This window comes from Quercus lobata, chromosome 4 (assembly GCF_001633185.2).
Source record: "Quercus lobata isolate SW786 chromosome 4, ValleyOak3.0 Primary Assembly, whole genome shotgun sequence".
NCBI classification, from domain to species: Eukaryota; Viridiplantae; Streptophyta; class Magnoliopsida; order Fagales; family Fagaceae; genus Quercus; species Quercus lobata.
The window spans coordinates 42973838-43045624 of record NC_044907.1 but is presented as its reverse complement, the minus strand read 5'-3'; the positions used below and the strand labels follow the sequence as shown (position 1 = coordinate 43045624).

The 71787-nt window shown below is 33.5% G+C and overlaps 5 protein-coding genes and 1 long non-coding RNA gene across 11 annotated transcripts in view; 2 read left to right on the top strand and 4 right to left on the bottom strand.

The window, feature by feature from the left end:
- Positions 1 to 760, bottom strand: part of LOC115986301 (pleiotropic drug resistance protein 2-like) — a 10005-nt gene extending 9245 nt beyond the window's left edge. The window contains exon 1 of one of the 2 annotated variants that reach the window (XM_031109160.1): positions 38 to 760. In XM_031109160.1, the coding sequence (XP_030965020.1) occupies positions 38 to 423 (386 nt within the window). In that variant the 5' untranslated portion in view covers positions 424 to 760. The remainder of the gene's footprint in view (positions 1 to 37) is intronic. The other variant, XM_031109159.1, reaches the window with a different exon arrangement.
- A 14066-nt stretch (positions 761 to 14826) lies between these two features.
- LOC115987952 lies at positions 14827 to 21303 on the bottom strand. The gene is made up of 4 exons (XM_031111566.1): positions 19217 to 21303; positions 17434 to 18822; positions 16414 to 16528; positions 14827 to 15374 (listed from the first exon to the last, which is right to left on the bottom strand). The coding sequence occupies exons 1-4, from the start codon at positions 19928 to 19930 to the stop codon at positions 15142 to 15144; spliced, it is 2451 nt and encodes an 816-aa protein (XP_030967426.1). The 5' UTR covers positions 19931 to 21303; the 3' UTR covers positions 14827 to 15141.
- Positions 21304 to 21466: 163 nt separating this feature from the next.
- LOC115987953 lies at positions 21467 to 29150 on the bottom strand. The gene is made up of 4 exons (XR_004091269.1): positions 28692 to 29150; positions 28558 to 28590; positions 24877 to 25012; positions 21467 to 24727 (listed from the first exon to the last, which is right to left on the bottom strand). It is a non-coding gene; the product is annotated as an uncharacterized LOC115987953 (long non-coding RNA).
- Positions 29151 to 37813: 8663 nt separating this feature from the next.
- On the bottom strand, positions 37814 to 42131 carry LOC115983559 (alpha-ketoglutarate-dependent dioxygenase alkB homolog 6). Of its 3 annotated transcripts, none has more exons than XM_031106266.1 (8): positions 42019 to 42131; positions 40490 to 40614; positions 40323 to 40383; positions 40194 to 40232; positions 39416 to 39528; positions 38507 to 38765; positions 38371 to 38417; positions 37814 to 38213 (listed from the first exon to the last, which is right to left on the bottom strand). In XM_031106266.1, exons 2-8 carry the CDS (start codon positions 40595 to 40597, stop codon positions 38034 to 38036), a joined length of 807 nt encoding a protein of 268 aa, XP_030962126.1. In that variant the 5' UTR covers positions 40598 to 40614; positions 42019 to 42131; the 3' UTR covers positions 37814 to 38033. The 3 variants fall into 3 exon arrangements, with proteins under 3 accessions (XP_030962126.1, XP_030962127.1, XP_030962128.1); XM_031106267.1 differs by having other exon boundaries at positions 40490 to 40601; XM_031106268.1 differs by having other exon boundaries at positions 38507 to 38747; positions 42019 to 42128.
- A 214-nt stretch (positions 42132 to 42345) lies between these two features.
- On the top strand, positions 42346 to 57573 carry LOC115984345 (homeobox-DDT domain protein RLT3). Of its 3 annotated transcripts, none has more exons than XM_031107350.1 (18): positions 42346 to 42503; positions 42930 to 43029; positions 43958 to 44392; positions 45957 to 46015; positions 46163 to 46480; positions 46618 to 46680; positions 46765 to 46966; positions 47081 to 47181; positions 47912 to 47998; positions 48131 to 48265; positions 49232 to 49372; positions 51536 to 51658; positions 51821 to 52279; positions 52787 to 53224; positions 53390 to 54010; positions 55050 to 55154; positions 55293 to 55512; positions 57096 to 57573. In XM_031107350.1, the coding sequence occupies exons 2-18, from the start codon at positions 42978 to 42980 to the stop codon at positions 57131 to 57133; spliced, it is 3597 nt and encodes a 1198-aa protein (XP_030963210.1). In that variant the 5' UTR covers positions 42346 to 42503; positions 42930 to 42977; the 3' UTR covers positions 57134 to 57573. The 3 variants fall into 3 exon arrangements, with proteins under 3 accessions (XP_030963210.1, XP_030963209.1, XP_030963211.1); XM_031107349.1 differs by having other exon boundaries at positions 46750 to 46966; XM_031107351.1 differs by lacking the exon at positions 42930 to 43029 and having other exon boundaries at positions 46750 to 46966.
- Positions 57574 to 64786: 7213 nt separating this feature from the next.
- The window catches only part of LOC115983688 (neutral/alkaline invertase 3, chloroplastic-like), an 8157-nt gene continuing 1156 nt past the window's right edge, over positions 64787 to 71787 (top strand). The window contains exons 1-6 of the mRNA XM_031106426.1: positions 64787 to 64943; positions 65511 to 66296; positions 67012 to 67177; positions 67287 to 67498; positions 71167 to 71660; positions 71755 to 71787. The exon at positions 71755 to 71787 is cut by the window's right edge and continues 16 nt beyond it. Coding sequence (XP_030962286.1) covers positions 65607 to 66296; positions 67012 to 67177; positions 67287 to 67498; positions 71167 to 71660; positions 71755 to 71787 — 1595 coding nt within the window. The 5' untranslated portion in view covers positions 64787 to 64943; positions 65511 to 65606. The remainder of the gene's footprint in view (positions 64944 to 65510; positions 66297 to 67011; positions 67178 to 67286; positions 67499 to 71166; positions 71661 to 71754) is intronic.

Below are 71787 nucleotides of genomic sequence, written 5' to 3'. Positions count from 1 at the left end.
AACCAAAACTATACCCTACTCTTAGAAAAGGGTCTACCTATCAGTCCTGGCCCTTAGTCTACGAAGCAGCTTCTCGTTATCTTCTTCAACAACCTTAAGTATACTCTCGATGAGATGCTTCTTGTCCTGCACTCCAAGATTGGTAACATCAACCTCTTGATAACCAACTCTCCCATTATCCAAAACCTGCTTCAGCATTCCTTTCCTCAACCTATCATACGTTGGAAGCCGCTCTAATGCCGCCCACATCAGCTCCTCTTCATCATCTTCCCTCCCACTCTTCTGAAACACATCAGTTTGTCCTGTCCAAGCCTCACGCAAGCTCAAGGATGCCCAGCTTCTCTTGCTGCTGGATGACCGGAAACTCATCCTCTTGCTGCTCATGGACCTTACAATTTCATCTCCAGCCAAAGCAGCTGCCATAATGTAATACAATACTCTCTTTTTTTAACTTTTCGAGCATCTGACTATTCCCTAGTGTTTGTGTGATACTATACGTAGCACTTCCTTACTTTAATGCACTACAAAACTTATGTTGCCATAGAAATTCATAAGAGTACTTAAAAATAGTGAGTGAAGAAGTTCAAAAAAGTCTGTATGAGCTCATGAACATGTGAATCTTGAATAACAACTCAGATAGTTTTGAGCTAAATTTGGAGATGATGGGTGTGAAAGAATGTGTCGCTTGGTGGTGGTTTGGACATGGTATATGTAGGAGAAGATGGTGAGGAGTAAGAGCATGTCACTGACTGAAATGGATATTTATAAAGAGTGTGGACTTTGGATAAAGATGAAAAAGTATGCATGGAATTAATTATCCAAAGTTTGTCAAAGATTTGAGGGATTCAACTTCTGTTTGGACACTTCTTATTTATTGAAAATTAAAAATTTATTACTAAAATTACTGTATTAAATTAATTTTTAAATATAAATAATATCATGTGAGACCCAATAAAATATATAATCGGCATTAAAAGTGAAGTTGGCGCTGATAAGTGCACAATTACTGTAGGACCTGCCTTTTAAACACCAAACGCAAACGAGTAAAGATATGTTTTCCAAACGGTCGCTCTTCAGTCAAAAAAAAATTCCCCGTTCCAAGACAAAGAGAAGAGAGACAAGAATCACAATATTTTCCATTTGAATCGTCGTTTCCTAGGAATCTAAGCCGGGTTAAATAGTGCATGCATATAGAGACACACATGAATCCTAATTTAGTGTTGGCCGCTGGTGTTGTTCTAGGAGAGGCATTTTTCAAGTTACTATTTGACTATGGTATATATATTTATTATTCTGGCATTTATGTACCTTTTTTAATGCTTATTTTTGGATTAGCTTTTTTGTTTTGAAAACTGATTATATTGGCTATATTTATTTATTTATTTGTTTAAAATTGACAAAAAAATATTACTGTGCATAAACAAAAAATGAGACTTTAAACTGTTGTGCATAAACAAATATAAATGCACTATGAGCCTAAATTGTTGAGTCTATGGTTGTGTTTGCCATTAGTTTAAAAAGCCAAATTTTTTTACTATTCAATTTATTTTTACTACTAATCAGCTTATTTTTTGTACTATTCATGAACCTCATTGCACTTTTTGGTACTATTAATAGACCTCACTGTACTATTTCAAATACCTTTTAACTTTATCTATAGTATTCTCAACAAAAAATTTTCAGTTTTAACTAAATAAACTATTCCTAAACGGACTCTATGTATGTGAATTGTGAAACTTCTAGTTGTACCTTTAAGATGTCCTACACATTGATCTCACAGAACATCTACTAGGTTAAATAAATCAATCCATTCAAACATTTGCTTAAATGAAAAGTTAAAAGAATATTAGTATATATTTCTCTCTTTTTTTTTTAAGTGACACATGACACTAATTAAAAGATTAAATGAAAGAATTTTTAAAGAATGTATAATATGACAAACCTCATACTCTAATACATGTGTTCCTACCGTTAACATGCATAACATGTGTGTTTAGTTTATTTCGTGGTTTATTTAGCTTGAAAAATACTATTATAAACTAGAAAATAAACCCTTTTTTATAGGATCTAGAAAATAAAATTAACCATACATGTTTACTAGTTTGTGCTTTGGTGGTAATTGTTTTTTTTTTTTTTTAAATAAAATCAATTACATCGGATCGGAATTTTCCAATACTTTTAACAAATCATTAGAAAATGTTACATGCTGATCAACTAGAGACATAGAAAATTTATTTGATTATCCTTCTCAAAAATAAATAAATAAATAAAAACCAAAAAATAAACAAAGGCAAATACATACAAACGAAAGAGGCTATACTGCGAAACGTTAGAAGCTAGCTGCCAAAGTAGCTGATTGTCTTGACTCTTGAGTCAAAACTACGACCAGACACTTTCAAAATCTAATGGATATATTTCACTTTAAATAAATCGATAAGACCCCCAAAATCTTTTCCATAAACTATTTTATTACTAAGAAAATGCGTAAATATTGAGACTACATTTTGATCTTCTGGGTGTATGGTATTTACAGTGTTCGTCCAAAAGTAACAACAATTTTACAAATGAATACAAGTCAAAAAAAATTAATGTTCCTCACCCTTCCCTATTTTATTATTGTTCTCTGTGAAAATTTTAAGGAAAAAAAATTAATTCTCTATAAAAAATTTAAAATTTTGCAAATCACTCTCTTTTACTTATAGACTTTTGTAGCAATAGTTTTTAATTTCTTTCTTCCTAGTATACATTTAACCTGATATTAACAAAACTAAAACTAAAGTACACTTTTGGCCCTCAAAATTTAGATCCTTCTTGTTTGATTTTGTTTTCATATTAGATTTGTCATCCATTTCTGTTAATGATCAAACCATTAAAGGCCCTTGATATTTAAAAATTTCATGAAATACTAACTCTAGAGTGTAGTAAAATGCAAGGTGTTTTTTTAATATTATAGGCAGAAAAACATATATGGATGGTCAAATTCCTAACGGAAATAGATTGCAAGGCCAATATGACACAGAATCAAACATGAAAGGTCAAAATAAAATTTTAAAGATGTAGAGGATCAGAATGAAACAATCTCAAACTTACATGTAGTTTAGTCCAAAATCAATAGCATAAGGGGAATACTATCTAGATCTATAAAGAAGGCATGTGATCATACCAACCAAAGTACATACAATTTGAGTTCCTCTAAAATTGATACGTTATCTCTCTCTCTTTATATATATATATATATATATATATATATATATATATATGCAGTTTTCCCTTTTTAGTTGTTTTGGGGTTGATTTGAGATAAAGAAGAAATGTGCTTTTGTACCTACCATAATACCCCATAATTTTGATACCAATTTAATTCTTATACGTAAATTAAAAAGGAGGTTCACAATTAAATGGATTTAATTGGTTTGGGCCTAAGATATTTAAATCTGATAATTACTATAGAATATGAAGGCCAAGTGAGGTGACATAAGTAAATATATAAGTCTTGATAAGTTTTTAAAAACCCTAGCATTTTACTTCTTAAGACACACGTGTGTATATATATAAGGTTTTCTTTTGTTTTAGCTAAAACACAGGATTGAAAAACTTTTTTTTTTCTACTTTGCAGCTGAACCTGAGACCGCAGAAGGTATGGTTTCCTCTAGCTCTAAATTTAGGGTGTTGAATATCCAATAACTAGACTTGTCACACGTTTGCTGGAAAGAACTGTGCTTGAAATTGCTTTAGTAGCTAATAGGACAAAAGACATCACTTTATAAAACCTAACCTATCAATATATTAAAAGAAAAAGGACTTCTAACTTCTAGCCATATGTTTGACCTATCAATCTCCACCTATCCTTCTCCACCTATCCTTATATGAATTTAATGGAGAAGATGACTTATAATTAATTGTTATTATATTAGAGTAAGAATGATGCATACAGATTTTTTGTTTTCCCCTATTTTCATTGTCAAATATAGTCTTGGCCTTTTAGCCACTAATAGGTTGAGATGCCTTCTTAAACAAGAAATTTCCAACAAAGAAAATATCTAGATATTTCTTATATTCTTTCTAGTGACATCAAAATAATGCTTTCATTTTCTTTCTATATTAGTAAAGAAAACGTCCACTAACTAGGAATGAAATTGGACAGTAGAGAGCGAAAAAAATTTTGAGCAAAACTAGGCCCTACATATAGTTTGAATTATAAGGCAGTCTCAGTGTAACAACTAGAGGCGGAGCCAGGGGGGGTCGAGGGGGGGCCACTGCCCCCCTAGCCCACCCAAATTTTTTTTTTTTTTTTGATACTATCATTTTTATTTTCAGTTTTGAAGGTGAGAACAGTTGTTGGTTTTTTTTTTTTTTTTTTTTAATTGACTCGTTTTGGTTGCTGATGAAGTTGTGAAAAATGAAATATATGTATATATATTTTATACTTGTTTTCCTAATCATTAATGGAACAAAATCACCTTAGCTACTTAACATATTTGTTGTTTCTATTTTTTTTCTTTTTAAATACATAAGATATATGTGCATAAAATGCATATATCTTATACAAGTTTTGCCCCCCCTCGACTCAAATTCTAGCTCCGCCACTGGTAACAACCCATAATTTTGATATCAATTTAATTATTATGCGTAAATTATAAGGAGGCCTACAATTAAATGGATTAAATTGAATTGAGCCTAAGATATTAAAAATAAGATAAATACTATAGGATATGAAGCCCAAGTGAGGTGACATAAGTAAATATTTGGGCCTTAATAATCTTAGCCTTTTACCTTTTAAGTTACACGTGTATGTACATAAGAAGTTCCTTTTTGTTTTCAACCGCAACATATGAGTGAGCTGTTTCTTCTCTTCTCTAAGGCTGTGTAGGAGAATCAGGTCAACTCTTCTCTTTATTTGGTTTCTTGTATTTATGTGATACCTAACAAGTGTCTATCTAGTTTAAGGGCTATTGATATATCACACACCTAGGATGGAGAATTTCTACGTATATGAGTCTTTGTGCTGCACGAAACATAGGGGCAGGTGTGGACTTGAAAATTCAACATTGTCATCATGTTAATAATAATAAAAAATAAAAATAAATTAAAAATTAAAAATTAAAAAATAATAATAAAAAAAAGAACCTGATTATGGCTAGAAAATCGTCCCACGTTTTCAGGGAGGAATTGTGCTTGAAATTGCTTTAGTAGCTAATAGGACAATAGGCATGACTTCATAAAATCTAACCTATCAATATATTAACGTAAAAGAACTTCTAGGCTTACGTTCTGATCTCAACAACCCTCACTTATCCTTATATCATGGGAAAGGATGTCCTACAGTTATTATTATATTAGACTAGGAGTGTTGGATATAGCTACATGACAAGAAAGGATGTGAATTGTAAATTGATGAGATTTCCCTTATTCGGCCATTTTGAAGTCTTGAATATCCATGATTATATCAATGGAAAAATCAGATTAGGCAGCAGCATTTTTAAGTCCAAAAATCTGATCAAAGCTGAAAGTGTATTGGATAGTTAAGTGATTAAATAGAGGATTTTGGATATATCAATATTGTCTAGGATAAAACCGTTTAAGTGTGAAAATAGATTTTTTTTTTTAAGTGGGAAATTGTGTATTGATGAACCTATTTTTGGTGTTGCTAGGTTCTAATTCTACTGAATTGTTGTGATTTAAGGGAGGTTGATTTCCTTTATTTTTGCAACTAAGAGGTAAGTGGTGTTTACTAATTTTGGGGGTTTTCCCAAAATAATGTTGATTATTAAACTATTTTATATCAAAGAAACATGTTGATATTTTATAAATGTTTGATGTGCACATTGACTATTCGTTTTATGAAAAAACTTGTGGGACAACCGAAATTTATTTAAACTTGTATGCGTGAATATATCTTTATATTTTTTAGAATTATGAATGGATTATTTTTGTAAGCATATTGAAATGTGTTTTGAAAACTTATGGCAAGTCTTGATTAATAGCTCAGTATTGTATTTAGTACTTAGTAAGGGATGATCATACTGTAGCTAGTCCTTAATAAGGGACGGTGTCAAAAAAGGGGACAGTGCACATTTGATAGCTCCTTAGCAAGAAAGTATACTATTGAGGATCCAAAAAGGAAGCTTCTTAGCAAGGGAGTGTAGATTCGAAAGGAGTCATCCTTAAGAAAAGGGATGAAAAGGAGGTTCCAGTCCCAAAAAGGGAACAACATAACCCTGTCAACGGGGCGTAAACGCTGACCATGAGAAAAGCCTAGGAAATTGTTTATGTGATGGTATTAATATATATATATATATATATGAAATATTTGATGATAAATATTGGTGAGTTACAAGTTATGAAATTATTGTAAGAATTATTTATTTGAAAGGTTTGTTCCCACACCCCAATGTTAGTGAATTTCACCTATTAAGTTATCTCACCCCCCCCCCTTTATTTCCCATTACAGATACATTAGAGGGATTATTGGAGTAGAGATATAACTCACCCCCCTTTATTTCCCATTACAAATACAGTAGAGAGATTATTGGAGTAGAGATTCTTGGGAGACAGCAGTTATGAACTATTTTGTGAAACTAAGGATTTATTATTATTTTTATGGCATTAAACATTGTATTGGAAAATTATTTTAAGGATGTTTTGTCTTTGATGAATTAGAGCTTTGACATTTGTGATGAGATTTAAGGTTACTGGTTTCTTTTATTTAATATTTTTATGGATTATTCAAATTAAATAGACTTTTATTGCTTATGGTTTTGGCACGTTACACTCAGTACCGCAATCAGAGTGGCACAAAGAATCTAACATCTCCGTAGGTTTTGATATTGATAGATTAAACTATTTACATGTGAAAACTAATTTTAAGTGGGAAACTCATGTATTGATGAACCTATTTTTGGTGCTGCTAGGTTCTAATTCTACTTATTTAGTGTGACTCAAGGGTGGTTGATTTCATATTTTTGCAAATAAGAGGTAAGTGGTGTTTACTAATTTTTGGAGTTTTCCCAAAATAGTGTTGATTATCAAACTATTCTCATATCAAGAAATATGTTGATATTCTATATATAAATTGATATTTTATAAATGTTTGATGTGCACATTGACTATTCGTTGCTAATAGGACAATAGGCATGACTTCATAAAATCTAACCTATCAATATATTAACGTAAAAGAACTTATAGGCTTACGTTATGATCTCAACAACCCTCACTTATCCTTATATCATGGGAAAGGATGTCCTACAGTTATTATTATATTAGACTAGGAGTGATGGATATAGCTACATGACAAGAAAGGATGTGAATTGTAAATTGATGACATTTCCCTTATTCGGTCATTTTCAAGTCCTGAATATCCATGATTATATCAATGGAAAAATCAGATTAGGCAACAGTATTTTTAAGTCCAAAAATCTGATCAAAACTGAAAGTGTATTGGATAGTTAAGTGATTAAATAGAGGATTTTGGATATATCAATATTGTCTAGGATAAAACCGTTTAAGTGTGAAAATAGACTTTTTTTTAAGTGGGAAATTGTGTATTGATGAACCTATTTTTGGTGTTGCTAGGTTCTAATTCTACAGAATTGTTGTGATTCAAGGGAGGTTGATTTCCTTTATTTTTGCAACTAAGAGGTAAGTGGTGTTTACTAATTTTGGGGGTTTTCCCAAAATAATGTTGATTATTAAACTATTTTATATCAAAGAAACATGTTGATATTTTATATATGAATTGATATTTTATAAATGTTTGATGTGCACATTGACTATTCGTTTTATGAAAAAACTTGTGGGACAACCGAAATTTATTTAAACTTGTATGCGTAAATATATCTTTATATTTTTTAGAATTATGAATGGATTATTTTTGTAAGCATATTGAAATGTGTTTTGAAAACTTATGGCAAGTCTTGATTAATAGCTCAGTAATGTATTTAGTTCTTAGCAAGGGATGATCATACTGTAACTAGTCCTTAATAAGGGACGGTCTTAAAAAAGGGGACAATGCACATTTGATAGCTCCTTAGCAAAGGAGTATACTATTGAGGATCCAAAAAGGAAGCTTCTTAGCAAGGGAGTGTAGATTCGAAAGGAGCCATCCTTAAGAAAAGAGGTGAAAAGGAGGTTCCAGTCCCAAAAAGGGAACAATACAACCCTGTCAACGGGGCATAAACGTTGACCATAAAAAAAGCCTAGGAAATTGTTTATGTGATGGTATTAATATATATATATATATATATATATATATATTATGATGGCTCACAATATAAAGATATATTTATATATATATATATATATATGAAATATTTGATGATAAATATTGATGAGTTACAAGTTATGAAATTGTTGTAAGAATTATTTATTTGAAAGGTTTGTTCCCACACCCCAATGTTAGTAAATTCCACTTATTGAGTTATCTCACCCCTCTTTATTTCTCATTACAGATACATTAGAGGGATTATTGGAGTAGAGATATAACTCACCCCCCTTTATTTCCCATTACAGATACATTAGAGGGATTATTGGAGTAAAGATTCTTGGGAGACAGCAGTTATGAACTATTTTGTGAAACTAAGGATTTATTATTATTTTTATGGCATTAAATATTGTATTGGAAAATTATTTTAAGGATGTTTTGTCTTTGGTGAATTAGAGCTTTGACATTTGTGATGAGATTTAAGGTTACTGGTTTCTTTTATTTAATATTTTTATGGATTATTCAGATTAAATAGATTTTTATTGCTTATGGTTTTGGCACGTTACACTCAGTACCGCAATCAGAGTGGCACAAAGAATCTAACATCTCCGTAGGTTTTGATATTGATAGATTAAACTATTTACGTGTGAAAACTAATTTTAAGTGGGAAACTCATGTATTGATGAACCTATTTTTGGTGCTGCTAGGTTTTAATTCTACTGATTTAGTGTGACTCAAGGGTGGTTGATTTCATATTTTTGCAAATAAGAGGTAAGTAGTGTTTACGAATTTTTGGGGTTTTCCCAAAATAGTGTTGATTATCAAACTATTCTCATATCAAGAAATATGTTGATATTCTATATATAAATTGATATTTTATAAATGTTTGATGTGCACATTGACTATTCGTTGCTAATAGGACAATAGGCATGACTTCATAAAATCTAACCTATCAATATATTAACGTAAAAGAACTTATAGGCTTACGTTATGATCTCAACAACCCTCACTTATCCTTATATCATGGGAAAGGATGTCCTACAGTTATTATTTTATTAGACTAGGAGTGATGGATATAGCTACATGACAAGAAAGGATGTGAATTGTAAATTGATGAGATTTCCCTTATTCGGCCATTTTGAAGTCTTGAATATCCATGATTATATCAATGGAAAAATCAGATTAGGCAGAAGCATTTTTAAGTCCAAAAATCTTATCAAAGCTGAAAGTGTATTGGATAGTTAAGTGATTAAATAGAGGATTTTGGATATATCAATATTGTCTAGGATAAAACCGTTTAAGTGTGAAAATAGATTTTTTTTTAAGTGGGAAATTGTGTATTGATGAACCTATTTTTTGTGTTGCTAGGTTCTAATTCTACTGAATTGTTGTGATTCAAGGGAGGTTGATTTTCTTTATTTTTGCAACTAAGAGGTAAGTGGTGTTTACTAATTTTGGGGGTTTTTCCAAAATAATGTTGATTATTAAACTATTTTATATCAAAGAAACATGTTGATATTTTATAAATGTTTGATATGCACATTGACTATTCGTTTTATGAAAAAACTTGTGGGACAACCGAAATTTATTTAAACTTGTATGCGTGAATATATCTTTATATTTTTTAGAATTATGAATGGATTATTTTTGTGAGCATATTGAATATGTTTTGAAAACTTATGGCAAGTCGTAATTAAAAGCTTAGTATTATATTTAGTCCTTAGTAAGGGACGATCATACTACAGCTAGTCCTTGGACCTTAGTAAGAGACGGTCCCAAGAAAGGGGACAATGCACATTTGATAGCTCATTAGCAAGAGAATATACTATTGAGGATCCAAAAAGGAAGCTCCTTAGTAAGGGAGTGTAGATTCGAAAGGAGCCATCCTTAAGAAAAGGGATGAAAAGGAGGTTCCAATCCCAAAAAGGGAACAACACAACCCTGTCAACGGGGCGTAAACGTTGATCATGAGAAAAGCCTAGGAAATTGTTTATATGATGGTATTAATATATTAATATATATATATATATATATGAAGTATTTGATGATAATTATTGATGAGTTACAAGTTATGAAATTGTTGTAAGAATTATTTATTTGAAAGGTTTGTTCCCACACCCCAATGTTAGTGAATTTCACTTATTGAGTTATCTCACTCCCCCTTTATTTCCCATTACAGATACATTAGAGAGATTATTAGAGTAGAGATATAACTCACCCCCATTTATTTCCCATTACAGATACATTAGAGGAATTATTGGAGTAGAGATTCTTGGGAGACAGCAGTTATGAACTATTTTGTGGAACTAAGGATTTATTATTATTTTTATGGCATTAAACATTGTATTGAAAAATTATTTTAAGGATGTTTTGTCTTTGGTGAATTAGAGCTTTGACATTTGTGATGAGATTTAAGGTTATTGGTTTCTTTTATTTGATATTTTTATGGATTATTCAAATTAAATAGACTTTTATTGCTTATGGTTTTGGCGCGTTACACTCAGTACCGCAATCAAAGTGGCACAAAGAATCTAACATCTCCGTAGGTTTTGATATTGATAGATTAAACTATTTACGTGTGAAAACTAATTTTAAGTGGGAAACTCATGTATTGATGAACCTATTTTTGGTGCTGTTAGGTTCTAATTCTACTGATTTAGTGTGACTCAAGGGTGGTTGATTTCATATTTTTGCAAATAAGAGGTAAGTGGTGTTTACTAATTTTTGGGGTTTTCCCAAAATAGTGTTGATTATCAAACTATTCTCACATCAAGAAATATGTTGATATTCTATATATAAATTGATATTTTATAAATGTTTGATGCGCACATTGACTAATTGTTTTAAGAAAAACTTGTGGGACAACCTGAATTTATTTAAACTTGTATGTGTGAATGTATCTTTATATTTTTTAGAATTATGAATGGATTATTTTTTTGAGCATATTGAATATATTTTGCAAACTTATGGCAAGTCGTGATTAAAAGCTTAGTATTATATTTAGTCCTTAGTAAGGGACGATCATACTACAGCTAGTCCTTAGTAAGGGACGGTCCCAAAAAAGGGGACAATGCACATTTGATAGCTCCTTAGCAAGAGAATATACTATTGAGGATCCAAAAAGGAAGCTCATTAGTAAGGGAGTGCTCCTTTAAGTTCCAAAGGAGCCATCCTTAAGAAAGTGGATGAAAAGGAGGTTCTAGTTTTAAAAGGGAACAGCACAACCCTGTCAACGGGGTGTAAACGTTGACCACAAGAAAAGCCTAGAAAATTGTTTACATGATGGTATTGATATATGTATTATGATGGCTCACAATATAAAGATATTTTATATATATATATATATATGAAGTATTTGATGATAAAATATTTATAAGTTACAAGTTATGAATTTGTTGTAAGAATTATTTATCTGAAAGGTCCCACATCCCAATGTTAGTAAATTTCACTTATTAAGTTATCTCACCCTCCCCCCCTCCCTTTAATTTCCCCTTGCAGATACATTAGAGGGATTATTGGAGTAAAGATTCTTGGAAGACAACAGTTATGAATTATTTTGTGGAATTGGGAATTTTATTATTATTTTTATGGCTTTAAACATTGTACTGGAGAATTATTTTGAGGATGTTTTACCTTTGGTAGATTAGAGCTCTGACATTTGTAATGAGATTTTAGGTTGCTGGTTGCTTTTATTTAATATTTTTTATGGATTATTTAGATTGAATGGACTTTTATTATTTATGATTTTGGGGTATTACACCTACAACCTAGGTTGAAAAGAAAAGGGAGTTGAGCCCCTACTCATTCTAATGTTTTGAACAATGGAGGTTAGACTGCACTGTTAAAAAGGTTCTCACTCACAGAAAGAAGCATGATACTGATCAGATAATGATGATAAACTAGGATTACAATACAAATGACAGAGAGAGAGAGAGCGCAATACTTATGCTACCACGCACATAAGAACTTTTTGAAATTTGGTGCTTCCTATAATCAGAAGCTTTGGCCTAAGTTAAAACATAATTGTAGTTGGTGAGGTAGACAAAACTTGAGTAATGCTTGGCTTAGTAGATCAGAGATATGTCTAATATGCATCTTTAGGTACCGATTGAAGCTTTTGGCTGATGGATTTTTGAAAGAATGGCAACCTTCAGCAATGTGCGTTTTTGAGTATTTCAACAATTTGGTTTGCTACAAATTTTGAATAATCTGGTTAGGTAAACTAATTTTTCTTTGCTCTTTGAGGGGGAAACGACCCCTTTAAGAACTTACTAAATTTGAGTGATCTCATCAGTTAGCATTAATAGGGTCCAAATATTATATATGACTTTGAGGTAGGGGAACATACAACAAATTACTTAGGTGCTCTTTTTTGTGTTGCACATAAGCTCATGGATTTCACCAAGTGTTTCAAGCTCACTTGGCAAAATTCATGTCTTGGACACATGAATAAGCTGATATAAGCCCACTCTACCCTCAAATTACACTCCAAAATTTTCAAAGAAAGAGGACTTAGGCTATGTTAAATATAAGAGAATAATAGGCCCAACCATAATTGGGCTTGCGTTGTATTGGGCTTTGTAAAAAGGGGGGTGACAATTAACAGGTTGCTAATTGTTGATTCTAATTTGCATTTCAACACTATAAAATTGACAATATGGGAGCTTCTACAATATTTGTTAAGCGTTATGCCGAAGACTCGCAATTGCTCTATTATGCGAATGGGGTTAGGATGAAAACCTATTACCTTTATCAATTCTTAATCAACTATAAAAAACAAAAACATAACAAAAACAATAATAATAAACTGATTATGGTAAAGTAAAAATTTTCCCAATAGAACTCCAAAAAAAAAAATATATATATATATATTTAAAAAAAAAAAAAACAACGTTGCCATCACTACGATTATTTTAGAACTTTTTGATTAATTATACTTAAATGCAAAATACATTATGTTTAACTGCTTAACATTTATGCAAACTACCAAAAAAAAAAAAATCAAATCAAATTGCATATATGTATTAGTTAACATACATATTATATATTATATCCCTATACAAAAATAATTACATTATAGATTATACATATGTACACCTAAGCTACGCGGGCCACAATTAGTATATAAAAAATAAATCCTTTGATTTTTTTTGTTTGACTTTTTCTATGTTGACACGTAAAGTTCTTCACATATTTTCACATTCTTTAGAACACATTATTTTGTTAGAATAAACAAACCCAACACAAAGCAAACTCTAGTTAAATTGCGTTAAATATTTTCTAAAAAAATTCTAATTAATTGCATTGCATATTTTCTACAAATTTTCATTTTTTTTATTGTTTATTTCTTAATAAATATTTAAATATATATTATCTATAAATATTTTTCAATAAACCTTTTGAGCATCATATTATTATAAAATGAAAAAAAAAATACTATTATGAATTTTTCCTAATGTTGTCACATAAGAATTTAAAAGCCTACATTTTTTTTAAATCATTTCTACAAATTTGGTTTTTAGAGTCAAATAATAGTATTAAACTATATTGGTATAAATTAATTATAATTCAAGCCTTTTATGACAAAGTAAGCCAACACCATTGAAATTCGAATTAAATCACATTTTATTTTCTTAAAAAATTGTAATTATATTAGGTAGGTTAATTTCTAAGAATTCTCTAATTAGACTCTTTATTTATTAATTTGTATATATTTTTATAGTTCTTATTATTTAAATATATATCATATATAAATATGTTTTGTTGAACATTTTGTGCATTATACAGGTTGGAGACTAGTAATTCTTCTTTTTTGACTTCTTCTATGTTGACATGTAAATTATCGAGAGGTATATTTTTTTAATTTAGTTTTTAGAGTTACAAAAAGAGCTAATTTGACTTCTTACTTTAATACTAAAATAATTAATTATGTATCATATATATAATAAAAAATATATATTATCAAGCTTTATCATACACTGCACAAAGATGACACTAATATATATGAAACTAATTTATTTTTTATTTAAAAAAAATTATTTACAAAAGGGCTGTTGAAGACCGAGCACTTAAATATTGGACCAGTTGGTGTACACAGAAGCTGGAAAAGGCTATTGCTTTCACAAGTGAGGTCGAGGAGCATGGGTCCACAATCAGCAAATTAAACGAACTATAAAACGAGCAAGGAGCAAGCATGAGCGGTCACATCCTGAGCGTTCATGAATCATGGCCTTCTTGTGATCACCCAATCAGTGCACTGTACCAAATATGTCAATTTTCTTTTTTTTCAAGTCTACGTATCAAAAGGGTTTTGCTGTCAAAATAAGAGGGATTTGATCCATATTTTGCAAGACTGGACAGCCGCTCCAGTTGCAGATAGCAGCCAGGAGTAATACATATAATTTTTAGTTTCAGTCCCAAAAATAGAATGCCATTTTGACAAATTTCACCAAATGAATGTTTCTTATGACCATCCTTTTATTCTATCCAGTTTTCAACTTCAATTAGCTACAAAATCAGAAACCCAAATGCAGTTTTGGTTAAAAGAATTGGTTTAGATACCAAACACAAACAACCGCAACCAATATGAACAGAAAATGCACCATACCTCTAAAGAGAAGCTAAAAAAAAAAAAAACACATTCTTTAAGAGCATCTCTAAGCATCAGCATGACTGAGGGCTTAAATTTTTTCATGTATTTCTTTTTTTTTTACTTTTTCTTCTTTTCCTTAAGGAAATTAACTAAACCTCCTTGTACACGATTGGTGTGAACTTATAATAATACAGAATGTACAGTCAATCAAAATCTATACAAAATTACAATCTTTCAAGGGTAGTCTTTCTGACGACTTCCAAAAACAGCCGCAGGGCTGTACTGCAATCTTTCATGTAATAAAATTAAAAAAAATCGCCATGCCCATCCCTCGGGAAAACCTACACCCATCAGTCAAGAAAACAACTTGCAGCATCTGGTGATTCGGCAACTCGTGCTGCTTCGGCAATTCGAATTGCCATCATGGCTCTGTAAGTTGCTAAATCTGCATTCTCCATTAGTAATTGAGCCCTTTTACGTTTGAGAATAGCAAATTCCACAGATCTGTTTGCTGATGCATTAGCTTCTTGAACTTTAAGCATGGCATTCTTTTCTTCCAAAGCACCTTGTTCAGCTGCCATTGCTGTACATCAATAGAAAACGGAATACAGTTGTTAGGACAAAACATGTAACACAAGTACAGTGCAGATGCTTACGAAAAGACATGCACGGTAAAACTCAGTTTTCACTTTTTAAGTTTTAATATGATTATTTCAACACTACCGATTACAATATCGCATCCAGGAGAGGACTGAAGATTTTGCAAACCAGTTTGCATGAGTTACATCCGTATATGTTGACTTAGTTTTAGATTAATTCAAAAGCTTAAAATTTAGCATAATAAAAGTCCAAAATACAAATTAAGAGAAAAGGCCAAAAAGATCTATCAATCGGAACCAGACAAAACCCAAGAACATGGAAATGAAGCCTTGCTATTGGTTTCCCACCAAAAACAGAACAGATCGCTAAGTCACAAATCACAATAAAGTGTTTCAGGCAATTTGATCAAGGTTCACAACTCCAATTACATTAGCCAAAACAATCAATACACTTTCAGTGAGCTAACTTTGAATAGCAATCAATTAACCACCACAAGATTGAGAAATTTTATTAACCAGAATATTTTAAATCCTATTTTCTCAAATTTTAACATAATTAAAATTAGAATATTTTTTTTTTTTTTTAAAAATTTTAAAGCATCACTAACAATATAACATACAACTGCACTTACAAAAAATTCTAAACAGCAGATATTGTCTAAGGATGTATTTGAATACCACTTATTTACTGAAAACTAAAAACTTATTCTTGAAAATATTGTAGCAAAATAATTTTTAAAAGTGTAAATAGTAGTGTGGGACCCAAATTTACCTAGATATCTGCGTTTTGCTGAGTTTAGAGGTCTGTAAACAGTACCCATGGGACCCCCTAAAAAAGGCAAATCATCCAATCCAAACTCACGCTAATACTTTCCAAATAACACCATAGACAGTTAATTTAAATGACAAGAAAAGTAATCCTAGTTCAACACCCTAATTTTGTCTCATCACCTCAATATTGAATCCCAAATTTAACCAGGTATCAGATACAGGAATGTTAAAACTTAAAATTGTATCAATTACCTTGCAAGATATACGGCTGTTTGCCTCTTCCAACTTGGCTCGGCTGTCGTTTTAATGATCTTCTCTTTCGTAAAATTGGCTTAGGGATCACTGGAGCCCTCTTGGGTTGATGACCCTGTATAGAAAAATCATTTACACTGATCAAATAACAATTCAACAGCAATTTATAAGCCAAAATTGGCATATGTACACCACAAAGAAGGGATGAAGAGGAGAGATGGAAGGTAAGGGGGAGGAGGCAAGCAAAGGGCAGATCATCTCTCATGAATTACAGTATTAAATTATTATAAGAATTTCAAATATCCCTGGTTGATACAAATGGGCTCCTTCAAGTGCAAAGCACTCTAGTGGCAAATGCAACATCCATTTGCTATATTAGTGGACCAAGTTCATGGGACCACAGTAGAGCAGGAATTGAGGAAGTTCAATACTGTTTTTTTTTCCAAGAACACATTTCAAATGAAAGATGGTACAGAAGATTGAAGCATCTCACATGTCCCTTAGTCAACTATCATGCAATATTTGTTTGCAAAAACATCAAATAAGGAAGATATGGTTAAGAATTATCTGAACAAAATGATATTTTACACTCTTTCAAACATATCTCGATTTTATGATCCTCTTAACATTCTACAAAAATGAATAAAATAAAATTTAAAAAAAATAAAAATTTTATTACATTCTGCTATCAGAAGCTCAACTTCAATCCAAGCCAGAACTGGCCCCTTTTTTTATCAGGATTACAACATAAGCTGACTAAATTGAATCACACATCAACCCACAAAGAGAGAGAGAGAGAGAGAGAGAGAATAAGAAATTGAATCATTAAAGAAAAACTTATAACATTATACTACGATAAAATGGTACAAACAGAAATGCTGATTCTACAAATCTAACCAAAAAATAATATAACCCATGCCCAAAGCACAAATAAATAAATAAAACACTCTGCCAATCTTTTGCGTAAGTAACACATTGCCAATATGAAATGAGATATCTTAAACATAATGGTGCTTTTACCTGAAAACACCTAACCAGCGCTGAGCGCTTTAGCTTCCGTTTCTTCATCCAGTAATTATACACAGCTACTACTACTTCACTCCTAGCCAGATCTAGACAAAGATTAGCAGCTGCTTTCTCATCAGGGAAATCTTCTGGACTACAATAATTAGCCTTCTCAAATGCATCAACCATTAACTCAAAATTATTCTCAGAAACATGCTGATGAAGCTCATTCTGTGTAAAAGACTCATTATTGAATTTCTCTAGCCACAACTCATCTTCAGAATCCATGTCATAATTTGCTGTCCTCCTTGCTAAAGCTCTAGACACTTCATCATATTCTGTAGAGATATATGAATTTGGTCTACAAAAGGGAATATCATTTCTATTCCCATAGTCTAAGACTTCCAAAACCCCAGGCACAGGGATGTTCTTAACAGTTGGAGCCATACCATTACGGTCTGAACATTCCTTGTAAAGATCCTTGAAAATAAACCAGTCCTGTCGAATGGGAAACTCTAGCTTCCAACCATTATCCAAATTCCATATTACTGCATTGGTGAAACGATTGCAAGAATAGGGCTTCATAATTCTTTCAGCCTTTTGGGTATATCTTGTCCATCCATCTTTCTTGACTACAAAAACCCACTCCCTTGAAGAAGAGACTTCTAACATAACATTCACCCCTTCTTCCCGGTAACACCTGTCTGACTCAGTCACCAATATATTTGCGGAGCAGGAAGATGAATCTATCTCACGTGTGGATCCCAACATGGTAGAACTCACTTCTTTATCTTGTCGTGCAGAGGCAATCCGAACTGAACTCCTACACTTACTATTAGTCACCACAGAAGAGAAAGGTGAACCATTTCTCCTACTATTGATTACATCGGAAGCTAGGGCTCCACCAGATTTGTGCATACCCACCATTAAAGGATTTCTAGCACTCCTCCTCCTCCTCGTTGAGCTTCTCCTCTTCCGAATACCACGAGAATTTAAACCATTTCTGTATTGTGTGGCTCGACCAGCTAATTTTGAAGCTCGAACAGACGGATGTAAGATCGACCTGTTCTCAGTGTTATGAACTTCATGCACAATGCTTTTGTTTTCCGAAGAATCTCTTGCAGGGGGGACACCTTTGGACACATCTCTGTCAGAAGTGATGATAATATGGTGTTGTTCTTCACTCTCATCTTCTTCACTGTCGGTCATTGTGTCGGAATCTGTGTCCATATTAATCAACTTATTTACAATGACAAAATTCCGACAATCAAACCTCAGAAACATCCCGTAATACATGTACTTGAAACAACGAGGAACTGCAGAAAAATCCACTGAAAACATGGGTATATGCTCCAAGGCCCCAAAAATCTTGCATATTCCAGAGACACTAGTGGTAGGAGGATCCTGAAAGAACATATAAAAATAAATAAATAAAACAGAACAAATAAGCATATAACACATAATTCAAATCAAATTCTCAACTTTATAAAAGTAAATAACAAAAGCATAATAGCATTATTCAAATCAGATTCCCCATCAACTTAACCTACTATTCCCATAATTTTTTTTGAACAGTAGTACTATTACCATGATAATGAATACAAAATTGAATAGTTCACATTTATTATCAACTATTAACAAGAATGCAGTTCAGTTAATTTTCCTCATGAAAAGTTGAAACTTGAAACTACCCATGTTGTGTTACAATTGAAAGAACAAAAATAAACCAACCTTAATTCAAGTTTTCCCTATTGGAATCAGAATCAGAATCAGAATCAGAATCAGTGCAACTACTTACCCTCGAGAATTGGATTCCTCGCGAAGCATAGACGCCTGCAATCGGCTCTGTGCACAAGAATTTCAAAAGCTGAGACAATGTCAGCCTTGCCCTCCTCATGTACCTCAAAACCGAACACAAAAACCTCGCTACAAACCCATCATCATCATCGCTCCCACTACCCACAACAGCAACAGAAAGCTTGGGACGCGGAATCACCCACTCCTCACTACCATCGTCAGCCTTCCTCCGCTGCCTACGGGCGAATCGAATCCCGAACATCTTATCATTATCCGAATTTCTCCTCCGCTTTCTGCTGTACACAACCCCAAACATCTTATCCACACTCTCCTCAACCTTCACCGCCTTTCTGCTCCTCTTCCTCGGCTTCTCAATTTCGCAATCAAGGGCGGCGCCTGCCGCTGCTGCTGCTGCCGCATCGGCGACATTTGGGGCGGCGACTACTCTCTTGACGTCGCCGCCGTGGGACCAGGAGGAGGTCTGCTTGAAGGTGAGGGCGGCGCTGTTGTTTGGGGAGCTCTTCATCATTTTGGACCACTCGTCACCACCGTCACCGCCACCACCGCCGCCGCCTCCGCTGCCTCTCCTGACCTTGGAGGAGTCGCTCGATTCGGGCCAAAGGCGGCGGCCTGACCGGAGAACCCTGCCGCCGTCTTTCACCACATTCACGACATTAAACACCCTCGTAGTCCGCCGCATCCCTACCGACGGCATTGCCGTTCGGTTCCCTATCGAATCGGCACGAGTCGTGGCTCGATTACAAATCCGATTCTCTCGACTCGCTGAGTCTCCCTCCGAGTTGACTCAGTAAAAAACAAACACACACAAACAAACTCGACTCGGACTCGGGCTCGGGCTCGGACTCTTTTGAGACTCGACTCTTTCAGCGCATACTGAACAATTTGCCAAAAACGAAAGAAAACGTGTACGGAATTAGCGGAGAGAGAAAAGGCTAGAGACTCGCCGATTCCATGAACCGAAACCACCACAGAGAGATTTCTCAGACTCGGACTCACCAACTCGGTTTCGGATCGGACTCGGATCCGGACCCAAATAGTTCCAAAAAAAAAAAGGATAACTAACAAACAAACACTAAATAGATAGAAGAAAAAAACACTACGATACAGAGAACCGTTTCACGAATCGGGTTCCGATCAACTCAGAGTTTACAAAAAAAAGATACATCTAATTCTATAACTCTAGAATAACAAGAAGATAAAAGATTACACAAATAACTTATATTTTTAAAAAAAAAAATTTAAGAAATATCTAAAAGCCTAAGATCTGAGAGAGGAGAGAGAGAGAGATCGAAGATCGGAGAGTTATGGCGGTTCACGAAGTTTATGTGAGGGAGAGAGAGAGTGAGAGAGTATCGGCTAGGGTTTATGATAAAAACCACAAAGGAGGGAAGAGAGATTGGGTAACCACTAACAACTACGCCGACTAATATGGTCCGTTGGATTGGGTGAAAGGACGGTCCTGATCTTTTTTGAAATATATTTATAAATAAAGAAGAGTCCGAAATTTTGTTCGATGGCTCCAAAGACCCACTAAGAGAGAGAAAGAGAGAGATTCAGCTTTTTAGAGAGAGAGTGTGTGTGTTTGTGTGTGTATATGTGTGTGTGTGTGAGAATTGTGGATATTTTTATGGATTTATTAACGTGAGTGAAATGACAAAAATGGACCTGATGTGATGGCGTGGCAGGTTGGGACCCACAAAGGAGTGTTGAGTAGAATAAAAATGAGAGGGAATTTGGGGATTTGAGGATGGGGTTTTTGGTCTTTTTGAGAAAGGCTATTAATATTTTTTAAATAAATGTGGGGGGTGAAAACTGAAAAGCGGCGAGTCTAGCTGCAGTAAAATCGGGGTGGTAAAATGGGGTTAGCAGACACTATATCGTATAAACAGTTGTAAAATCTTGAAGGGGTAAAAGTCTTGAAAGGGTAAAAAAAGTTAAAATAATTTAATGCTCGCTACGCCAAATAAACACATGACCAATAGGAGAATAGCCGTATCATATTATACAACCGTTATAGCCTTTACAGCTTAGCTTACCAACACATACCAAAAAAAAAATTTAACTATACAAGAATTTTTTTTCCTTTTTTTTTTTAAATTGATATTTAGTGTATGATTGTCAAAATTATTTTTGCCAACTTATATTACTATTTAGTTTATTTTTGTTACTATTCATGGGTCTCACTACACTTTTTAGTACTATTCATGCATCCTACTATATTATTTCAACTAACTTTTACTTTTATCTACCGTACTTTTAACCAAAAAATTTCAATTTCAACAAAATAAACAGATCTCAAATAAACCTTTAATAATGGGTAAAAAATTTGAAGGCAATACCATCCAAATAACAAATAAAAAAATGAGTTACGCTGATACCATAACTCACCCACATAGTAAGTTATGAGTGGTAGAGAGATAATGTGGGGTCCATATGAAGACACCCTTCTACCACTATAAAAATAGGCTAAGCTTGAATGGCAATTTGGCACCTACTCTATACTCTAGTTTCTGTGTTGCAGGTTCAACCAGTTTCTGTCCTTTGTCTCCCTAAAAAAGAATAGACAAAGAAAGAAAAAAATACAAGCAGGGGAAAGGGAAGGACTGGGGATCCAGCTATGCATTTATGTAGTGCCCATCTAGATTCATAAATAGCTATAGACCATCACATTTACATTTAATGATACTATGTGGATATAGTTACACAAAATTTGAAATTTGTTAACGTGGCAGAATGTTAGTGATAAGATTAAAAAAAAATTATGTATGAAATAGGTTTAGATAAAAATGAGTAAAAGTTTGCTACTAACGGATAAGTTACTTTTCAATTAAAATAAAAATTTAGGTTTGATGCAAAATAGCAAAAGAAATAGTTTTTTTTTTTTAAATTATTGCAAATAAAAATTATGTTGTACATGGAGGAATAAATTTACTGAGGAAATGCTTATTAGTTACAACTAGTAAATTGTTCAAGAGAGACAGAAGGTGAGAAAAATAAAATATGCTGTGCTTTCATGAAAGTCAAAAGTGTCTAGACCTAACAACTTTTATCGTTGGAAGCACTTTAAAGCGGGAAAACGGGCTCTATATTTAATATTCTACCACTTTCTAGGAAAGTCTTGTACACCAGCCAATGTCACATCACAGGAAAAAGAAAATTACACTCTTCGTCACATACAATTTTTCCACACCCAGTCGGCCATGAAAAAAGAGTCCAGATTTAGCCAAAAAAAGAAAGAAAAGAAAGAATAAAGAGTCAAGAGTCATGACATAACACAACCAAACCTTCCCCCCAAAAAAAGACAATACTTAATGCTAATACAGTCATGCAAATTCTCTAATACGGTCCACTAAAGGATTAGTAGTTACATTTAAATTCAGAAGATAACTATTTTTTTTAATAATTCAATATTTAAAATAAGGGGAAGGAATTTGAATTATAGATATCTTCGCCGAAAATATCAAGTGGTGTCAGTTGAGCACTTGAGCTACCAAACTATCAATAGGTTTGGAACATGAATACTTGAGAAAATTTCCGGGACTAATAAATGTTTCAAGGTAGGTAGGGTAGAATACTCGATGTTAATTACATGTTGCTAAAGATTTTATGATATGCTATGTATCGTGGGCTGTGCTGACCTCCAAGACTTTAATCATTTGTGACCTCTAAGACTGTCATCATCACTACTTTTCCGATTATGTATGGATTCCTGGGTAATCTTGAGAATCAATCAAATCTGTTATGGAAGGATTATGAACTTTTTATAAAAATTAAAGCTAAAAAAAAGGGGAAAAAGAAAGGTAGTTAATTCATCATGTCGACCAATAATCAATTGGTCCTGAGACTAACAAGAAACAGGGAACCTAAGTAATCAAAATTTTTAGCAACGAGTTTCGTTCTGATAAACCACCAAGGAAAATACAATCATCTATAGTCCAGGCTAGGCATTTCGTGTCCACCAACTGTATTCTCTGTGGTTCTCCCAGAAGACAAGTATTCATTCAAGAATACATTCCACAGCAAAGTTTTATTTTTCTTGATATAACAAATAATATATTTAGTGTCAATGGAGCCCAAAGGAAACACATAAAAGACAAACTGTCTGAAATCTGAGTGCAAGCAACCTTCTTTAAGTACAATAATAACCAATAATGTTTGCACGAAAAGGATGGGACCAGTTATCTAATAGGCCACGCTTAAAAAGATTTCAAGGGCAAACTGAAGAACTTAGCTTTATATTTATGATGGTACTTTGAGATATCAAAGAGTCTAATATCTACGATGGTGTATTTAGAGTGAAAGAAATGCTAGATGCTTTGAGGGATGTGAACAGTCCTTACTACAGATTAAGTCATTTTTCTTACATGCTCTCCTTATTTGGAGTGGCTCTGTCGCATTTTTCTTTTATTTTCCTTCACATTTTATTTGATCATTGTAATCTTGGTTCTTGATTTTTGTCCCCATAGTACATCCCTAATGTACTCGGGTTCTTTATTTTTTATTAATAAAATTTTTTGTTATCTATCCAAAAAAATAAAATAAAAACCTACAATTTATAGTTTTTTTTTTTTTTTGAAAAGAAATATCCTACAATTTGTTTGTCTTTTCATCACCTGAACCTATGATTTGTCCAAACCCCACCCCACCAACTTGCAACCTGCGTCAAGACCTAAAACTATGTACACAAATGTATGCATGTGTTTGTGTGTGATGAGCCCATGCACTAAATGCACACAAAAGCCAAATTATAGAAGACCACCCCAATTGAGGTGTAATGTGAGCCTCAAAGTGACGCAGCACAACCAAAACAAAATGAAACAACTAGAAAATAAAGGATATGATCTAGGAGTCAGCACCTATGCCTTACTTGGAGTCAGCACCAAGTAGGGAAACCATTAAGAGTCAGTACCTAGGGTGGGCCTGGAGTCAACACCAGGCCAAGAAGAGACCAAAGGTGTATTTTTTTCATTCATCAAAATATCAACTAACTCATCAAGGAGTACAATAGGTTGCTTATAAATGATTACTAAACCCTAGTTCTAATTGGCTAGGAAACCCTAATTGTCTTATTATAAATAACCTTGCTTCCAAATTAAAATACTAATAGCCTAATAAACTACTAGGACCTAAAACATACAAATACAATTGAGTTGCAAACAAAAATAATACTAAATACAAATTTTCTTACTTCTCCCTCATCACAGAGTCCCCCTTCTCTGGTGAATGCCATTACCACATCAGAGAAAGCCACAACCCACAGTAGACAAGTGGGGAAATGAAAGCAATTTTAGCTTTTAAAAAGGTTACATGCTTCATGTTCCATGTTCTACTGGCATACAGGAAATCGGGGTGGAAGTCATATATTTACTGATAATAATCTGTGGATTTCAAACATTCTTCTAGCTTAATGTAAGAAAAAAAAATGAGTTTCTTTCGTTGAAAAAGAAGAAAAAAAAAACTTTCCACTGACTAGCAGGAGTGGAACCATCCCCTGCATGACATGCCATGTAATGAATGATATTTAGTGGATTCATAGGCAACCTCCTCAATGAATGATTAATTTAGTGTAAGAGCAAGTTTAGTTGCTTCCTTTGGAAGTGAGATTGATCAGAATTAAAGTTAAACTTGTCATTGACTTACAGCATTTAAGCAGCCCCTGATGAATTGCCATTGAACAAATTGAGTACTCCCAACTTCTTATCCTCCTTTCTTTAGCACTGAAAGTACAGCAAAGCCTCTTTTTTTTTTTTTTTCCTTTTCTCTCTCATCTTCCTCACTGCACCATGCATTTTAACAATGATTCTAATATTAATGATTTGGCAAATTGATTGTGGCTAATTACAGAATTGCTAAGGAGTAAGGTTATTATATAACTAACTTAATCAAGTGATCATATACTTCTTTTCGTCCACATTTTATTTATTTATCTATTAATATGTGAAGATACTTTATTCAATGAGGAAACTTAAATTCAAGATATCTAAATCTTCTAGAAAAGATGAGAAAAGAAAAGCAGTCATTCGGTAATAAAAAATAATTGCTTTATTACATGCAGAGAGCAATCAACTGCAACACCTTGTGAACAAGCTCAAGTTTAATTGACAAGAAAATGAATCAAGCTTGAACATGTAATCTAATTTGATGATAAGCTTGATTTCAGATTGTGTTCAGAATAAATTTAAATTAAGTCCTAAACTTTTAATAATCGACTCGACTCATTTACAGCCCTAGTTAAGAAGTTAACTTTATGAATGAAAACAAGGCAAGGGCCATTGCCCCCTTCATTGTAATGTGACTCCATCACTTGCTGGTAACCTCAATTCATTCATGAGGGAAAAGGCCATGGATAATGTAGACAGAATATAATTGCTTAAGTCAAGATCTAAGGGAATACTACAAAACGAAGAGGCCACAGCTACAATATCCATGAGTTTTTTTGGGCAAATAGGAAGTAAATCAAAATATTCATTTACAAGTTTGTATGGGCTTTGCAAAATGTCTACTCCAACAATTGAAGGAGATAATAAACTCAAGGGGTTGAAAGGATTGCCACCCAGCCCATTGCTCCAACCTTTCTAATTCTTACAAGGTGCTTGTACTACTAGTTCATTAACACAAACCATTACCAAGAGAGAGTTAGTGATGGTTGAGGTTAATAATTAGTCAAAAATTGGGATTGCAAAAATTTGACAGTATTGTCATGGGTATAAAATGTGGTGCTGCTTTGGCCAAGGAGCTCCTTCCTCCTCCCATAATAATGGGTAGAGAGTAAAATTGTGGGTTCAAAATCAAATTGGTTTATGTGTAACTTACCAATAAGAAAAATGTGGTGCACCTTGACACCACCAATGAGTATGAACAAACTCAAAGAAAATGGTTGAGCAAGAGAGGGGAACTACAACACACTCAATTCCTTCTGGCAAAAACTTAATGGGGTGATCTGCCTTTTTTTATCTTTCCTTTTAACCAAAATCACAATTCTTTTCAGTATTTACAACCTTCAATATCAATCACTCCAGACCTCTTGACTCTTTGTTTAATTGAGTGAATACACAACTCACACGTCCACATGGAATTTAACCCATGACCTAACCCTCCACTTCCCTACCAGGGGAGATGACATTTGATCCAAAATTATGTTAACCTTTTAAACAAACCTAACATCTCTCTGTTTTTTTTAAAATAAGTAAAAAAAAAACATAACGAACTTCAATATCATTTCATTAGCTCATAAATAACCTTAAAAATTTTAAATCAAAAATAACTTGAGGAAATATGTTTATAAAGTCGCACAAAAGCTAACAGAAAGATTCAATAATGCAAACTATGACACTCTAATGTAACACAAACAATGTCCTACTATATAACATAAATATACATGCTTACAGCACAAAGATTTAAACACAATAAATTCAAATGATATATAGTCCAAACAAAGGCAATTAACGAAACAAATGACTGATCCTAAACTCACATATAAAAATCCCAAAATAGGTCCATTTTGTGTCAACTCTATGTCAGCTGGACAATATGGCCCAAAATATAGAGTTCAATATCAGTTTTTTCAGTCATACATGATGATTTTGGGAGTAAGACTAGAGAAAACACCAAATATGCCTGTTGACCCATTGATGTTGATTGATTCCATTGGACATGAATCATGATTGATTACAAATAATGTTGATTGATGTAGATGGATGCCAAGGATATTTTTTTTATTTTAATTTATTTGCTTTTATTATTGTATTTTTATGTAATTGGTAACGATTTATTTCTTTTCCTTACATGGTCATGGAGTTAATCCTTTCCTTTCTTGATGTAACCTGTGAATCCTATTTGAAGGCCTTATAATTCGCTATTGTAGACAACTTGCTCATGGACTAATAAAATTTTTATTGGGAATTTCCTTTGAATGCATGATGCTAACTCCAAACAACCCTTGGTGCTAAATGGTCCTTATCTCTATTTCTTTGCTTGGTTTTGACTCCAAGTAACACTAAGGGCTAACTCCTGTGTTTATGTCTTTTTTTTTCCATACTTGATATTGACTCCAAGCAACCCTAAGTGCTGAGTACTAAGTTCTATCTTTCCTTTTTCACCGCTTACTGTTGACTCTACGAAACCCTGATTGTTGATTCAAAAATTCTTCCACTAAAACCCCAGAAGTCGAGAGAAGGTCTCTTAACTTCACAATGTAACTTTGACACCTCTGCCTAAATAATATGGTCGTCAACAATGTCCAAAATCTTCTCCCTAAGTATTAGTAACTATCAAAAATGCTTATTTCGAGAAAAACTATCAAGATCACCATGACATGACGTGTGATCCTCATCATTGAGTACATTTTAATCAAATAATAATGGAAGGTTACAGCTGCAGGGGGTAGCCACTGCATACCCAAATCTCTCCCCTCATATAAGTAGAACTTAAGACCTCCTTAATGAAGGGGGAGGTATCAATCAGCTAGAAGGACTAATAGTAGTATTGAGCAACTTTAGAGCCTTATCCTTCAACAAGTCAATGAAAACTCCCTTGATGATTATCTCCTTCACAACCTGGTATGACCAATGCTCTTCAATTTTTACTTTTTACATGTCCTCAAAATCAAGTTTCTCGAAGTTTCAAATATCAATGAATAAAAACAAGAACCTTAAAAAATACACACATTATTTCCAGTAATATTATGAAGTCTCTATAATCTAACTAGAATGTCCAAGAAAGTTATTCAATTCAGCAACACCTGTTGCATTTATAGGCCAAGTTACCGAATCAAGAGGCTTCTTTTCTTTTATAAGTGAGTCTTGGCCCCAAGGGAAGATTCAAACTAGTGACCTCCACTTCATGAGGTGTGATCCCCATAAGATTCTATACCTATGTAAACCAAAACAATGAGAAAATACTATAATTTGTAGGTTTATTTCTTGATACAAAAATGTACAACTCATGCACCCACATATGATTGAACCATTGAACTCATCCTTCACACCTTGGGACCATCTCAATGATAAGAAAAACCCCTAATCAATAAACTCTGCCCATATGCCAACTATTGAAGAAAAAAAATCATTACTTGATTTGTTTTTCACTTTTTGGTCCACCTAAAGGATCAAAACCCAAATTCCAACACAAACCCAACAAATAGTCAAATACTCTTACAGCTATGCTATAATCCTATACTACTATTGGGAAAACAACAATAAGCAACGCTCAAATGTTTAGTACATTGTCCACAATTGGTTTTACGAACAATATTCAATGCGTTAACACTAAAAAGAAACAAAGCCATAGAACAAAGACCAAGACTTAGAAAAGAGGTCTTACCATGATCTCACATCATCCAATAGACACAATTATCTGCTTCAACAATTGAAAATGTCAAACCCCATGATTCAAAAAACAACTATTCACACAAAATTCAGGTTGAAATGGAACAAGCACTTGCCTATGTTACTTACTTAGTCTGAGCCTTGAAAATCTGTTGCACAATCTGATACTCAGAGAGACCAATCTTTGAGATTGAGAAAAATAAAAGTTTTGGTGTTGCATAGAGTGAAAAGGATTGATATGAAGGAGGTGGTGAGGGGCACAAGACAAGACAAGAGATGAAGAAGAAGAAGAATTATGGGTTGTCATAAAAAGGGGTTGAAGGGCTGAGAGAGAGAGAGACAGAGGCAGATGTTGCAAAGGTCGTCCCTGGGTTCTCTGCGTCATAGAAATTAGATAGAACAAGAATAAGGTAAGGTAGTTTTGTAATGTGGAAATGTATTGAGTCCTAGTGCTCGGACCTGATCATGGATGTTTTTTTTTTCTTTCAATTATATAGTGCCCATTGGATTCGGATTCACCGTCAGTGACTCATATTATATAGGCTAAAAATGTGTTTACACACTGTTTTTCACGTTCTTAACACGCGAACAAAATGCGCTGCACAACAGTGTATAAAACGATTAAACAAACGCTGCTCCTTTATATATTCTTGTTTGTAGTTACCAGCCAAATAGCCAAATTTTTGCAACCACCAATGTGGATGCTCTAACTTATTAGTGTAGCCAAGAGGTGCAATCGGTATTTCTAGCGTTTTCAACTAGAGACGTCTAAGATTCAAGTCTTTTGTATCCCATTTTGCAAAACAGCTGAGTGATGAGTTCAATGGGAAATTGAAAGATTTGCTATAAGTATCGGTCCATGAGGATTTTTGGGTATCTTAACAAGTGAAATATTTTGGTTGTGACACTACTTCTATATATATATACTATATAAGGGTAATTACACTCCCCTTCCTTAAGGTTTATGAGAGAGAAAATATTTTCCCCCTTACATCCATTTGACTAAACTCTATTAAATTGACATTAAAAATATTTTGTACTGACCTACCCTCAAGTCTCCAAGATTTACTCCCTTATTTTTTTCTTTTTTTTCAATGAGTTATGGAGAGATTTTCAATTGCAAATCTTTCGGTGCTTGATAAACTTTTCATTATTATTTTAAATTTATCAATTATGTTTTTACTAATCATGGTTAAACTTTAGCACAGAATTTTGTATAAATATAAAATATTTCATTACTAATCTATATATATCTAAAAGCTAAAGTATAGCATTATTGCTACGCTCCAGTTGAGCCACATCATCGACCATGTCACCTTTTTTTCCTTTCATTTTTTAAACAATATTAATATATAAATAAATAGTACAACTTTACACATTCTCTAACTCATTAAATCTAACTCACTATGAATAACCTTACACATTCCTTAACTCATTAAGTCCAACTCACCATTAATTCAGCCCTCTTCCAATTCTAAACTCTTCATTTTCCCCTTCAAAACCGTTTGGCTCTTTTGAAGTTCAAACCCTTCAATTGCCAATCCTAAAATTAACTATGTTAGTTTTAACACTATAAATTTCCAATTTCTGTGTGTGTGTGTGTGTGTGCTCTTCATTTTCCCCTTCAAAACCGTTTGGCTCTTTTGAAGTTCAAACCCTTCAATTGCCAATCCTAAAATTAACTATGTTAGTTTTAACACTATAAATTTCCAATTTAAAGTTGCCAAAGTGGCATCAGATTTGGAAAGTCCCTCTAAGGTGTGTCCTTTCCCTTCTTATTTTTTCTTTTTCCCCAATTTCGGTTTTTCCATTGGATTTCTAAATTTTGTGGATGATATGATTTTTTGTGGGCTACCGACAATGTGATCAATTTGGGGCTATGGGTGGCTAGGTTGGTTTGTCGATTATGTTTTCAAGGATTAGAAATCTCTACAACAACTTCTTACTTCATATTCATGTTATACAAATTTTATTTTATATTTGTGTTTTACCCATTCAATTTTTTTATCTTTGACATTTTAGTTCTCTTACATTTAACATTTGTTTAAGTCTATCTAAAAAGAAGAAGAAAAGAAAAACAAAGTTTAATGTATTTACCTCTGATAGTTTTGAAACAATAATAGAGTATAACACAAGGACAAAGGGGCAGCTGATGGGGAAGGACAAGTGTAGCTCGTCCTTGTGTTGTCGTCCACAGAATGCAAGTTACCACAACAATTAGGCCTGCCCCTACTCGTCCATTGTATCATTCATGGGTTGTCTTAATCTTTTATGAGAAGCTAGTCTAGACTAAGGAAAGTTGTCTTGTATGGACAACCCTTCAACACTTGGGAATATTTCTAAGTGTAAGATTTTGGCTGTGTTTGTTTTGGATGAAAATCACTTCCGGAAATGCTTTTCCGTATTTACGGGTGTTTGGTTGCGCATAGAAAATGCATTTTCCAGAAATGCTTTTCAGTTGGCCTGTGTTGGGGTGTAAATTGATTTCCATTTTTATTTTACCTTCAAATACTATTTTCCGGAAAATAGAGAGAGAGCTGAGTGAGAGGGAGATCGCACCCGCGCGCAGAGAGAGAGAGAGAGAGAGAGAGAGAGAGAGAAAAGAGACCGAACTCCGACGAACCTAGAAACCGACTCCGATGAACCCAGAAAACCCAAGACCGAGCTCGTTCGTCGCGCCGATCGCATCACAGGCGAGATCGTCGCACCCCAGCACCGATTCACCCAAAACCGATCATTCTCATCGCACCCCAAAACCAATCGTCCTCGACCCAGATTTGTCATTCCCGATCGCGATCTCGCCTTTGCGCCGATCGCGATCGCAGCACCGCGCCGCGTGATCTCGCACCTAGATCGCACCCTTCGACTTCGCCGGCAAACCCAAAGCCCAGATCACGCATTCGACTTCGCCGAGATCACACCAAGACGGCACCGATCGCACTAAGATTGCAATTGAGAAATGGTTGGGTTTTGATGAATTTGACCGAGTTTGATGAATTTTTTTTGGTTGGATTTTGTTTCTGTGTTTATCTATTGATAAATGAGATTATATATTTGTTTGGGAGCTGAGAAAATGTGAGGAAGAAGAAGAAAATGTGTTTTCCATATTATTTTCAGCAACACAACCAAACACTAGAAAATATTTTCCAAAGCATTTTTCCAGAATGCAACCAAACACTTGAAAAATTTTCCTTTCCCGTAAATAGCATTTCCGGAAAATACTTATTTTCCAGAAAATATTTTACATAAACCAAACACAGCCTTATCTACAAGAGTTTATGAATCGAACCACGTGTAACCATTTTAATATATGAGTAAGGTCCGGATTCATTGCTATAACTTCCTGCCAAAATACTTAACTTCCAATTATGGTTATAGAAGATGAGAGTAAATATCATAACTTCTATAGTGGTTGTAATGGTTAAATTTAAACCTTCAAACCTCCACAAATATGGGAGAAGTTACAAGACAAGAAACCACTCCAATGCACACTATATAAACACTAATCCTCATCAAACAAGAGTAAGTTCCACTATTTTTTTACCAAAGAAAAAGTTGGAGTTCTTAAGTTTTAAAGAGAGAAACTAACTTAAGCATCGGAGGATTCTTGGCCGGTCCACCCCGGTCTCCTTTGATTTTGTTTCCTTTTTCATTTCAGGCCTTCAAAGAGATTACCAGCCCTTTGAAACCTGGAGCATTCAATCTACTGATTTTCCATGCATCATCAAAAGTTATTTCAAAACTTCCATTATTATATATAGCATAAATATGTATATACTATATACATCATTTTGGTTTTTGATTCTTCATTGATTTTATTATTTAGTTATAAATATCTAAATTAAAGTAGATGAATATATAAAGACAGAATTATATGTAATGTTAAAACCGCCCAAGATGACTATGTAAAGTCAATAATCAAAACTCATTTCTTAAGGAATACTATCTTTTACTCAACTACTAATTTCTTTTTCTTTTTTCTTTTTTTTTAACTCAATGGTTCTTTTTTGATGTGGGGTCTTTCTCAATTTTTGTTTTGCTTCGACAAATACTATGTTTAGCACACTGTTTCTTATTATGTGCAACATATAATAATTTGATCTTGCAATCCAATAGACAACAATAAATCTGCCTCAAAAGTGTAATGGTCACAAGGAAATATAAAATCTCAAAACATTATTTGGGGTTTAATTTTTATCTGATTTTGATAATGCTAAATGTGGAATTTGGTTCTTACAGGGTTTAGGAACATTGATCTAGATAATAGAGAGTTTGATAATGAGGGTTTCTTAAGTGGCTAGAGACATTTCTAAGAAACTTTAAAAGAAGAAAGACATCTTTTTCATCATTTTGAGCTAGGTCAATTTGGACAGAACGGAAAAGTTGATCATTTGAGGCATGATATGTGTGTTCTAATGATGGCATTAGGAAAGCTCAGAGAGCAGTAGTAAACTACAAGAGCATACCTTCAATAAATGGAACAAAGGCTAAAAACGACTAAAAAAACAGAAGCAATAAATGGTGTCCTTAGCAAGAGCAATGCAAAACACAACAAATGAGTCCAATACATTATTGTCTGTGGTTTTTGAAACAATAAGACAAACAATCTAAGTTCACCATCATTATTTTGATACTAGTTCATTTACAAGGGATTCAAATATTTGATTCACACTTATTCTTCCTCAATAATTCATAATTAGCTCAAAACAAATGTTACAACCAGAGATGCTATTCCCAAAATAGGGCAAATAGCAATCATCAGTCATCACTTCATCGATTCAAACAACCTAGTTCTATTCAAAAAAGATTGAAAACATAAATGCTATCTTTTTTTATTTTCAATAGCTATAACAGGTAAGGAGAATTTGAACCTTGAATGTCATGGACACACCAAGAGATTCCAACCATTTGAGTTGCAACACTCTTGGCTAAATGTTATCTAACTAGATAACATTAGATTGATACAATTTAATTATAATAAAAAAAAAAAAAAAATTTGACTCCCAACTGCTGCATGAATTAAAAAAACCTCAACCGGCAACTGTTTAGGCCATGCAAATTAAAACTTGCCAAATAATCACTTCACAATCACCCATCACTTCAGTTAGATTTCAGAATCAGGTCTTAATGATTATAAAACTTTATTCATTTTTCTTGACTACTCCACCATAAATCCTACTCTTTCTTTGAATTCGGAAGTGGCAAATTGTTGCTCACAATACCACTTCGCAAAGAGAAGTTTTGAACCACTTTAGGCTTGCATAGTGGGTTTATTTCATTTCACATTCTTATGCACCTTTATTTTTTAATAAATAAATAAAAAACAATAAGCCACGTAAGGGTATGACAAATCTGAAGAGTGTTTCACATAAGCCATTGAGAGTGTTTGAGAGACTGATAGTGTTTGAGAGACTGAGAGTGTTTGAGTGAGGCATTTGAAAGTGGCTGAGAGTATTTAGTGTGCAGATTTCGAGTCTTATAAACTCAATTTCTACGTGGCTAAATTTGTCCATGTAAGGGTACGACAAACACCAAAATCAAGTTTTTAAAACTTGAGTTGTAATCAGATCTCGAGTTTTAAAAACTTGAGATGTTAGTTTCCAGTATGGTTTTGAAACTTGACAACTAACAAAAATGTTGGATATTTAAGGCCATTTGGAAAAAAAATTCCTAATTGAGAGATCACTAGAGAGAGAGATTGCTCTCGTACTCCAATTTCTCTTCACCATCCATAGCCATCAATTCCCCTAGAAGAATCCAAAACAAGCCCCCAAAATTTCAGATCGGCATTCACTGTGTGAAGCTGCCTCATTTGCTCCAATGCTGCTCGTCCTCTTCCCCACAGCCAAGTGCATGTGGCTCGGATTGGGTCAGATTGGCTTCTTTGTTTTGTTTTGTTTTTTGTTTTTTTTGTTTTTCTCTTCTTCTTTTCTTTGTGATTCATCTTTTTTGTTCCAATTTGATTTTACTTTTATGAGAGCTAGATTGTGTTTTGTGTTTTGATTGTGTGTCTCCATTTAGAGACATATGAGGGAAAAACAAATTCGGTTGAGATTTGTAGCCATTGAGAGGTGAATACTTTAATAGGTTACTTGTGACCAACTTTTCATTCTGTTTAATTATTTTGTTAATGTAGTACTCTTCAGACCAAGAGAGTGACTATTCATTAGCACAAAAAAATTGCAATTTAGAGAGAATGTTGGAACATCATTTTGTGTTTGCCGCATCTGCTGTATTTTGTCCTCCTTTTTCACTATAGACAGGACTAAAAAAATTCATGGTTTCTTTTAGATCGGGATCCACCCATGCACTAATGCTTCTTCTCAATTTCTATTTCTTCCACCTTAGTTTCTATAGGAGATTCTCGTGTATGCTCATTTTGCACTTGAGTTTCTTCTTATTTCAATCAAATTTATTACTCTTTAAAAAAAAAAAAAAAAATTCCTCCTTAGGATGGTATGAATTTGAATAGTAAACTGTTCTTGGATTGTGTATATGCTTCATTGTTCATTCATGTCCACAAATAAATGGTATTTAAGATGAGTTTGACATCAGCTTTAAGTTTATCTTTTAACTTTTAATTTTTATGTACAGTTTTTTAAAACCTCATTTCTCCCTTTTTGTTTTTCACTTTTTCAAATTTTTTCAAGGTACAAATATACTTTAGCACACTTTTAGTAAAAAAATTTCAGTAAAAAACTAGATAAATTGTTCCCAAACAAACACTTAGATGTCTTGGATGGTGTAAATGTTTCTTTCATGTCCAGAAACAAATGGTATCTAGTTGTCTTGAAGACCCACTTTTGGGCTATTTAAATACCTATACGGAAAATGTTTATGGATTGTGATTAGGAAAGCTTCTATACCAATAAAGTTAATTGGGTCTAATGTAGAATTTGTCTTGCCATTATGATATACTTAAATAGTTTATGTAGAATCTATGTTATTTGATCTAATTAAAATCCACGTACTGTCAATGAGTTTGTTCCAACAAATCAGTGTCTCCCCACTTAAATTCGTACTATATAAAGTATTGTATCAAATCAATTACATTGGATATTGGCTAATCATCAATTGATCAAGGCTTACAAATCTTACAATTTTTTTTTGGTTGATCTACTCGTATTCAATGGTGCTTCTTGTTCATCCCCCATTTTAAGTTGAGTTCCTTTAATTTTTGTAATACAGACAAATGTTATCTATTTAGAAAGGACTTCTTTAGTGAATTTTTTTGGTCCTTGTCTAGCTCTTTCCTAATTTCTACTTCTGGTAACACCATTTTGGCAATGCTAGCCAATCCCCCATTTTGGATCAATATATATATATATATATATACACACACACACACAACATATATATAGTTTGAGAAGTGATATATGTATGTTTAATATTGAAGCAATTGTATGTTGGGTGCCAAGTAGACATGGCAAAATGGGTTAGAATTTTCTAACCCGACCTGACCCGAACCCGATTTTTTGACCTGAAGAAAAAACGGGTTGACCTGTGACCCGACTCGTATTTTTTTGCAGGTCAACTCGACCTGACCTAACCCTTGACTTGAACCTGAACCTGAACCTGAACCCGAACAATTTTTTTAAAATTTTTTTTTTTTTTGGTAAAAAAATAGTAAAATTAAGACAATATTGGTTTAATTATTTGTTGTGAGTTTTAAGGAAACAATTGATACATTTACATAATTGCATGCAAATTAATTGAAAGATAAATGGTTGAGCATTCGGTAATGAGTAAAGATTTTTAGATATCAAATAGCAAAGTACATGCCAAGATAATCTGGTTACAGTAGAGTTAAAAACATAGATTTAAAATTGTAGACATGTGTGAGAAACATTCACAAGTGTGAAAATAGTGAAGTTAAAGTATTAAATTAGCATAAATTATGAATGCTTAAACCTATTTTTTAACAATTTATGTTCAAAATAAACGGTTTTTCAAATTTTTTTTTGATATTTGCTAGAGTGTGTGTTGCTTAACAATGATATGACATTTATAAAAGAGACCATATATAAATAAGTAACCAATCAAACTTTAATGTATATCTCAAATTGAAATAAAGTGTCAATCACAATTGATAATAGATTATAATATTAATATTCAAGATTGTAAATTTCTTATATGTTTTTATTCTTTATCAAATGAGTTATCCAATAAGTCATTTGTAATTTTGTTTTATATTTTGGAATGTTGATATTGTGTAAAAATAAAATTTGTGTATTTGTTTTACTTATCTTTGTGTTATTTTGTTTTAGATAGCAATGTTAGGATTTGTATAATTTTAAAATTATTGAATAAGTATTAATAAGTTTAACTTAGTTCATTCTTGATATAAGTGGTGAATTCAAAGTAATGCATTTTACATGAAGTAATTTGTTGCATAATTTTTCAAATGATAAATACATGTTGTTTTCTTTATTAAAAAAAAAAAAATCATGTGAAAAATATGGGTCAACGGGACCCAACTCGCAACCCGATTGACTTAGACCTGTTTTTAACTTGCTTAAAATGACCCTTTTTGACTTGTTTAACCCGCAATTCGATTGACCCGACCTGCCTGTTTTGCCATGTCTAGTGCCAAGTGAACTTTGTCACACTATACTGGCCTAAAAACATCTAGCGAAGTAGCTACGTTAGCAGGCTTGCGTGGTCTTTCTTGGCCATTCTCCTTCTGTATTAATCGGAAATAGTTCTTGGGATCTCTTTATCATGTTGGTCTACCTGTCTTATTGGGTTTACGTTAGTTTAGTTTAGGTTGTTGCTACTTCGGCTTTTCTTTTAGGTAAGGGTATTTTGGATTGAAAAAACATTGGACTAGTATTGCTATATATTATTTAAGTTATATTTTAATTATAAATAATAATAAAAAAATTATTTAAAGTTTTTTGCCTTAAGCCTCAAATTGTATTGACCCAACCTTGCAAGAATGTCCTAAAAAAGTCATTCCTGCAAGAATGACCTAAAATTGTATTTCAGGTCTTTTCTTCTCGTGGTAGTTGCTTTATATATTATTATTTTTTTGATAAGTAATAAAGATTTATTGATATAAAAAAAGAGACACCCAAGTACAAAGGGAGTAACAGGGGTCTACAGATCAAATACAAAAATTACATAAATCAAATAAATCCAAAATTGAAAAAAATGGTTGGTTTCTGCACATTGACAACTAGTCCAATAAGGTTATAAAAAAGAATAACTTGAGATCAGACATAGAATGCTCACTATCTTCAAAACACCTATTATTTAGTCATATTTAGTCTATTAAACTAAAATTATAATGCTAATACAGAAAAGATAGTAAAAATGATTTTCACAAACACTAGAATTGTTACTAACAATAAAATAAAAATATTTTTCCTCCCTAATTACTCCTCAAAGAAGCTCTTACAGAAGGAAAACCTTCAAGCCGCACTTTCACTTTTGATTAGATGGCACAAACTATGTCTATTTAAGAAAATTCTAAAACTTAAACAACTTTTTGTGTACCTTCAATACTAATCGACACGTCAATGAAATTCTGTTAGTATTTCTATGGATGGTCTTAAATTCTTGAGTTCTCATTTCTTCACTACCTACGTCCGAACCAAATTGTTGCTGATCTTGTACAGAATGTTTCAGGGCTTCAATCTCATTTACAGCCTGAACAGCAAAATGTGAAAAAAAAGAAGAAGAAGCTATAATGGACATGTAAGTTCATTCAGGAATAAGTTCAAGTTGAATAATAAACTTATATCCAGTACATATCACTTTTCATTTGACTCAAGTCCAATTCACCCATCTATTAAAGTAATCTTACCCCGTCATATTCTTGCACTTCACTATCTTTTATTCCATGCAGGTAATCTGGAAACCATAGGCATAATGTTTTCAATTTTTTAGTAATTATGGTAATCTTAAATAATATAAAAGGAAAAAGCAGACTAAATACTGACCTGAGTATGCCTCGTCCTTGAATATCAATAAACTGCGAGGCATCAATACAATCGAACAAGAGTGGTTATCACCTAAGAATTTCTCTTTTCCAATGTCAGAAGTTCTACCATCAGAATTAGTATCCTCGACATTGTTTGTGCAAGATCTCAATCTTGAATGGGAAGTAAAGTCCATAACAGCAGGTGATCCAAGTGATAGAATTGCTACGACTGGAAAATAAGCAGGCCCATCCTGGTGTGGCTGTATGACAGACATGCACTTTTAAGTCGTGCATAACATGAATTCATTTTGATGCTTATCACGTGGAAATTATAATTTATAAACATGAAGCAATAAAGTTCTCAAGAGCAATATATCATTAACAGAATTATATTGCAGACTTGAGCTTAAATGCTACAAGGAACTTGGAATTACGATCTTGTTGGAAGGGTTTAGGGAAAAATAAAAAGATCTTGTTGGAAGGGACATTTTGGTAAGAGAAGCAATGGGGAGATTTGGAACACTGTTCCTCTGTGTATAATGTGGTGTCCTTGGAGAGAAAGAAATGCTTAGTGCTTTGAGGGGCAAGAGAAGCATACGTCAAAGTTGAAGTATTTAGTTTTGAAGACTTTGTTTGACTGGACTTTGACTTCTTAGGCTTATTCCAATGTGGACTTTTTATAGTTCCTGGATAAAGTGAGTTTCATTACCCTATATTGTTTTTTCTTTTTAATACTTTCATTTTTATTTTTATCTATATTTTATTTGGGCTTTTCCTTTGTGTATCTCCTGTATGCTAGGATTGCACCTCTTTAGCACCTTTTCTTTTAATAGATTTTTATTACTATCAAAAAAATAATTGACAATAAGAAGAAAAAGAAACTATAAAGCAATGGCTATATATAAACAAAGGAGGGTCCTGTGCAAACCATTATGCCTTGGTTAGGAAGGTATTCGTTGATAAGAACATGATTAATTGCGGAGGGGAATAGCCCTGATTCTTCATATATCTTTTCTGTAATCTTTGTTAGCCACAGGGGCACTGCATGATAGAGTGACGAAGAATATCATTAGTGCATATCACAACAACTAGCAGTGGATGGACTTCAACACTGATAAATCAAGCTAATAATAATTTTCAGCAATGGCAAAACACAATTCAGCAGAATTATATGTGCATCATGCCTCAATCCTATTGACAATGAGAGCTAAAATTTGACCAATCAACCACAGACAATTGCTTAATAATACACTACCTTCTAATAAAGGGGGCTGAGAAACATTGTGCGCTTCAAACCAAAGAAACATTTTACATCTAATTTAATTTCATGGGTTGAAGGGAAGATTTAAGGGTGTTTGGACATCTAATAAAGTTTTGAACAAAATAAGCATGAATTAGAGAACCAAAAAAAAAAAAAAAGGTGAAGAAGAAGAAGCAAGTTTGAATCACATGAATTTGCATCAAACACTTCTTAAAAATAAAGTAAAGGCATGCAAAGTGCGAATCTGAAAGCCTATGGATGCCCAAACACCTCTAATGGTAACATGGTTGCTTACTGAAAGAAATAAGAATGAACAAAGCAAACACATCTCTGTATTCCATGCTGCTTCAATTTATATGCAGCATTCAAATACCACACAGCATATATAATTACGTGATGCATGCAGGCTGAAAATGCCATAAATCATAATTATTTTCCCACTTACATTCTTGCGGCAGAAGACCCTTTTCATGGACAACACCGCCTGTCAGTTAACATAGACCACAAAAGCAAACTTTACTCAATATGAAAGAAACTGAAAAAGAAAGGTTTACAAAATAAAATGTCAACCTACCCCAATTCTGTAGTCTCCTATTCTTCAAAGATTTCCACTTTGATACAGGGGCTCCATAAACCTATAAAGCATAGGTGAAGTAATATGCAATAACACTAATAAAAAAACAAACAAGAATTGGAGAAAACAGAACAAGGCATGCATAAAAAAAAAGATGGAATTTTTACATTATTTAGAAGCATGGTTTGTTCGCTCTCGGATATGAAGTCAGGAATGTATATTATGGTAGGCAGTGAACCAACTTTGAAGCCGTTCAATCCCTCTTTTGCTTCCATTGCACTGTCAAAACCCACTATTACAAATTTTATTGATACGTAAAACATCAAAAAAGAAAAGAAAAGAAAAACAAAACAAAACAGAAAACATTATCCTTTGATATTAAGCATAATAAAACAAAAATAGAGAAAAATGAAGTAAAGAAAGTCTCAAGGATGATAAGCAGGATAGATAATTTTGTCAAAGAATTACCATGGTTTCTTTCTTCTAAATCTGCTTTCTAGGGGACCCACATGATTTTTTTTTTTTTTTTTTTTTTTTTTAAGTAATATGAAATCTTGTTTTGATGAATTACATAAAATTTTATTAAACAAAACAGAAATCCAATTACATGCATGGTATACAAGAGAGACACAAACAAAAAAGAAAACACTAAGATAGCAATGATCCAAAAAGCCATGAAGCAATTGAATACTCCAAGAGCTCTAGCCCACTCAAATACAGATCTCAAAATTAAAAATTTCAGCTGAGCAAAAGGAATTTCAATTCCCACAAAAGGCCTTAACCTTACACTCTCCAAACACTTCATAATAAGCAAAGTGGGATAACTTCCCACACCTCCAACATATATTATGCTTCCTATAACCACCTCTCCAACAAGACAGCAGCTCCTTCACAGACATAGGCATCACCCATGAGACTCCAAATAATGCAAAACCCAATTGCCCACCCTATTCAAATTCATCCTCTGGTCCCTCTAATTGGCCCTCAATTCCCTTGTCATTCACAGCACGACTACTTCGACCGCTCCACTTCACTGCCCGAGCATTCAACATGCCACTGAATTCCACTTTGCAATCCCCATCCCTAAACCCCCTCAACTTATTTCAAGGGCTCCTAGTCCTTCACTCCTTTCCCTCTAGTTACTCTTAATACTGATGGCAATGCTTCCTAAGATTATCCACAGTGAGAATCTTCCCATGAGCCATCATCTAAACAAATTAGGCTACCTTTAAACATTGTTGTTAAATCTCCTCTCTTTCTCTCTTTCTCTCTCTCTCCATTGGTGTGCAACCCAAGTGCTTATTTATGTCATTGGTGGTGCGTGTAGGTTAACTGGCACCTCCTGATGTTTCCAACAATGACATCCAGTGCTGAAATCCCAACACCCCCAATTATCAATGTATCAAAACAATCACGAAATATGACTTGGGTGTGTATATAATTATTAGTAAAAGGTATATACATACAATAAATACAGACTACCTAATGGGCACAGTGGATTCATAGAAATGCATGCGCTAGTTCTGCATATTCAGTTTTACAAAAAAAATAATACTAGTATAAGTTGGTTGTTTCTCACAGGCATTTTCACAAACAAGTAATTCAGTTCAGGCGCATGACATATAACACGAAACACAAAACACAATGAATGCCAAAAACAACAATAAATATTACTATATAAAAAAAACTAACCAACCTCGTCTGAGGCTGATTCGATATGGGTTGATTTCCAAGCGGCCGGTTTTGTTGTTTTTGGTTTATAGATAAGACGATAGAGAGTTTTCTAGAAAAAAAAAAAAAAAAAAAAAGAAAGAAAGAAGGAATGAAAAATAATGCAATGAAAATTTGTAATTAAAAAGTGGTAATGTTCTGACCCTTGGATTGTTTAAAGCCACGTGTACTTTATCTAAAATGAGAAAGGAGATAACTGTAGACTTGAAAACCGTAGAGCAGCCACTCCTATTTTTATATATATATATTTTTATTTGTATATTTTTTTGGGTAATAAAAAAGAAAGAAAGTAAAACCCCAGACACATACACAAACCCAAACCCAAAACCCTACACTTGTATCTTTCTCTCACACTCTCTCTCACTGTTATCTATCTTCTTCTGCTTCTCTACAAATGACATCAATTCCCACACTTTGCTAATTCAATCGTCGATGGCCCAATTATCAACTGTGAGTCTCTCTCTCTCTCTCTCTCTCTCTCCCTCTCTCTGTCTCTGTGTGTGTTTGTTGTAGTAGCTTCATTTCCATACACAAACAAAAATGTCTCATTCACTACTACTGCTTCTGCTAGCTAGAATCAACGCCCACTCTCTCTCTTCCTTCATTTTCCATGCTTTCATATATATACATATATATATATATATATATATAGATATATATCAATCTTCATCTTCTTCTTTTAATTTTCATGTTTTGTTGTAATATTTGGAAAATTTGAGCGAAGAATTAAACTTTTGGTGTTTAGGTTTGCACCCTTTCTTTCTTATATCAATCTTCTTCTTCTTCTGATTTTATGTATGAAGATAATTTATTTATTTATTTGTAATTTGAGTGAGAAATTAAAGCTTTTGGTGTTTGGGTTTTTAAACTTTGCAGCTGAACTCTTTTGCAAATTAAGAAGAGAAGAGAAGAGAAGAGATAAAAATGGCAAGGAAGACGGCCTCACAACTTCAATCCCTTCAACAACTCTACTTAGGTACCTTAAACCCATTTCTTCTCCTCTTCTCACCTTTCTTTTTTATGCCTTTTTTTGTTGTTTCTGATTTATTCCGACCAAATAAAAAAAAAAAAAATTACAACCCATAAAACTAAAATATTTTATTATTACTTCAAATTTCTTTGTTCAAAACTGTTCAAATTATTATTAAATTCACCACTTCCTAACAATTTATTATGCTTTTGAGAAAATCTTTAATTTATGATATTCTAGTCTCCACCCTACCCATGTGTTGGGGCCCACTTATTAAGGAGGAGTTTGGACCCACATCTGAGAGTTTAAATTTTTGGGATAATTAGTAATTTATTATAAACCAAAACTCTATTCGTACAATTCTTACTAAACCATGAATAACCATTCATTATTTATTTGTTTCATTACCTATAGATTTAATGCCATATCTTCCATGATAAACTTTTGTGCCATAAAACCATATAAGTTTCATACAGTCCCATTTACACCACTCACTATCGTTTCAGTGGATGGATTATTTTCCTTTTCAACCCTATTGGATTTGATTCATCATTGTACTTTTAGAGTTTGATTTTGATGTTTGTTGCCATAGTATTACATCCCGTGTGCTTGGGCTGCACATGTTTTTATTTATTAAATATTGCGTGGGTTATAGTTAGCTCAATTGCTAAATTCTCTTGTGGCCAAATAAGAGACCTGGGTTTGAATGATGCCTACACCAAAAAATTAATTGGTGTCTTAGTCTTATGGGAAAGGAAAATCATCATGGAGTAGACACCGCAGGTTCAAATATTTTCATATCTGTAATAAATATTGCTATTTATCGGACTTTAGTTATATAATTTTACAGTGTCTATTAGAAATCTTTGTTTTGTAGATATCTTAATATACAGACCTTTTGTTTTTAATATATTTTTTCCTTTTTAACATGTAGAGAATAAGTATCCTACAAAAGAGTTGATGGAAGACAATGCTGCTGCTTTGGGGTTGACGTACAAGCAGGTCCGGGGATGGTTTATTGAGAGGAGGAGGAGGGATAAAAGAGAAAATGGAAGTATTGTACCATCATGTTCCGCTTCAAGTAAGAAAAATCCCATTCTTACTACAAGGGTTGGGTCGGGTACTATTGCTGCTAGAAAGGTACTTAAAGGAGACCCCTTGTTGCATAAGGCAAAGGCTTCTTTGTCTTTAATATCCAATCGCCCATCTACAGTTGAGACCAGGATTCGTAAGAGAAAGAGAAAACCCATTCTTCTTCAGCATTTGTTTACTTCGGATTACATTCTAAAGAAAGTTTTCCGCAAGGAGGGCCCTCCGCTTGGTGTGGAATTTGACTCTCTTCCTTCTCGGGCATTTTGCTGCCATACAGGTATACTCCAAATATGATTATTTGTGTAACATATAGCTCTTGTTTATTCATATTGCAATAATAATTAGGCTGTTTTAATTCTCTTGTTCTGCATGATAATTGAGGTTGAGATGCATACGGAAACAGTTGGTAGGGAGTTCTTATATTGTTTTTTGATGCTAGTAAAATTTAACTCACAGTAGTTTTGTTTTCCTACTGGAATTAGGAAGGCAAAGTTGCCATGAAACAAGTCTTTCAGCTTCACCAAGAAACTAAGCATTCTCACATTTTTGAGACATCAAGCAGCTAGGCAGATTGAATGATATCTCTTCCACTATATTTTCATTATCTACTCATATATTGAAAGTCTCCCCAGGTTTCTTCACTTGTGCAAGAGGCCTAAGGGATGATTTTGGACAAATTATTTTCTGAAATGAGTTGATGGGTATGAAACACACTAAAAGTACCAACCCTGAGCACAGAACACACAGAATATAATTTGATAGATCACCAACATTTAAAGATGGGATGGTTGAATATGCAAAAATCATTCCTAAGGGTTGATGCATGTGAGATTTTTTTTCTGACATGTTTTAGCCAAACCTCTTTTCTTTATGCAATGCTTGGTAACTTCTATCAATTTTGCAACTAATGGTTGGGGTTAGGATATCAAGTTTTGGAAATTGGGTTGCAAATGCACCATTAATTGGGACGTGCAATTTGGGTTTGCAGTTCTAGTAAGTAGGGGAATCCATTAACTCTGGTACTGGGTTATGGGGCCATGCATTAGTATCCTGAAGTTTGTAGATCAGTTAAGATTGGAAGGTAGATTCCATTATTTTCAATGAGCCCCTTTAGAGGTCCGAGCTGCAGGATATTGGAGGGAAATTTTGGGTTGGTGGTGGCTAACTAATGATGAAATTTTTTATGCGACATTGTGTTGTAAGGCTTGTGTGGGATAGAATCATAGGAATTTTCCCTGAAAAAGGATTTGGTGTGCTATGCTCCTGCAAAGGTGGCTTTGTTTATTTGTAAGTAAAACACTTCAAAGAATTCTTTGAGGTGACAACTTGATCAAAAGAAAGAATTTTGGTAATTTGGTGTTATGTGTGTAAAAGGGACAGGGAGTTGATGGTTCATTTTCTGTCAATAGTGTTGGGCTTTTCTCCTTACTCTTTATTCTCTTTAGGTGTTTGTTGGTTTCTTTTGAAATGTGTTAGGGGAACTTCATTGCTTTTCCTCAAGAATGTTTATGCCTTGTGGGGGTGGTTATTTTTATTACCTTTTCTTTTCTTGATATTTACATGTGCTTTCCACAAACACTGGTGCTTGGAAGTTCTTTAGGGCTGTGTTTATACTTCCTATGTATTTGGTTTTGTTCCCTTTTAAAATTTTCTAACAAATTAGTTACCTAACAATGAAATGGTATATAAGGTAATCAGAGACTGATGTAGCAGCCTTTTGGGCATTCATTACCTTGTTAGATTTTCTTTTATTCTCCCATTCTCTCTCACAAGATCTTAATTTGCCTTGCTCTATATGGTTCTTTAATAACATTTTACTCATAATGTCTTTGCTTGTTTAGATCCTAAAAACTCTCGTCCATCTTGCCAAGACAACCAAGGAGCAGGCAAAAGGCTTAAGGTACTTGAGAAAGATTTTTACTTGCCATTCTTTGAAAGTTGTCATGGCCTACTTTTTTTTTTACCCTAGCCACTCTCATTACACCGTCTTTACTAATTTTCACTTGAACTCCTTGACTTTTTATGTGTGTGTGTGGGTGGGTGGTAGGTTTCTGAGCAAGCCATCTTAAGTCACCAGGTCTCTAATAAAAAGAGTGCTCCGACAAAGAAGCATGGTATTGGAAAAGGTTTGATGGCTCCAGCGAAGAAACATGGTATTGGGAAAGGTTTGATGACTCAGGCGAAGAAACATGGTATTGGGAAAGGTTTGATGACAGTTTGGCGGGCAACTAATCCTGATGGGGGTGATATTCCTACTGGTATCGATTATACAGACAGGGAAGTGGTTGTATCTCCAATCTCAACATCTACAGCACCTAAAAAACCACAACATCGGGTGAAAAGATCACAACGAGCTCCTGTGGCTGTAAGTCATTTACTTTAATTTTATGAAATTTTTTTGTTCATTTATGTTTCTGTATGGGCTTTGTGGATTGATGATCTTATAAATTGATCCTAATGGTTACTTACAGAAAGTTTTCTGACAAGTATTTATATATTTAGAAACAGGTAAGGTTAAGAAATAAAGCACAAGATAGGAGGAAACAGTCCACAAGAAGAAGAGAGGTATGTAATAAGTTGTTATTGAAATTATACGGTTTGAGTAGCAACATATAACTTATTGTTATATGCCAGGTGGAACCCAACCAGGATGAGCATCTCAAACAACCAGATATAGTAAAATGTGAACTTGCTTTGGAAGGAGCAATATCTCGAGAAGACCTTAATCATGTAGCTATGCTTGTGGATGATGAAGAGCTGGAGCTGCAAGAGTTACAAGCAGGACCAAATCCACTGAGGTGTTCAGATCATTTTGCTGCTAACGGTATACATGGTTGTTCACTTTGCAAAGGTTGGTTTTGGAGGAAGAATCCAACAAAGTTCTATATCATGTTGAATGCATGTATTATTTGTAGATTTATGGTATTTGAAGTTGTTGATATCTGTAACTTCACTTGAATTGCAGATTTGCTGGCTAAGTTTCCTCCAAATTCTGTTAAGATGAAGCATCCATTTTGTACTCAACCTTGGGATTCTTCTCCAGAGATTGTCAAGAAATTGTTTAAGGTGCATAGTTTGCAAAATTTGTTATCAACTGAATTTTTTAAATTTGTCTTCTACCAAGATATATAATATGCAAAAGATGCTGCATATTGTTTTCTGTTGCAGTGGCTTTAATAATGCATGTGCTTGATGTTCTTATTCATGAATTATCTTACCTAGCAAGTGCAAGATATACATTATCTGCTATCCCTGCTACATGCTGAAAAAATTCAGTGACTCCCTACCTCTTATTTGATCTTTTGATTAGCTTGACCATTGGAATATCAAAAATGCTGACAGTATGCTTCTATATATATAAGCTTTTGTTAATTATTTTATAATTTAGAAATCTGTCATGTTTATTACTCGGAATTAAGATCGTATAATTTTTAATTAGTCCAAACTGATGGGGGTTGGCTCTATCCTATCTAAGGTCGTATAGTCACTTTGTTATTTATAGCATCCTTCTCTAGACTCTCTTCGTCATGTGTTGCAGGACTAAGACATGGTCATTTATTGTTCTGCATGAAAACAAATTAATGAATATACATCTTACTTATCAAAAAAAGAAAAAAGAAAAAAACAAAAACAAAAACAAATTAATGAAATAAGTAATAATGTTAAAGCTTTTTTCTTGATTCCTGCATTTTCCACCTTGTAGGATTTAATAGTGTTTGTATGTGGAGGCTTTTTGTTGGGATTATTGCATGTTGATTTATCATGCTAAGACTTACGGCTGACTTTTCTTGAGCAGGTTTTCCATTTCCTTTATACTTATGCTGTTGCAGTTGATATATGCTCCTTCACTCTTGATGAATTTGCTCAATCATTTCATGACAAGGTTAAATCTCATTTCTGATCCACCTTTACATATTGAATTTTTGTGTGTTTTTGTGTGTCTTACCTTAATATTTGAATAACATTTAAATTACCTTTTGTTGGTTTCTTTTTTTTTTCTATGCATTCCTTTCAGGATTCCCTGTTACTTGGAAAAATTCATGTGGCCCTTCTCAAGCTTCTTATATCTGAGGTAGAAGCAGAGCTTAGTAATGGATATTTTCCCCCACATTTGAGCATATCCTGCAATTTTCTTGCATTACTTCACTCGGTGAGTATAAAACAATGCAGGTTGTAGTGGTCAACAATTAACTTGATCAATAATAACTTTGTTTATTTTTGTAACTGTTTTGTACATTTGTATCATTTTGGGACAAGAAACAAATAATTATAGTGAAATGGACGTGACTGTATGCAATGGATGTAAATGATTTGGGCCTACCTTTCCACTGTTAGGATGTGAAAATGATTGAGGATCTATTACTTCTCAATGGTTAGATTTTGATAAAGGTCCTGCATAATAAGACGTAGCTATTGTGAGTAAGGATTTTTTAAATTGTAGAAAGATAACCACTTTGTAGAAGTTTTTCACATATTCTTACTTGATGACACTTTTTTTGTTTGGTTCAAAGATGAACTTGTGGTTGAGGTTTTAGAAAGTTTTCAAAATCATTATTGTAAATAAGTGTGACCATCATTGTAAACTTATAGGGTGCATGTGTAACTTACCACTAAAAGAAATCAGGTGACAAGCAACCTGTGTGGCAGTTGAACTGTCTTCTTCTCAAATAGAACTATATAGGTCTCAGTAAGTTGACAAATCTGGTGACACATTTAATTGAATAATGAAGTAATGGTAAAAAGAGAATAGCAACTCATAATAGAAGAGTTCACTGCCCAGATTACAGAAAAAGCCTCACACTCTAAAAACATGATAGAGGGCCTAATGTTTCCACCTTTTCTAAGAATATCCCCAACACTTTTAAAGATCCATGTGCTCTTTGTTTTTTAATAGTTACAATGAGGAGGGTGGGATTTTGAACTCTAGACGTCTTCATTGGAAACACTAGGAGGTGCGAGTTGAGCTACAAGGCTCTTGGCAACATCCATGTGCTCTTTGTAGGACATTAATTTCCAAATGAATTATAATGATGCTTATAACTCTTAATTCTTTTATTATAATAAAATTAAATGGAAGGTCTTAATACTTGTGTACTTTTATTGATGATTTTGGCAGGCTGAAAACCAAAAAGTTGCTCTGGCGTTTTGGAAGAGAGCTTTAAACCCTCTAACATGGACAGAAATACTGCGTCAAGTATTGGTTGCCGCTGGTTTTGGTTCAAAGCAAGGTGCAATGCGGAGGGAAGCCCTTAACAAGGTATTCAAAATATTAACCCTTTCATCAAAAAAAAAAAAAAAAAAAAAAATTATCGACTCTTGGTGATTTGATTAACTTGGTATGATAAAATCATAATTTCTGTTTAAACAATTTTCCCTATAAAAATATAATTTATGTTTAGGTGTTGTAGATAGTACCCCTTAATTGGTTTCTTATCATATGAATTTGATCAATGATAAGAAATAAGATTATTTGGCATTTCAAAAGATTTGAATACGTGCAAAAAAAAGAAAGAAAGTCTTTTAATGGCAACAAGCAGAAATTTTTGGTTGAACTTTTAACTTTGTACTCTTTGCCAACGTGTGGTTTTGGACATCTTTTTGGTTTAACTCAAACTCTACTTTGGGACCTTGGGTTTAGAAAGTTAGACAATCTTGACATTATACTCATGTAACTCTAAAGGGTTGGTCTACTGGTTCCTCGAACTCATGATTTCTCACCATAAAGTCTTGAGTTCAACTTTATCCATTATTGCATGAAGGGTTGTACATATCTGGGAATTGGTTATGTGCTCAAGAGTATTGGACACCTTGTTAGCCAAAAAAGAAAAGACTTTATACCCATACACAAATTCATAGGTTTATTAAGTAAGTGGGTTACTTATTTAATCTCTAAAAAAGTATGTTTTAAAAATCAATATCCATTTTTGACATTGATTAAACCCCAAACTATGGTGAACATCCCTACTTGTGGCTAATAGAATTGAAAAGTTGCAAAGGGACTTTTTGTGGGGTGATAACTAGACTCATTTGGTAGGATGGGACAAAGTGTGTGCACCTATGGCCAGTGGTAGTTTAGGTATAAGGAAACTAACTACATTCAATAAAGCTTTACTAGGGAAATGGCTTTGGTAGTTTGGAAACGAGGAGACCCGGCTTTGGAGGAGGGTGGTAGCTTTGAAGTTTGGGGAAGAGTGGGGGGATGAACTTATAAGTTGGGTAGAGGTGCTTATGGGTGTGGATTATGGAGAGGTATCCGTATGGGTTAGGAGGATTTTAGCAAAAATACTCAATTTGTTGTTGGGATGGGGAGTAGAGTGAGATTTTAGCAAGATGGGTGGTGTGGGGATCAACCTCTCCAATTGGCTTTCTCGGGGCTGTATGGTATTGCCACTAATAGGGAGGCCCCCTCTAAGTCTGCTTTGACAAGGCTAGGGGTGGGGTAGGAGAAGTTGGGATGTTCGTTTCATTTGGGATGTTAATAATAACGAGTTGGACATAAGGGAGGTTTTTCTTCGTATCTTGGAATCCAATATTCCTTCAATGGATATTGGGTACTGGATGAGATGGAAGTTAAAGCCTAGGGATTTTGACATCCGCTCATATTATAATAAGCTGCAAGGTTCTTTTATTATTGTCTTTCCTTGGAAAGGTATTTGGAAAGTTAAGACTCGTGTTTTCTTCTTCGTTTGGACTGTAGCTTGGAATATGGAATAAAATTCTTACCGGCGATAATTTGAGACTTACGGGTTTTGATTTTGTTGACTTGTACATCATATGTCGTCATTGTGGGGACACTGTGGATCACTTACAGCTTCGTTGTGAGAAAGCTCATCGGTTGTGGAGGGTATTTTTTTTTTTTTTTTTTTAAATCTTTTGGTTAAGTGTATGTTTCCTCCTTCATAAGCCATGGCCTTATGCCCCTGTAAAGAAGGGGATTCAAGAATTCTGCTCAATTATCATCTAATTCATATTGAGTAGCTCTTTTCTCTCCTTTAATGTTTTTATTTTATTTTTAAAATCTATGTACTCGCGGTTAGATCCTTTACCATTGCACACAAATCCCTCTGAATATTTAGAATTAAATTGCAAGAACTGGCATCAAGATAAGGGTATGGACTCTCAATAGATTAGGGAGGGAGATTGTTGAATTTAGGATATAACCTTCTTTCAGTGTGACTTACTAAATATAAGTTGTTTGAATATTTGAGTGCATGTGCTTTTCTCTTCTTATGTATGGAATTTGTTGCTTTAATGCCTATAGAAGCTGCAGGGTAAGTGTTTTTGTTTTTTTATTTTATTTTATTTATTTCAATTGGTTCTTCTACTTTCTACCCTAAATATCTTTTGTTGTTCAGTAGACCTGATGATATGTGTAATATTTAATTTTTGAATTTTAATCTTCCATGTTTCTGTTGTCTAGGAAATGAACCTCATGGTGAAGTATGGTCTACGCCCAGGTACTTTGAAGTGCGAATTGTTTAAAATTTTGTCAGAGCAAGGAAATAATGGGTTGAAAGTTTCTGAGTTGGCAAAGTCATTGCCGGTAAGTTGCTAGAATGTGTAGTTCACTTGTTAGGTTAGGAGAGAGGATGTTGACCATGTTGCTGTTATCATTCTCACTATCACCATTACTTTTGAAGGATGATAAATAAGTGTTCTGGAGAATTATATTAGTAATGATTTTTTTTTTTTTTTTTTTTTGAAGATTGCTGAATTGAATATTGCCAGTACAACTGAAGAACTGGAGTCTTTAATATGTTCATCTCTTTCAAGTGATATTACGTTATTTGAAAAGATTTCATCATCTTCCTATCGTCTTCGTATTAGTTCTGTTGCAAAGGAAGTCGATGAATTTCAATCTGACACTGAGGACTCTGGAAGTGTTGATGACGACCCTAATGACCGTGGTCTGTGTAGCGACAGCGATGATTCGGGTTGTGAATCAGGAAATTCCAATTTAAGAAAATTTAAGTATATGAGCCGTCATAAAAGTCAAAATAACATGCTGATTGTACACAATGAAATCGATGAAAGCCATCCAGGAGAAGTCTGGTTGTTAGGATTGATGGAAGGTGAATATTCAGATTTAAGCATAGAAGAAAAGTTGAATGCATTAGTGGCTATAACTGATCTTCTTCTTGCTAGCTCCAGTATCAGAGTAGAGGTAATCTATAGACCATTATAGCCATGTTCTTTATTTTGAAGTGCTTTTGTTGTTTTTCCCGTGTGTGTGTAGCAAGTGACCTCTTAATGAAAGATCTGCAGCCCTTCGTACTATAACTCTGTTCAACAGTGAATGTTCCTATGTTACTTATGATATTTGGTGTAACCAAAATGAATATGATGATTTAGGACATTCTTCTTGCTTCTTACCATATCTTCATCTTATCAAATTGGATGTCATTTTCAGTTCAACAACTGTGGTTTCATCATCAATTTACTGGGTCTTTCGTTGCTCTGTTGTTGACAGGTTTATAAATAGTGCACAATATAAATGTCTTTACATTAATCGCATAGCATTTCAATTTCCACGCAATCTATTGATTTTTATGTATACAACTGTAGCTATGATTTTTAAATGGTTTTGGTAATGCTGGATAATTCATCGTACTTTCACTTTCATGATTATTTCAATCGATGATTGAAGCTTATTTAGCTATTTTCTATTTAGGATCCAACACAAGCTATTGCTGAATGCGCACCTAACATCCATCATTATGGTTCTGGCGCAAAATTAAAGAGGTCATCAACTAAACAGCATAGCATTGACAGGCCATCTTGGGGCTATGCTGGACAAATGCATAGTATAAAAGAAGCATACTCATTATTTAAGTTTCATCCAGTTGATTCTTCAGTGTCAATATCAAAGTCTTATGAGAAGGAGAGGTCCTCTGGCGAAGGAGAAAATGTAAAAGAAAAAGAAGTTGAGTCAGGTTTGCATCTCATGCAATCTGTGTTTTTGGGGTCTGATCGCAGGTACAATAGATACTGGCTTTTCTTGGGCCCTTGTAGTGCATTGGGCCCTTGTAGTGTATATGATCCAGGCCATAGGAGGGTTTACTTTGAATCTTCTGAAGATGGTCACTGGGAGGTGATTGATACCGTAGAGGTACCCTTCTGAGCCTTTGTTATAGTCTGTAGCCTTTTCTTGAGAATTATATTTATTAGATGTATTTAACTAGTAAAACTACACTTGTCCATATCTAATCATCTGTCACCTCCTGTCCATATTTAACCGCCACTATTTGCTTGTTTTTTCTTCAACCCAATGCAGGATTTGCGTGCCTTGTTGTCAGTTTTAGATGACAGAGGTAAGCGGGAGGCAATCCTTATTGAATCTTTGGAGAAGCGACAAGCATTTCTCTGTCAAGCAATGTCAAATAAAATAGTAAAGAGTGCTGGAACCAGACATTTGACACAGTCTGATCAATCTGAGCTGGACATGGTCAGAGAGGACAGTTGTTCTCCAGTATCTGATGTAGACAACCTAAGTCTGACTGAGACTATAAAAGATTCTTTGCCTTCATCAGGGGCTGTTGTTCTAGATGTTGGAAATAAGGGAGAAGAACAACAAGAAAGATGGAACAGACTACAAGAATTTGATTCCTGGATATGGAATTCTTTTTACTCAAATCTTAACGCTGTAAAACATGGTAAAAGATCATATCTTGATTCACTTGCTAGGTGTGAAAGTTGTCATGATCTATATTGGAGAGATGAGAAGCACTGTAGGATATGCCATACCACATTTGAGCTCGATTTTGATTTAGAAGAAAGATACGCCATCCATGCAGCCACATGTAGGGAGAAAGAAGACTCTGAAATTCTGTTCCCACAGCATAAGGTTCTATCTTCACAAATCCAGTCTCTGAAAGCTGCAATCCATGCAATTGAGGTGGGTTTCATTTGTCTACTAGCTTTGTGTGTGTGTGTGTGTGTTAAGCTGACATGCTCTGCTAAGGAACTTGGCAATATATTGGGATGAGGGTGCTTCTTCATAGTGGAGTTGCCATGACCAGGCCCTGGTGTTTTTTAGGAATTCTATATTTTGTTTGGGCCTAAGGAAATAACACTAAATGAGGTTTAGATAGGATTGATGGTACAGGGTTGAGGAATTGACATGTGCATAGAGAACCGGAATGGCTATATAGAGTTGTGCTTTGGGACTCTTGTGGTTGAATTTATACCTATCAACTCTAAGGCCTAACTTTATGATTCTGTAAGGTAGCTATGGAATATGCCATTGCTTTATGGTGCCAATGGTTTGATTGGTAAGACACATGCATATGATTGACGGAAGAATGCATCTCTCAACAGGCTGGAATGGTGAGAGAGTATTTGTGCTGTCAATCTTGACAATCTGGGATTCTTATCCAACTACACATAATTAGGATTCTTAATGGTATTTGGGCTTACAACTTTTTGTGTAATTAATAGCCAATGGTAAATGTGGAATATTTGGGCAGAATCGAATCGACGTTCTTTTGAGGATATGGTGAAATCTTTGGATCAGTTGCTAGATCTATGCAGACGGACCCTCTTTGATTGGTCTTGGTGTTGGGGCCTCTCAGATTGTTCTACTATCACGGATTTTCTTTTGTCTCTTAGGATAACTTAATGCCTGTTTGCTATTCTTTTCCCTCTTTTCTACTTGTTCACTATCGTGAATCTTGTATTTTGTTTCTTGCTTTTTCTCTTTTAATAAATTTTTTTCTTACCTATCAAAAAAAAAAAAAAAAAAAAAAAAGAAGAAAAGTAATAGCCCTTCACATGTTTGATTTTGGGAGTTTCCTGTTGATGTTGAAAAAGTGCACTTGTGTATGTGTCAACTTAGTGTGGATATTTTCTGTCTTCATCAAATAAAAAACCTTTTTTTTTTTAATTATAAAAAAGAATATAGATGATGTATAGCATTCAATTCATTTTACGTGCAGTCAGTCATGCCTGAAGAAGCATTGGTGGGTGCTTGGACAAAGTCTGCTCATAAGCTTTGGGTCAAAAGGCTCCGACGTACCTCTTCTATGGCTGACCTTTTGCAGGTTTTTCCCCCCTTCAAATATATATGAATTTATTATTTTATTTTTCTATAAGTAGCAAGAGCAGTTTCTGGGTGTAAATCTTGCAGGTTGTTCTCTGAACTGCACATGTTTATTCATTCTACTTCATAAATCTCACAGGTTCTTGCTGATTTTGTTGGTGCCATCAATGAGGACTGGTTGTGTGAATGCAATGGTCAGCAAGTTTCCTTTAATATTATTGAAGAGACTATTACATCCTTTGCATCTATGCCGCAAACATCATCTGCAGTTGCACTTTGGTTGGTGGAATTGGATGCCTTAATTGCTCCCTACTTGGAAAAAGTTCGTTTTCAAAAGAGGCCAGAAATCAGTATCAAAGGTAAAGGTATCTTTATCTGTCATATGCATTTTATTCAAAACATCATAAATTTCAACTCATGGGACTTCCCGATTTGTCTATCAATTTGCTGAATTGATTTAGGTTCAAATCCTTTTTCCAAGTATAAGTTGAGAAAGTAGAGGCAGATTGTTAATAATTTGAATTTTACAATTTAGTTGTGGTCCTTTTGTGAACCTACTGTCGTCCTGGAGGAAATATGATGATAGGTGAATAGTATCCTTGTGCAGTATTCTTTATGGTATAATATTCACTGTTACTAATAATGATATATATATATATATATATGGATAAATCTGGTACAGTGGTACTTTTAATAATATGAAGTTGAAAATAGCTGCTTAAGGAATTCTTCCTTTTTCCCACCTCAAGATATAAAAAGGAGTTTCCATTGAACTTCTTTTCTTTAATTTTCAAAAAGAAGTGTTTTCTGGAGAAGAATCTCTAGCAAAAAATTTGCTATAGAATAATTGTTAAATGTAATATTTAAAAGAGAAATTGTACTTATAAACAAAGAAAAGGAAAGAAATAAATGAATTCTCCACATAATATGAACCACTTTAATTTTTTTAGAAAATAATAATAGAATTAAACCTGCAGGCTGCAGCTCACTTTTTTTGTGGAAAAATTTTCCTTATAATATTGTTCTGATTAAACAAATGGGCCTTGATGTAATCTATTTTTTTCATGGAAGATTTCTTGATACTTCCTTTGTTTGAAGTGGTTTATGTTTAGTACAATCAACAATCTATTCCTTTCCTTTTGTTTTGATCCCCTTGTCTGTCTTCCTAATGGTGGTGATCTGCTAGGCTGATTCAATATGGCATGACATGTGTCCATTTGACAAACTGTCGATGGTAGAATACTTTAAACCTTGTTAGGAAAGATTAATTAGGTGTTTCTCCATTTTAATCAAAGATCACTTGCTTTCTGTTGTTCAAGCCCCACCTCCCCTCCTCCACCTAAAAAAAAATCAAAGATCTCTTGCTTCTCTAAATGAACCGTATCTTGCTAATTATAAGAAGGGGCAAAGTGAATGTGATCGATGAATAGAGCAAAGAACTAGGTTCTTTGTTAGTTTGTTATGGCTAAATAAATGAAAAAAAAAAAAAAAAAAAAAAAAAAAAAAAAAAAAAGAAAAAAAGAAAGAAAGTAATAAATCCCCTAATTTAAACGCTTCATTAGGAACCATACCAAGTTGCACTGTGTCTTTTTGGAGCTAGATTGCAGAACCCATCTGTAATATATATTCTGGAGGTAATTTTTGTAATTTTCTTATTACATCGGCTTACGTCCCATGCTATACTTTACGCAAGCAGAGATTGTTCATGTATCCTCTTTAATCTTTAGTGGTAGTGATATTTATTTGCTGCAAAAACCAGTTGGGATGCATAGTTGCTATGATCTTTTTCCCAGAGTGGCTGGATTCTGGAAATAGATGCGAGTTATTGGTTGAAACTTGAAATTATAATACATATTTTGGTTTTGCACATAGATATTTTTTGTGAGTTCTCTTTTGAATATCTAAGTTACATTATCAGCTAAAATGCTCCTTTGCGTTGCAGGTAGGTGTGCTCCAAAGCAATCAATGCAGCTTTCTTAAGATGCTTATGCTAGTAGGAATTAGTATCTCCATATTTGAGGCATTGAGGAACATTTTACATGTTCATTTTTCTCACTGTCACAATATCACCCAAATATCTGTTGCGGAATCAGTGAACAGTTGTTGGCTATAGTGGCTTTTAGTTTTGAGGGGCATCACCGATGCTTTTTGGGTTTTGAATGGAAGGTGCCGATAGCAATATCTTTTTTGTACAAAGTACTGCTCGACTCCATTCCTTTTTTTGTTGTCAATATAAACTGATAGCTTGAGCTATTGAATGTTGTACAGCATTAGATTAGATATATTCAAGAAAGCAAAGTCTTTGGTTCATTAACTTTCACAAGCCCTCTTAATTCATTACATTAATGTAGTCGAGGCCTCTTTCAAGTTGCAACCTTTTGTGTTGATAAAATAAAGTTTTGTGAATGTTTACTTTTCAATCTACTTAACAAATAGAGGAGTAAATCTTTGGCAACGTATGCTTCTTTATTTGTTCTCTTTTTCATTTTCCTATATTTCAATGTACACAGTGAAGAAGAAAAGGGTAATCTTTTTACTCTCTCTAGGAGTTCACAGAACAGGAATTGTTTGAAATTTGGCATCTTCGGCGTCTTTCTTTTCTTTTTTCTTATTATGGTTAGATGGAAAATTGGAGAGACTTGTTGAGGGAGAGGAACTTTTTGGTTCATTAAAATATCTATGAAGATTTCTACTCTCATTTTATATTATTATGTTAATATAAACTCAGCGGCTGCACTAGAATGACAATATTTGTGTTTCTGCTATGCACTTTGCTGTGTCAGTTCACTTTGTTGTCTGATTTGCAGAGAATTGTTTGAACTGTTCTGTTTGAATGAATTACTGATTCATCCCCCCAACCAAAAAAGGAAGGACATTCCCTTCCAATGGGTCCTCTGCAACTATAGAAGAAAACTAGCTACAAATGAAACAAAAGATCGAATGTTAAACTCACTGAGAATGACCTTGCAAGTGATCTTATATAGTCATGCCTTGCTCAACTCTTATGGTCTTTTTTGAAGTCCTTGTGTGGCATTGTTGCTTGCCTTTTGAAGTTGAAATTCATCGGTTGAAGAACGTTAAAGATTAAATGCTTTAAGATGTTAACAGGACCAGCACGATGGTCTTTTGTTGAACTCAAGAACTCTGAACTGAGAAGATGAGACATATTATAGTATACCTCTTGGCTACATGCCAGCCATGCTTAATTGTTTATAGCCAGAGGAATACTTTGACGACATCCGGTTGTAATCATATGTTTGGATTTCATTAAGAAACAAATGTACAGCATCTAAAAAATTGTACGTAAATAAGGAGTAGAGTAGTCGATAGTTTTATTGGTGAACTCTCTCTAGTTACAGCTTCCATAATGGAGTTTGGTTTGGCTCCTCCTCAAGCCATACATCCAATGAACAGCATGTGCGATGCTTTGGGCTTTTGTGGCAGCAACATTTGTAACCTGTGGTAGGGAACAGCTCATGGCAGCAATGAGGTTGTCCTTGTCGTCTCCGAAAGATCGGAGCAAACATTGTGCAACCGTTATGTTTCTAGCTTCTAGGAGCAGATTACATCTAGTGCATCCAGTGCATCGGACCAATGACACTGGACACTGGATATAACCCGCTCCCCTAGCTTCCTATCTTGGTAACTTGATGCTTGTCTGGTTGGATAATTAATATTGAAATCCACATTCATTTCAAGCATCAATCTTAAAGGAGAGTCAAGAGGTACGAAGAAAGTGCACATGATTTTTGCTTTATCTACTCCTCCATTCAAATTCCTTACTATTTAATCTCCTTTCCCTCTAGGATGGATCTTCAAACTAAAATAGATATAAAAGGATATATCAAAATATATAAAAGCAGAGACCTCATGAGGGAGAGAATGAGGTCTTGTCATATGGTGCTTTAATATTGCATTTAGCCTCTTTAACCTTTTCTCATTAACTCTTTTTACTGTTACCCAAAAGATCATGTTATTTTTATTTTATTTTATTTTTTATTTTTACTGTTATCTAATATTGCATTTAGTCTCTTTAACCTCTTCTCATTAACTCTTTTTACTATTATCCTAAAAATTATGTTAATTTTTTATTTTATTTTTTATTTTTTTTACCGTTATCTAAAAGATGGGGTTGTTATTGAAAATTAGACCAAACTTTACGAAACGCCCAAGCCCACTTATTCCCTTACATATTATGACCCAAGTATGATCCTTTCCCAAGTGTAGATGAAAGCCAAGGCTCTATCCCACTTACAAACTCTCTTTCTCCTCCCCCACATGTAGATCAAACTTGAAAGCCAAGATCATAACTCACTTAGAAGTTCTCTTCCTCTGTGCAAGTTTCCCTTTAGAGACATACACTCTTCAGCTTATTTAAAAACAATGGTTTGCAATCCGTATTCAGTGACCCCATCTAACAAAACCAACGTTCTTACTCATTTTTGTAGTCTTAATTTAGTCTTCTTGTGTAAACTAATGGAGATATATAGTCAAGGAAAATATACAATCACTAAAAAAAAAGAAGGAAATTTATAGCCTAACCTCAATAGTCTCATCACTCTCTCTCTCTCTCTCTCTCTCTCTCTCTCTCTCATTTTGAGTGGTATATTAGGATTCCCTATATTGAAGATAATATTCAATCTTACCAATGGGCTACACATTGTAAGGATTGTCTTCTAAAATAATGAATACTTCTCTTGTTGTGCTACAGAAAATGTCAAATGGTATGCGATATGACATAGTCATTGATAGTCATATTGCATTCAACTATAATCATATTAAATTTTGAGTTGTCAATGATGCTATGGTACTAGGTATGAAGACCAATTAGTTGATATGACATGATATACTCCTACAGTTGATTAAGAAATTCACAACAAGTTGGATCAAATTGTTCGTGATGCCTTCGAATTGCTGATTTTTTTTTTAATGCAAATGCATGAAAGTGGTAGGTCCATCATAAGCATAAAGATGATCATAAGTTCAAATATGAAAAATAATTGAGATACTGTGGTCATAGATTCTGATAGCATTTGTCCATTCTGAAAGTCTAAACAATTTATGGGATTCTAGCAAAAAACATTTGGCATATAATCTATAGTGCAAAAATAATTTTCGTAGAAACTAGAGAGGACTTCTAAAACTTTTAGTTAGATGCATACCAATTTTTAAAGTCGTCCTATATTATTTACATGGTTTGGCTTAAAGCAGAATTTCATTGGCAAAATCAGTGATGTGTTCATTCAATCAAATCCATGAGCAACAAAGGTATGCCATTTGTGATCGTTTTATTGTAAATGTTACTTCATTCAATTATTTAATTATATATGCACTACTTTTTTTTTTATTGTTAGTTCCTGATTTATATTGTTTTTAAAATTAAAAAAAAATATTGTGGCTAACAATATGTACTTATTTTACTTATTATAGCAAATCTATGTTTATTTAGATGTTCTTTTCTCTGAATCCTTTTCAAGCTTTTGTTGCTTACTCAATTCTTATTGTTGTAAATAGTGAAGATTGGAATTCTATAGAAATCAAGTTTATTGTTTCAATTTGAGACCAACATAATTTAATTATAGTTTTTATGCAAAACTTGAGACCAACATACTTTTAGGCAAAGTTTTCCCGTGCATCACACAGGTTTTCAACTAGTAAGATTAGTAGTAGGCTTATATTGGATTGGTGTTTATGGTTTTTATTTTTATTTTTATTTATTTATTTATTTTAAATTTTAAATTTGATTGCAATGCACATGTACAAAGACGCACACACAAATACTGAGTTACAGTGACACATCAATTGATACATAACAGTTATTTGTTAATAGATATGAATTGGCAATAAGAAATAAATCAACCTCTTAACCCTAGTGGCGTAGTACAATGTAACCAAAACTGAACTTTCTATACTGCCTATCCCTAACTGAAAATTTCAAAAATTGTAGGGATACTTACACCAATGTTAACAGATAATACAGTATCCAGAGTTTGCTTGTACAATGTAAATAGAACCTTTCATACCCCTATCATTGTATTTGTAGTGTCTCTCCATGAAAAAATGGGATATAAATGTCACTTGATGTTCAGGCTGGAACTTGTCATCACAGTTGAAGCAAGGACCCTTCTTCCTCCTTTCCTCCATTTGAGCAGGTAACAATCTTTGTAGTGGAAGCTTGAATCTTGAATCCAACTTAACCTCAAGTTTTGGGCCTAGAATTCAAAGGTTGGCAGATTCAAAGGAAGATTTATAATCTCTACGGCTACTAATTTGATATTCTTCTTGGATTTTGGCTAATCCAAAGGCTTCATTGAGATTTTCGGGGCTTAATATCTTCACAGCCAACCTCACATCATCCTTGAGGCCACTAAGAAAACAACTCAGCTTATGATTCTATGATAAGCATTTGATTCTACCTGACAAAGCCTCAAATTGCCCTTTTTTAATATTGGACTCTTATCTAATTATCTTTTATTTACTATTTTGGATCTTGGTTTGTATTCTAAACATCATTTAATGGGTATGGATTTATTTTATTATCCATTATTATTTTAAAATTGATAAACGTTTAAGAATATATACAAAAATAAATGTTTAACAATATATAAAAAAAAATATTTAATAAATAATTAATACAAGTTTCCCTGTCGTATCATATCCAAAGTTTTTCAAGAAATATTATACCTCTATACCCGTAAATGTAATTGTACATGTGCATCTTAGCAACATGCATGCTTGGGGGCTAATGTTCATGACCCATTTTTCTACGAGCTTCAAGACCCTAGTCCATAAAGGCTCAAAATCATTCTAATAAAGTTAGACTGCTAAAGCCACAAACTACAGTGTCAATAATGAGGCCTATTAAGGATGATCCAATTGACAATAAAGATGACCACAGTAGAAATCTGAGCCACTCTTGAAGGGTGACTAGCTCACGAACCAAGTCTGTAACGAGTCCAACCCATTGATAATCAGCTCAGGGAGGTTCAATTTGGTTGAAAAGGGAGTGAAATCTGAGCATGTATTACGAAATTCATGCAAATGCATCAAGTGTGATCAGTCCAAGTCAGCCAAGGTGTCCATGTCTTGTCCTTATTATTTTCCTCATTGGACTTCTTTGGGACTGAAGTCACTGAACTCTTTGGGCAGCTCCTTTTAGATCATAAGAATATCTGAGGATAGGGTTATAGAAAAAAATGAAAAAAAAAAAAGAAGAAAAAGAAAAAAACTCAAAAAAAAAAAAAAAAAAAAAGAAGAAAAAGAAAGAAACTCTGAATTATTTTAAAGGGTAAATAGGTAAATTCAATTAATATATTTGGAGGTTTGGGCTAATAACAATTAGGTCCAAGATTTTTTAAAACTAATCAATTTGGTTTTTGAAACTAATTTAGTTTATAAAACTGTTGAAAAAAAATAATTAATTGGTTAGGGACTAAATTAGGTAATTTTGAAAAATTTTAGACTTAATTAGTATTAATCAAAACCTCAAGAATGTTAGCGGATTATTGGGTAAGCCATCCTTGTCTCGTAGTTCTGGTTAAGAACGGCAAGTAAAAAGTGAGAAAATAGGTTGCGTGCTTTTCCGGAGGTTGAACTTTTGTTGGTATCTAACTACCATTGGTATTTATTTTGCCACGTCTTTTGTGTTTGCCCACAAAACTCTTGGCTACAACAAAAAGAAAAAAGAAAAAAAAAGGTCTCGTCTACCAGTACGTTATCCATAATCCTAGCACTTAAAAATTATACTAGCAAACAAATAAATCAGTGATAGATTAGATGCCATAAATCAAGTACGAGTTTTCAATAAAATAAGAGACAGGTCGTTCGTGTTTGTGTGTATATATATATATATATATATATATATATATATATATATATTTTCAATCCATCAACAATGGTCATCGAGTTTTATTATTATTATTATTATTATATTTTTTTTTCAATCCATCAACAATGGTCATCAAGTTTTATTATTATTATTATTATATTTTTTTTTTCAATCCATCAACAATGGTCATCAAGTTTTTTTTTTTTATTATTACTTTTAAAAATAAAATAAAATTAACGTTCCTATATTTAGGGTCCGTTTGGATAGAACTTATTTTGCTGAAACTGAAAACTAAAAACTGAAAATATTGTAGCAAAATAATTTTTAAATGTGTGAATAGTACTGTGGGACCCATTTTTAATAGATAAGTTGCTGAAAGTGATGTTTGTGGGTCCATGAACAGTGCACAAATGCACTGTTCATGCAGAAAGTCAACATTCACGGCTTGAAAAAAATAAAACGTTGAAAACGTAAACGCAATTTCAGTCCTATCGAAACCGCACCTTAATAAGTCATGGATAATGGGTGTAATAGATTTGAAAGATATGTGCCCCCACAAAAATTTTATCCACCACGTTATCATCTATAAAATTTTTGGATGTCCTATTGTTTAGAATTGAAGTAATATGAACAAAAGATATAAAACAAGTTGAAAAGGGTGACTCGAATCAAGCATATTTAAATTTGCTGAAAATAGAAAAGAGAAAGGAAAATATATATATATATATATATTTTAAAACACTGGTATTGAATTTGCTAAAGAAATGCTATTTTAACACACAAAAACGTATTTTATTATTTTAACATAGTATTTGACAATAATTAAATACATTTCTCATTAAAATAACCTAAAATAAGATCAACCTTTTATTAAAAAGAAAAAAGAAAAAAACTCAACCACAAAAGTAGAGAGACCTGGCATCAGTGACATGTGAGAGAGGAGAGAGAAGAGGAAAATAAAGAATAAAAAAAGTAATGGAAAATGTTTATTTTAAAATTCAAACTTCGTATTTTTTTATTAGATGTAAATTTTGAAAATCTAACCATTGGATTTAATGTTTTTATTATATCCTCTATGCTTGAAAATTTTTAAGAAAGTAAAAAATCAATAATTGCATATTCAAATGTTTAAATTTCAAGTTTTTGTAGAAAAAATTATTGATAAAATGGTAAATAACATTCAATTTGAATGAAATTTAACATACATATTAAGAACATAAATATAAAAAACATACAATTCAACGGCTAGATTTTCAAAATTTTTATTTAATAAAAATATATAGAAGAAATTTGAAAGGTTTCTTTCCAAACTAATTATAATAGCATTTGATACTGTACATTGATAAAACACATTTAATGAAACTCACTTTTTGTCCTTTGCCTTTTTAATATATTAAATGCTAAAAATTTAATATTTAACACATCCAATTTTAGTGCTCTTATATATTGAAATTGAAATAATTTGACAAAAAAAAAATATAAACATGTTGAAAAAGGCCATTTAAATCAAGTATAGTTGAAAATTTGCTAAAAGAGAAAAAGATTAAAAAAAAAAGGATATATATATATATATATATATAAAAGGTGAACGCTTAAATCTAGCATAGCTGAAAATTTGCTAAAAAAAGAAAAAAGAAAAAAGAAAATTCGGCTCCCTAAAAATAAAAAAGAAGAAAAGAGGAGGGAAATAAATCAATAATTAAAAATATTAGCTAAAATGTGGACCAGACAGAAAAAGTGTAGTAGAATATTCATTGTTCACGTGTTTTTTTTAATAATCACACGTCTGCTTTTACAAACACAACTATTTAGTATTTTTCACAAGATTAATATGAGTCTCTGATTCTTTTACATAGTTTCGTTTGGAACGCAAGAAAAACAGCGCCTATTTTCTTGCACCATCTTCATTCTCAGACTTATTTGCTTGCCACCCATCAAAGATTTTCTTGTTTCTTCAATTGGGTATTCTCTGTTTTTTCATTACCTTATTCTTTTGCTATTTTGTGATTTTAATTCATCTGGGTTTTCATTTTCACCTGCCATTCTTTCTTCTTTGCTGTTATATACCGAACATTCTGATTACTATTTGACTTTTTTTTTTGTTTTTGTTTGTTGGAATATTTCACTATGTAGTATATATTGGTTTCATTTGAATTTCACTTTGAAATGATTGTTCATGAATTGAAATTCTGATTATATATCACAATTTGCTACTTTTTTTTTTTTTTTGGTTTGTTTGGTATAATATGAATTGGGTTCTTTACCAATCAGAACGTTGATTTAGTATTTTTGTTTCTATGCTTGTCTAGATTTTCTGTTTCTCAGCTACCAAATAGAGGGTAATACATATTATTATTCAGTTCTTTTACACTTTTAAGGTTCAATAATAATCTGATGTTTCAGCTGTCATTTCTCAATTGATTTAGTTCTTTTTTTTTTCCCACGATTTCAAACATTACAGATTCACTTCTGAAAAAACTTTATATGTTGATGATTTATATGTTTCTGATTTTAGTTTGTACCATGCAGGTGTCTTGAATTAAATAGGAGATTTTGGATTCTTTTTGACCAAAAGGATTTCGAGTATAATACACTTTTGTTTAATTTGATAGAAGAATTGTATTAATGGGAACTTCTGAAGCAGTTCTGCAAGTTTTGTCTGGGGCTGTACCTCGTCTATTTCATAGTGACTCATGTTTTAGCACGTCAGATTCAATATATGCTTCTAAATTCCGTTTAAAATGTTCGAGGAGAAGGGCCTCAAGGTATCTGCAGTTTCTCAAGTGTTCAAGTGTGCTGCAGTATGGAGTTGGAGGGATAGGAAGTGGTGTTCCCAATAAAAAAGCTGATCCTTCTTCGCTTCAAATTTGCAAATGCCAAAAATCCGAGAGTGTAAGTGGGGTAACTACGGAAGATGGAAATGGGGCATGGTTTGTTGACAATGCAAAGAACTTAAATCCCATTAATGGTATGGTGAATGCGCCAAATGTTCTGGAGTTTCAGGATCTTCAACATTTGAAACAAGAAAATGAGGGTTTGAAATCTAACAGTGCAAATGGTACACTAAGAGATACCTTTCACAAGATTAGTGTTGATTCCATTGAGGATGAAGCATGGGACCTACTCCGGGAATCTGTGGTGTATTATTGTGGTAGTCCTATTGGAACAATAGCTGCAAAGGACCCGACAAGTTCCAACACGTTGAATTATGATCAAGTTTTCATACGGGATTTCATACCTTCTGGTATAGCTTTCTTATTGAAGGGGGAGTATGATATTGTTCGGAACTTCATCCTTCATACACTTCAGTTGCAGGTAATGCAAAGGACTATATAATACCAAACGCTTTCTGGAGAGAAATCAACCTATGAAGTTGTTCCATAATACTCACTGCTTAACAACGGAAACAATTCATTTACCTAGCTTGTTTTGTCAAGTTACATTATGTTCACCATTGTTTGATTCACATATTAATTCAATTCTGTGTTATTTGTTTTCCTCTCATATTTCTTGATGTCTTTTTTGCTTGTGTATGAGGGTGTCTAGAGCTTTTCAAGCACCTGACTATTTCCTTGGGTGTGTGAGAGATGCATTTATTCAATTAGTAGTTGTTATAGTAGATTGTAATTTATTGTTTTGGAACCATCTACTTGAAACTTTCTTTGCACGCAATTGTCAAAATGAACTTGCTGACATGATTCTGTAATGAAACTTTCCTTATGTACAACTGTAGATATGATAAATATAAGACAATTGCTTATTTATATGTAAATGTGTGAATGTCAGTGGCTTTGCAATACAAAACTCTGTCAGATTTTTATTTATTTTTGAAACATAATATCAAATAGATAGCTTATACATGTACATTCTGCTTATATGCAAATCTTGGTTGCAAATTCAAAATTGATGCCCATTTGAGAACATTTCTTGTAAGAGGTTGGTATCTTACTAACTATCCTTATAAGATAATTAAGTACTTGTTTTTTTATGTATTCATCCTATTAATTACCCATGGCGCCATGAACTGCAGAGCTGGGAGAAAACAATGGATTGTCACAGTCCTGGTCAAGGGTTGATGCCAGCTAGTTTCAAGGTGCGTACAGTTCCCTTGGATGGTGATGATTCTGCAACAGAAGAGGTATTGGATCCTGACTTTGGAGAGGCAGCAATTGGCCGTGTCGCACCGGTTGATTCTGGTAAATATTTTTATCTTCAGCTCAACGGCATTTCTTTAAAAGAAAATATTTTCATTCATTAGTTCCTTCTGGTGCTGAATCTGTATTTGTAATATTATGTCCATTTCAGGATTATGGTGGATTATTTTATTACGTGCCTATGGAAAATGCTCTGGGGACCTGTCTGTTCAGGAGAGAGTTGATGTGCAAACAGGAATTAAAATGATTTTAAGGCTATGTATTGCTGATGGTTTTGATATGTTCCCTACGTTATTAGTGACAGATGGTTCCTGCATGATAGATCGGCGAATGGGAATTCATGGTCACCCTCTAGAAATACAGGTATATCATATGTCATATCATTCTTCCATGATCACTTGGATATAATTTACAGAAGACACCATGATTTTGGATCATGAAGCAATTGCTTGTGGCTGGAAAACTTGGAGGAAGAGAGGACAAAAATCATTGAATGATTTCTATTAATTACTTTTTAGGAATATCTGGATTTTTTTGGTGTCACTGGGGTATGAAAATTGATGTTTTGTTATAGTAATTAATGATTAGTAATAAAGAAAAAGCATAGCTTGGTTATTGGAAAGATGTTGATGAACTTTTAAATAATTCTAATGGAATAAAGATTATAAAACTTGACATGGATATAGGAGTTGGGAAGGGTAATTGAGGTTGAAAGATTAGATTTTAAGCTTGTTGAGGCTTGTCATTCCACAAAGGAATTCAAAAGCGTTACCTAGTGCTAATAATTTTGTATTATCAACAAACTAACAAAAATACAGTGTACTGACGAGGTTAAAAAGGTTCTGTTGATCCTTAAAGGAGAAACACTGGTTTCTTGAGAATAATTTTGGAGTGTTAGGGGTTTGGTTGATGGTTACTTGTTTTGTAACACTGGAAAGGAGGTTCAAGAAGATCATCTCTTACATAAAATGAAATTATTGGTGATCAGGTTATGAGGTTCAGACAGGCATTAAGTTATGTTATATTAGAAGGACAATGATGTAAGATCATAATATGCAAATGACAAAAATGTTGTTAGGGATGAGTGGGATGAAACTTGAGCATCAAGATACCAAACTGAATGAAGGAGATACTGACCTAGGGCATCATGGATTGCCAAATAAAAATAAGTAAAAAATAATTTTGTTGTGTTTTATGCAATACAAAGATGATTGCTTTGTCTTGGTAATGGATCTGTAATTAAGGCAGGGACACTTATCCAAGAAGTTAGGAGATGTGTTTGCATTAAAGGAGCCTAGATGTTGAAGATGATCTTAGCCATGATAAACACCGTTTTTGTTATTGGCATTAAACTCCATTTTTATCAGTGCTTAAGTGTCAAAAAATTATCTCATGGCCTATCTCAAGCCTAGAAGGAGGAGGGTTGTAGTAGGTTGATGGCTTAGTGTAAAATTTAGTCACTCTATTATGAATTTTAACAATATATGTGGCTAAGCTCGGTTAGTTTGTTGAGGATTTATAGCCCCAGTTTTGGAACTAAAGCTTTGTTGTTGTAGTGTTTTTTAGGAGTCTTTTCAAAATTTCCAACTCTAATAATTGGTTTTGCTGGCTTATTTCAACAATTTCATCAGTCATCCTTTTGCCTTTGCCTCCCCTTTTGTTTTTTTTGCTTTGTATTTTTTGGTGTGTTTGTGTGTTTTTTAGGGGGGAGGGGAAGGGGTAATGGCTTTTGACTAGTTAGCGGCTCTATTGCAGCATGTAGAGATGTGAACATATCTTGCTTCCACCCATGCATAAGTTAATAGTATATTTTGGACTTAATATGATCCGATACATACTCTAAAGTTCTTTGGAGATCATTGTGGGCATTGAGTTGAACTTGAGAGATGATTTCTTGTCTGGTATTGTTGTAAATAGGATAAGTCTGAATATGCTGGTTATGTTTTGGGCTATAAATGATAGGACAGTGAAATATATTTGCTTTTCATGGAATTATTAAATCTGATAGATTACTTATAGGCTTTGATTGTGGAGAGATTTATGCACGCACAGAAAAGTAAGTTATATATGTTGTATGATGTCTAGGTAATTCTCTCTCTCTCTCTCTCTCTCTCTATTTATTTATGTATTTATTATTTAAATAATAAAGATTTATTAATATTGAAGAAAGAGACACCGAAGTATAGGGGGTATACAATCAAATACTTAAATTACATAAATCAAGTAAACCAAGAATAGAAAACAAAGAATGGTTTCTCAATGCTGGCAACTAGTCCATTAAGGTTCTAAAAAAGAATAACTTGAGATCTGGCTTAGATCTCTCATTATCTTCAAAACACCTGCTATTTCTTTCCTTCCAAAGACACCACATCAAATAATGGGGAACAACCATCCATATATGACCATTTCGATGACGACAAATTTGTGTCTCTTTTTAAAATTCCTAACAATCTAGAGGCCACTTGAGCAAAAAAAACAGATTAGAGACAATGTCAGAGGGTTGGCTACTATTGATTTGATTATTTGCTTAAATCAGATGCTTAGAGACTAGAGAAATTGTTGCAGTTCAATCTGTTCATGTGCTAGTAGCATTGGAATGATTTCAGGGATAAAATCTTAAATCTTATGGATTTGAAAAAAGAGAAAAGTGGAAAAAGAAAAATAATCGGATTTCCCTAGTAAGGGCTTTGGACTTCAACTTTTATTGTTGGTGTAAAGATTTGGTTTGGTTTGTTTCTAATCAAAAAAAGAAGAAAAAAAAAAGAAAAAAGATTTGGATTAGATTCTTGGAGCCAAAATTTGGTTTGCAGTGGGAATAGCTAATCCATGGACGTTGCAGTTGTTAATGAGGTCTTCATTGGTGGGGCTTTTTCGTAGCTGCTTCAGCGTTTAAAAATCTCGTCTAGTAAGCTAAAAGTGTTTGAGCTTTTTGTCAATTTTGTGAAGTGGCTTGTCCTTTTTAAGAGACTTTTCAGTTCAGTGCAACGTTACTGACACAAGGCAATCAGAACAATTGAACAGTAAAATTGAAAGACAAGAAAATAAAGGGATAAAACCTAGGAGTCAGAGTCTTGTTTGCAGTCAGCACCAAGCGAGAAAAACCACTAGAAGTTAGTACCTAGGGTTGGCAGGAGTCGACACTAGACCAAAGAAATCAAAAGGCTGTTTTTTTCATTCGTAAAAAATCATCTCCAAAAGGAGTACAATAGTTTGCTTATAGAGAAAACTAAACCATAGTTCTAATTGGTGTAGGAAACTCTAATTGCCTTATTACAAGAATAACTTTACTACCATATATTAAAATACTAATAGCCTAATAAACTACTAGGACCTAAAACATGAAAATACAATGGACTTTCAAAAATAAATAATACTAAATTAAATAAAAATCTCCTTGTGTCTCCCTCATCATTTACTTTTGAAAGAGACTGAGCTTCTCATATTTTAAAAAGTTTCAGACCTCCTAAACTGGTCCCAAGTCTGGTACAATGTCTTACAGGCTTTGAGCCTGCTTGAGGCTGTCGGTTAAGTTGATGTAGATAATATCCTTTGCTCTCACTTTTAAATCTCTTGCTCTCCGGAATTTCAAATTGAGCTGCTTCACATTAAGAAAGAGTGGAGTTTATTAAACTAATGATCATAATGAGTTTTTGGGGGAGCTTCTTCTGTGCTCCAATGGGGCCTACCCAAGGTCCAAGCCATTAGCTAGATATAAGGAACCTTAGGTGAACAAACACTATGTTTGAGGCACAATTGATATGCTACATTGGGATAATTTCTTTCAGAATTGTTAGAGCTGCTACTTAGAAATTGTTCTCTGGGAAAGAGTGAAATGTTGTAGTCAAGGACGATAGGAGTGCCCAAATGGTTAATGACATTTGCTTGTGCTGCAGTTCGGTAAAGGTTATAATATACCAAATCTTGCAATTTTACCTGTCTTTTTACCTTTCCCCTGGTGCTAAAGTCAGTTTCACCTGAGCATGCAAGAAAAAGAGTTTAGTAGTCTGATGATGATCTTTTTGTTCTTGTAGGCACTTTTTTATTCAGCGTTACTTTGTGCTCGTGAAATGCTTGCTCCTGAGGATGGATCAGCTGATCTTTTGCGGGCACTGAACAATCGTCTAGTAGCTCTGTCATTCCATATTAGAGAGTATTATTGGGTTGATATGAAAAAACTAAATGAGATTTATCGTTATAAGACTGAGGAGTACTCATATGATGCAGTTAATAAGTTCAATATATACCCAGATCAGATTTCTCCTTGGTTGGTGGAATGGATGCCCAATAAAGGTGGCTATCTAATTGGAAACTTGCAACCAGCTCACATGGATTTTCGATTTTTTTCTCTAGGAAACTTGTGGTCTGTTGCGAGTGGTCTGGCAACAATGGATCAATCACATGCCATATTGGATCTCATTGAAGCCAAATGGGCAGATTTGGTAGCTGGTATGCCGCTTAAGATTTGTTATCCTGCTCTTGAAGGTCAGGAGTGGCAGATTATCACAGGCAGTGATCCTAAGAACACGTAATGTATCATGTATCTTGCTTCTAAATGATGATATACTTTTTCTTTGACTTTGTTGTTTCCTTCATGCCACAGTTTCTCTTTTTTGATACAGGCCTTGGTCCTACCATAATGCAGGTGCTTGGCC

Coding starts and splice junctions, on each gene's coding strand:
- LOC115987952 (XM_031111566.1), bottom strand. CDS start 19,930: ATGCCGTCGGTAGGGATGCGGCGGACTACGAGGGTGTTTAATGTCGTG. Junction 18,823..19,216: donor GAGGAATCCAATTCTCGAGG/GTAAGTAGTTGC, acceptor ATGTTCTTTCAG/GATCCTCCTACCACTAGTGT. Junction 15,375..16,413: donor ACAGCCGTATATCTTGCAAG/GTAATTGATACA, acceptor ATTGATGTACAG/CAATGGCAGCTGAACAAGGT.
- LOC115983559 (XM_031106266.1), bottom strand. CDS start 40,597: ATGGAAGCAAAAGAGGGATTGAACGGCTTCAAAGTTGGTTCACTGCCT. Junction 40,233..40,322: donor TAGGAGACTACAGAATTGGG/GTAGGTTGACAT, acceptor GTTAACTGACAG/GCGGTGTTGTCCATGAAAAG. Junction 38,418..38,506: donor CAAGGACGAGGCATACTCAG/GTCAGTATTTAG, acceptor TATGGTTTCCAG/ATTACCTGCATGGAATAAAA.
- LOC115984345 (XM_031107349.1), top strand. CDS start 42,978: ATGGCAAGGAAGACGGCCTCACAACTTCAATCCCTTCAACAACTCTAC. Junction 44,393..45,956: donor GGCATTTTGCTGCCATACAG/GTATACTCCAAA, acceptor TTGCTTGTTTAG/ATCCTAAAAACTCTCGTCCA. Junction 55,155..55,292: donor CTATGGCTGACCTTTTGCAG/GTTTTTCCCCCC, acceptor TAAATCTCACAG/GTTCTTGCTGATTTTGTTGG.